Source organism: Camellia sinensis, chromosome 14, assembly GCF_055761805.1.
Source record: "Camellia sinensis isolate YWXY chromosome 14, ASM5576180v1, whole genome shotgun sequence".
Taxonomy (NCBI): domain Eukaryota; kingdom Viridiplantae; phylum Streptophyta; class Magnoliopsida; order Ericales; family Theaceae; genus Camellia; species Camellia sinensis.
In genome coordinates, this window is record NC_138974.1 from 94,779,703 (window position 1) to 94,851,791 (window position 72,089).

At 39.4% G+C, this 72,089-nt stretch overlaps 1 protein-coding gene across 1 annotated transcript; it reads left to right on the forward strand.

Moving 5' to 3' along the window:
- Positions 1 to 28,874: 28,874 nt before the first annotated feature.
- Positions 28,875 to 33,475, forward strand: LOC114268102 (secoisolariciresinol dehydrogenase). The gene is made up of 3 exons (XM_028209216.2): positions 28,875 to 29,069; positions 31,128 to 31,468; positions 32,915 to 33,475. Exons 1-3 carry the CDS (start codon positions 29,032 to 29,034, stop codon positions 33,340 to 33,342), a joined length of 807 nt encoding a protein of 268 aa, XP_028065017.1. The 5' UTR covers positions 28,875 to 29,031; the 3' UTR covers positions 33,343 to 33,475.
- The last annotated feature ends 38,614 nt before the right edge of the window (positions 33,476 to 72,089 follow it).

The following is a 72,089-nucleotide window of genomic DNA, read 5'->3' on the forward strand; positions in this document are numbered from 1 at the left end:
CCGCAATTCGTTCTCCCAAATGTCGAAAATTTCAAAGGACTTGACTACTTGTTATAATACTCATCAGCTTTCATCGGATTAGGCTCGTCATTATACTCGGCAGGATTAGAACAAAAGAACTCCTTCTTAAAAAACGAAGCTCTTGTTTCTCTCTCAATGGTTCTAGCCGCTTGCTTGGCTCTCAATATCTCCATAGACACCCTTAGAGCCCCCGCCATTTTCCTAGCCAAGGCCCCCCATAGCTTCTTGGACCGGTGGAAAGGGTATATTGTTTTGACCTACTCCTTTTTCTTGCGAAGGGATCTCGGGTTGGACTGGAATGTTCTGACCTCCTTGACGAGGTCTACTGCGAGCTCTAGCACGTCCAGACATCTATAAGAAGTGGAGACAATATTAAATGCTAGACCAATTTTCCGCACCTTTGTTCTCCATTCTTACTTCTCAAACTTATTTACCTTGTAAGCACACAAACTTCCACATAGAATAATCCAAACAATCACATAAAAGCACACATGAGTTCTCCTCCCAAGATATTAGCTAATTCCATGGCAATTAAGGACCTCCAAGTGGAAAGAACAATGATCAAGTGGCTTTCCAAAAGGATTTCGATGAATGCAACGGGAAAAATCCATATCATAGGATTCTAACACCATACCCACATATTCACACAAGGACACATATCACACAAGGCATCCTAAGCATTCCGTCCTAGCTTAAGGACCCTATTGTGACATACGTCACTTCCTACGAGCCCAAGGTATTCTAGCCTAGGCTCTGAGACCATTTGTAACACCCTGAAATTTTCCCACAAGAATATGCCAAGACGAATACAAGAATACACCCAAAAGTCATCTCTTTCATTGAACTAAGAGGTAAGGGATTACAATTCACCAAGTACAATCTTCCAAAATTTAGAATTCATCTACTAGTTTAATGAACTAGATGGCCTTACAAAATATAAGCCCCCACGGCATACAATAACAACAAAACAAATTGATAATCTTGTTATAAAAATCCCAATTCAAAATAACAAAATACAAATGAAACAACTTTTTTCCTGAAAGGAGGTACTGCTTGATCCCATCCATCAAGGAGGTCGCACTTCATCAATTTTTGAAAAATAAGAATAAGGTTGAGATATATGCCCAATAGGAACACATTTACCCAAGTGTTAATTCTTTGAATAAGATTATGGTATCCTTATAGCAAGACTTTACAAAGAAATTTATCCCCATGTGCAATCTTTAAGAATCATATAGATTCATAACAACCAAACAATGTCAATTACTACTCACGTCGTCAATTACAGTAATTAAACATTCACAACTATAGAAAGCAAGCCATGAGTCCATCTGTAAGAGTCTAATTTAAATTACTTCTTTTTCTTTTGTTTTAAAGACCGTCTCTACATTTGCCGTCTATTATTTGACGGGGAGTAGACACCTAAAGAAAACCATTCGTTTTTCCACTTTTGCCGGCTATTATACAGCTGGACTGTATGGACACCCAAAAGCATTTTTCCCACATTCGTCCAGCGATAAGCCTAGACAGGGCATTTGGGCACCTTTTTAGACTCCCCGCGTGGGTACCAACACAACACCACATTTTCTAATACCAACTCTTACCCGGACTCATGCACAATTAATAATTCAATCACATTTTGTTCCATTCACAAGCATCCAATATCACCAAAGAAGAAAATACCACACAACATTCTAAAAAAATAACATCTACGTCTTTCATTCCTTCATTATTTATAACATTTCAGGAAGTAAAGTAAATTCCATTCAATTTGACGTTTTTTACTTAACTTTAGAATTTAGGGTTTCACCAAATTTAGGGGTTTGTCTATTTTATCATAGATATGGGTTTCAACAACATTTATGTACATGTTTTGAGAAGAGAGTGTAAAGAAATTTCAAGCAAGAGTCAAGTAAAATGGTTAGTTTATGTAAAACAAAGAATTAATCCAACAATATTCTCAAATGGCTCACAAGTCACAACCACACCATGAAACCTCTTCGAAACAAAGAAATACTAGGGTAAAAGTATCCCTACCTCAACAAGTAGAAGGAAAATGAAGCCCCTTGAAGAATCCTTCGCGAAACCAAGTTTCAATCGATGGAAAAGTAAGATCTCCAAGTCTTCTTCACTTTTTTCTAGGTGATCTAAGCCAAATCTTAGTGGAATGGAAGGTATTTTAGAATGAGAAACTAGGGTTTTTCAAAAATGAGGAGAGAAGAGGGAATATAGAGATGAAAAGTGTAAGGAATGATCTAGAATCATGTTTTTAAAGTTGCTGAATTTGCATAGTCCGCTCGAGCACCACCTTCGTCCACACCATGATGGCTCCATAACACTATAACTAAGGAAATTGTTTTATCCCTCAAAACATGCTCTCTGGAATCTAAGATTTGGAGTGGCTTTTCTTCATATGACACATCTTCGTCTATCTTAATCTCCATCCAAACTAATACATGGGAGGGATTGGGTTCGTATTTACGAAGCATAGACACATGGAACACATCATGGACTCCGGAGAGCTGGGGTGACAATGCAAGACAATAAGCAACTTCTCCAATCCGCTCAATGACATCAAAAGGGTCGATAAATTGAGGTGGTAGTTTTCCACTTCAGCCAAAAAATTATAAATCCTTTCCTAGGAGAGATTTTCAAGAATACATGATCACCGACTTCAAAAGGTAAGGGTCGTCCTCTTCTGTTCGCATAGCTCTTTTGTCAGTTTTGAGCAGTAACTAACCTTTCCAAATGAGGATTATTTTCTTCGTAGTTTCACGGACTAGATCTGGGCATAGTAAGGGTGAATCTCCCACTTCTGTCCAACACACCGGTGATCTACATGGACACCCATACAATGCCTCGAAAGGTGCCATCTCAATACTTGTTTGGTAGCCGTTGTTATAAGAAAATTTGACTAAGGGTAGATGCTTCTCCCAAGACCCCTTAAAATCTAGCACACATGGCCTCAACATATCCTCCAAAATTTGGATAGTTTGTTCAGATTGCCCGTCGATTTGGGAATGATAAGCTATATGAAAATTCAATTGAGTACCCAAGGCATTTTGAAGACTCTGCCACAACCTAGCTGTAAAACGAGGGTCTCTATCAGACACTATGCTCACCGGTACCCCAAGGAGGCAAACTATCTCATGGATATAAAGTTCAGCTAGAAACTCTATGGAATCCCTCATACTCATGGCAAGAAAGTGAGCCAACTTTGTAAGTCTATCTACTATCACCCAGATTGCATAATTACTTCTTTGAGTTCTAGGAAGACTACAAACAAAGTCCATGTTGACGTGTTCCCATTTTCATTTAGCAATTGGAAGATGTTGTAGCAATCCAGCCGGTCTTTGGTGTTCAGCCTTAACTTATTGACAGATTAAAAACTTGGCCACGAACATTGCTACATCCTCTTTCATATCTCTTCACCAAAATTGACGGCTTAGGTCACGATTCATTTTGGTACCCATTGGATGTACCGTTAAACGTGAGTGATGAAATTTTTTCAAAACTTCACTTCTCATGGATTTAGGTACAAACAATCGATCAAGGTAACGAACACTAGAATCCACATGAACATTTAAGCCCCACTCTTCCTTCCCTTGGAAGATCTTTCCCTTAATTAAGGCTACTTCCGGGTCACCTAGTTGTGCCTCAATTACTCTAGCAACAAGGGTAGGTTGTGCAATAGTGGTGAAGAGAGTGGCTTGTTCCCTCCATCATCTTCCATTCTCTCATCGCTAGGCTAGCCAAGGAGCTCGCAGATTTTCTACTTAAGGCATCTGCTACTACATTAGCCTTGCGGGGATGATAGTGTATCTCAAAATCATAGTCCTCTAGAAATTCCATCCATCGTCATTGGTGTAGATTCAAGTATTTTTGGGAGAATAAGTATTTGAGGCTCTTGTGGTTAGAGAAAACTTCAAACTTTTCACCATATAGATAATGTCTCCACAACTTCAAGGCAAAAACAATATCAACTAGTTCTAAGTCATGTGTTGGGTAGTTCCTTTCGTGCGTCTTTAGTTGGCAGGAGCCATATGCTACCGCTTTACCCTCCTGCATTAAAACACATCCCAACCCCTGTCTAGAAGCATCACAATATACCGTATAACTTAAGTCCCATTTCGAAATGATAAGAATTGGAGAGGTGGTCAACCTACGCTTTAGTTCTCAGAAGGAATTCTCACATGCATCGCTTCAAACAAATCTTACTCCTTTATGGGTCAATTTAGTTAATGGGGAATCCACCATAATTTCGTCTCCCGAGACTACGTGACCTAAAAACTTCACTTCAGAAAGCCAGAATTCACATTTCTCATATTTTGCGTACAGGCGGTGCTCTCTAAGAAGTTGCAAAATAGTACGAAGATGCCCTTTATGCTCCTTTTCGGAAGGTGAATAGATAAGAATATCATCTACAAAGATGACCACAAATTTATCAAGAAACTCTCGAAGGACTCTATTCATTAAATCGATAAATGTGGCTGGAGCATTGGTCAATCCAAATGGCATAACTAAGAACTCATAATGTCCATATCGGGTATAAAAAGAAGTTTTGGGAATATATTCCTCTTTGACACGAATTTGATGATAACTTGACCTTAAATTTATTTTGGAAAAACAATGAGAGCCTTTAAGTTGATCGAAGAGATCATCTATCCTGGGCATGGGATATTTATTCTTAATTGTGGCTTGGTTCAATTTACAGTAGTTTATGCACAATCTTAAGGACTTGTCCTTCTTCTTTGCAAACAAGGATGAGGCTCTCCATGGTGAGGTGTTAGGGTGTGTAAAACCCTTACTAAGTAACTCTTGCAACTGTTCCTTCAGAACCACCAACTCAGTTGGGGCAAATCAATATGGTGATAAAGAGATAGGCGCTACAGTCGGAAGTAAGTCTATGGTAAACTCTACTTTCCTATGAGGGGGTAATTCTGTAAGATCATCAAGAAAAACATCGAGATATTCACATACCACCTTTGGAAATTCACTCCCGACTACTTCACTCCTGCCATCCAAAATATTTGTTAAAATAGAATTAAATTGGCTCTGGCCACGCGGATAGTATGAGGAGGGTAAGGATCTACCATATCTATCCCTTAGAAATCTGAAACAATCATCGCTCGCAGTGCACACGGTAACCCTTTCTCGGTAACAATCTATGGTCGCTCGGTAAGTAAATAACCAATCCATATTGACGATGATGTCAAAATCTGACATATCCAAAGGACAAAATTAAACAGAAGTTGTCGATCTGCCACCTCAATTACACATCCCTGACACCCCTGGGTTAGAGTGACCTTACCCCCAACCGGTGACTCTACTGTGAGTGAAGATTGTAGTTGCCTACTCTCTTAACCAAACAATGATGCAAATGATGTGACAAGCGGTGACAGCATACACTCTTCCCTATGGCCTCTGCTACCCTACCTCACGCCTCTAAACATACGTTTGTTGTGCAGATTGAGCAGACGTGGCTCCCTAAACTGTCCTAGATGCTTGCCCTAACTAGGTCGGCTGATAAGATTGCCTCTGTCCCTGACCCATCTGTAAGCCTCCAGACTGTCTAGACCTTGCCAAACTTGGAGTCCCTAATTTTATCGAGCATAACTTCTTTAAATGTCCCGGTTGACCACATTGATAACAAGATTGGGGCTGGCTCCTATTCTAAAGTTGACCATGTGGATGCATCGGTTGGGACCGTGCTCCACTTTTTTGTCTGCACTCTACAGCCTTGTGACCCATTTGGCCACATCTATAACATGTACCTTTAACTTGGGTCATACTCCCTGAACTTCCGTCCGTCACATAACTAGAGGATTTAGCTTGTTGTGGAGGCGATTGGAAGGATGATGATGAACCCCTAGACTATTTTAAAGAACTCGTGATCTTTTCTCCCATTATACTCGGTGGGATTAGAATGAAAGAACTCCTTCTTCAAAAAGGAAGCTCTTGTTTCTCCCTCAATGGTTCTAGTCGCTTGCTCGGCTCTTAATATCTCCATGGACTCCTATAGAGCCCCCGCCATATCCCTAGCCAAGGCCCCCATAGCTTATTGGGGGTGATGGAACGGGTATATTGTTTTGACCTACTGCTTTTTCTTGCGGAGGGATCTCGGGTTGGATTGGAATGTTCTAACCTCCCCAACGAGGTCTACCGCGAGCTCTAGCACGTCCAGACATCTATAAGAAGTAGAGGCAATATTAAATGCTAGACCAATTTTTTGCACCTATGTCCTCCATTCTTAGTTCTCAAACTTATTCACCTTGTAAGCACACAAACTTCCATATAGAATAATCCAAACAATCACGCATACAATCACATAAAAGCACACATGAGTTGTCCTCCTAAAATATTAGCTAATTCCATAGCAATCAAGGACCTCCAAGTGGAAACAATAGTAATCAAGTGCCTTTCCAAAAGGATTTCGAGGAATGCAACCCGCAAAACCCATATCTTAGGATTCTAACCCCATACCCATATATTCACACAAGGACACATATCACACAAAGCATCCTAAGCATTCCATCCTAGCCTAAGGACCCTATTGTGACACACGTCACTTCCCATGAGCCCAAAGTATTCTAGCCTAGGCTCTGAGACCATTTGTAACACCCTAAAATTTTCCCACAAGAATATGCCATGACAAATACAAGAATACACCCAAAAGTCATCTCTCTCATTGAACTAAGAGGTAAGGGATTACAATTCACCAAGTACAATCTTCCAAAATTTAGAATTCATCTACTAGTTCAATGAACTAGATGGCCTTACAAAATATAAGCCCATAGGGCATACAATGACAACCAAACAAATTGATAGTCTTGTTACAAAAATCCGACTTCAAAATATCGAAATACAAATGAAACAACTTTTTCCCAAAAGGAGCTACTACTTGATCCCATCCATCAAAGAGGTGGTACTTCGGCAATTCCTAAAAAATAAGAATAGGGTTGAGCTATATGCCTAGAAGGAACACATTTACCCAACTATTTAATTCTTTGAATAAGATTATGGTATCCTTATAGCAAGACTTTACAAAGAAACTTATCCCCATGTGCAATCTTCAACAATCATATAGATTCATAACAACCAAGCAATGTCAATTACTACCCACGTCATCAATTACAACAATTAAACATTCAAAACCATAGAAAGCAAGCCATGAGTCCATCTGTAAGAGTCTAATTTAAATTACTTTTTTTTCTTTTGTTTTAAAGACCGCCTCTACATTTGCCATCTATTATTTGGCGGGGAGTGGACACCCAAAGAAAACCATTCGTTTTTTCACTTTTGCCGGCTATTATATAGCGGGACTATGTGGACACCCAAAAGCATTTTTCCCATATTCGTCCAGCGATAAGCCTAGACAGGGCATTCGGGCACCTTTTTAAACTCCCCGCGTGGGTACCAACACAACACCACATTTTCTAAAATCGACTCTTACCCAGACTCATGCACAATTAACAATTCAATCACATTTTGTTCCATCCCCAAGCGTCTAACATCACCGAAGAAGGAAATACCACACACCATTCACGAAAAATAACGTCCACATCTTTCATTCCTTCATTATTTATAACATTTCAGGAAGTAAAGTAAATTCCATTCAATTTGATGTTCTCTACTTAACTTGAGAATTTAGGATTTCACCAAATTTGGGGGTTTGTCTCTTTTATCATAAATATGGGTTTCAACAACATTTATGTACATCTTTTGAGAAGAGAGTGTAAAGAAATTCCAAGCAAGAGTCAAGTAAAATGCTTGATTTATGTAAAACACAAAATTAATCCAACAATATTCTCAAATGGCTCATAAGTCACAACCACACCATGAAACCTCTTGAAAACAAAGAAATACTAGGGTAAAAGTATCCCTACCTCAACAAGTAGAAGGAAAATGAAGCCCCTTGAAGAATCTTTCGCGAAACCAAGATTTAATCGGTGGGAAAGTAAGATCTCCAAGTCTTCTTCACTTTTTGCAAGGTGATCTAAGCCAAATCTTAGTGGAATGGAAGGTATTTTAGAGTGAAAAACTAGGGTTTTTCAAAAATAAGGAGAGAAGAGGGAAGATAGAAATGAAAAGTGTAAGGAATGATCTAGAATCATGTTTTTAAAGTTGCTGAATTCACGTAGTCTGCTTGAGCGCCACCTTCCACGCTGGAGCGTAAGACACAAACTTAAAGGCCCGCTCGAGCGGCGAATCTTTCGCTTGAGCACAAAATGACAACTCCCAGAAGTTTTGCAGAGCTACAGGGAAACAACTGGGAACCAACATTCTTCGCTTGAGCACCACTTCCTGCGCTCGAGTGTCCTCCCTGCAAGTCAAAAGATACTGGGAGTTAAATTTTTTTCGCTCGAGCGCTACTTTCTACGCTCGAGCGGACCCAGAAACAAAAGTGTCACAAACTTTTCCCCTCAGGGAAGTTCGCCCCAAAATTAGTGCTAAATCTCAACCTGATAAGAATATGATGACATCAATATATATTCACCAATCTTCAACAACTCTGTAATGACTCGGATTCTAATACATATCGGATTAGTGTAAAGTGGTGCCTGTCACCTTAAAACTTGTATGGTTGTCGGACTCTTGGTATTGATGTGTTGGCAAAGTGAACCTTAAATATTATAATTGAGGACCCTTGGGTGATGTTTGGAACCTTGATTGAAGCCTTAACAAGGTATTTAGGAAAGATTAGATCAAAAGCCCAAAATTTGAGTTTTTATTTTTGACCAACCTTTACTCTTTTGCCCTTTTCTCTTTCCACACTATGAATTTGGCTATAAGACTAGAGCCATTGGAAATCTTGTTTTTGGGGCTTCGATTTGGACACAAGAATGACCTAAAACGGAGCCCGAACGAGAGAGTTATGCCTGTTTGAATTTTGAGTTTCTGTGTTGGAAGCATGCTTGCTCGAGCGAACTGTTCGATTTTTAGAGATTTTGGGAGCTTCTTTTCTACACTCGAGCCAAGCTTCCTTTGTTCGAGCGACCCGGTCGCTAACAGACATTATAAAGTGACTTTTTGGCCCAAAAACTTTATTTTTTTCCCTCTCTTCTCCTCTCATCCTCCAAACCCGAAACCTTAACCTTCCAAACTCTTGATTTCTCTTCTTGTTACCCAAGATTCACCCCAAATCTTTCAAGAAGGTTGAAGAACAAGCATAGATCAAGACTTCCACTGATTGTTTTGCGATTTCATCAGAGTTTCGAGTTGGGTCTTCATCTTTGGCTTCCAATCTTGAGGTAGGGAGTTCTCTTAGCCATAAGCACTTATGATTCAAAGTGATTTTGGTGACATTTTGGGATTTTGAGTTGATTATGGGTTAGAAAACACTAATGGCTAGTTGTTTATGTACAAATGGGGTTTTTACTCAAATTTTTAAAGGGTGTGAAATGTTTTTGCATATTGATAAATAATAATTGATGATTTGGGGATTTAACTAAGAAAAGAGGAAAACCCCCAATTTTCTTTAAAACCCTAGGTTTGAAATGTTGAGTAACAAGGGGATTTTGAAACTAATTGATAGTTTTATGTTAAAATTGACATTAATATGGTATTAGAATACATGGAGATTATGAAATGGGTAAATCCTAATAATTTGATGAAACTAGTGTGCGGATAGAAGTTATGTATTAAATCATTTTGGAACCTTAGCTTGGGAGTTTAATGGAAATGAGATAACTTACCTAAGTAACGTTTATAAGTGGAATTGGAGTCGTTTTGAGTTGATATTCACATGATGTTGGAAAGATAGAGAATTTGGGATTGATGTTGCTATATTAGATGATTATGGAAATTGTTTAGATTGCCTTGCTTATGTTTCATGTTAATTATTTTTGTAGTAATGATTTGAACCTTAGGCAAACTATGATATTGGCAAACCAATTGCATTGCACTGTATCGTATCTTCATGGCTTTGAGATCAAGTGTGTAGAGTTAATTAAAATGGGTTATTTTGAAATGTGTTGTGTGTGTTGAGGTGCCCAATTGCCCTTCCGTGCTTGTACTTTGAAAAATATGGGGATGTTATCAGTATGTTGGTAAAGGTGCCCAATTGCCCTTCCATGCTTGTAGGCCAGTAAATGTGGGGAAAAAGTTACAATGATTGATGGGTATCCAATTGCCCCTCTATGCTCGGTGGCCGGAAAATGTGGAGATGTTTTAAGAATGAAATGGATGTCCAATTGCCCCTCCGTGCTTGGTGGCCGGTAAATGTGGAGGTTTTCTAAAAGTAAGAGGTTCCCACTTGCCCTACTATGCTTGGTGGCTAGTAAATGTGGGGAGTGTTTGTGATATGTAACGTGGAGTTTGTTACAAAGTGAAGGTCATGATTAAATCAATGATTATCAAATTAGGTCAAACTTGGAATACGAATCTAGCATCTTACAAATTGGTTTTCTAATAAAGTCAAGTTGCATGCATGGTATGGCATTGCATGAACATAATCACTTTGAGCACACTTATCTGTTGTTAAGTTTATTTCCTACTGAGTGTCAAAGCTCACTCCATTTTTATGGGCTGTATATCCTAAAAATCTAGGTGTTGAAGGTGTACCATGATAGTGTCGAAAAGCGAATGGAATTCAATGTGGAGCGCCGAAGCTTCTTTGACGTTGTTCGCCTACAGCCTTTGAGTTGTTTGTCGAGTTAGGAATTTTATTTGTTGAATCAAGGCTCTTAGTCTTGAAAGATGTAAGCCCTTGTGGCAATTTAGATGAATATTTATATATTATCGTGTATTGAAATTTTATTACTTTGAGCTTGACAAGAAAATTTTGAGAATGTGATAGATTCCAGTTATTGAATTGTATACCTTTGCTTATGGTTAATATATTGGGATGATAGCATATCGTGGTATAAATATCGGGGTGTTACAAACTCCCAATATGACAGTAAAATATGGTAACTACAATATATTTACTAATCCGCCAAAATCCCGTAATTAAACAATAGACATCAAATTAATTCCAAAAACCAAGGATAATAGAATAATAAAAGTTTTAGTTCATCTTCCAGTTCATCAAGTACTAAGAAGGAGCAACAAGACATGTATATTACAAATGAGAGAACAAATCTAGGTGTTCTTCGCGAATCTCAGCTTCACGTTCCCATGTAGCTTCCTCCACACTGTGATGGCTCCATAACACTTTAACTAAGGAAATTGTTTTATCCCTCAAAAGTTGCTCTCTGGAATCTAAGATTTGGAGTGGCTTTTCTTTATATGAACATCTTCTTCTATCTTAATCTCCATCCAAACTAATACATGAGAGGGATCGAGTTTGTATTTACGAAGCATAGACACATGGAACACATCATGGACTTCGGAGAGCTGGGGTGGCAATGCAAGATGATAAATAACTTCTCCAATCTACTCAATGACATCAAAAGGGCCGATAAATCGAGGTGATAGTTTTCCACTTTGGCCAAATCACATCAATCCTTTCCTAGGAGAGATTTTCAAGAATACATGATCATCAACTTCAAAAGATAAGGGTCGTCTTCTTCTGTTCGCATAGCTCTTTTGTCGGCGTTGAGCAGTAATTAACCTTTTCCGAATGAGGATTATTTTCCCCATAGTTTCACGGACTAGATCTGGGCCTAGTAAGGGTGAATCTCCCACTTCTGTCCAACACACCGGTGATCTATATGGATGCCTATACAATGCCTCGAAAGGTGCCATCTCAATACTTACCTGGTAGCTGTTGTTATAAGCAAATTCAACTAAGGGTACATGTTTCTCCCAAGACCCCTTAAAATCTAGCACACAAGTCCTCAACATATCCTCCACAATTTGGATAGTATGTTCGGATTGCCGTCGATTTGGAGATGATAAGTTGTACTAAATTTCAATTGAGTACCCAAGGCACTTTGAAGACTTTGCCATAGCCTAGCTGTAAAGTGAGGGTCTCTATTAGACACTATACTCACCGGTACCCCATGGAGGCGAACTATCTCATGGATATAAAGTTTAGTTAGAAACACTATGGAATCCCCTAAACTCATGGCAAGAAAGTGAGCTGACTTACTAAGTCTATCTACTATCACCCAGATTGCATCATTACTTCTTTGAGTTCTAGGGAGACCAGAAACAAAGTCCATGTTGACGTGTTCCCATTTCCATCGAGCAATCGGAAGAGGTTGTAGCAATCTCCCAAGTCTTTGGTGTTCAGCCTTAACCTGTTGACAGATTCAACACTTGGCCACGAACAGAGCTACATCCTTTTTCATATCTCTCCACCAAAATTAACGGCTTAGGTCACGATACATTTTGGTACCCCCTGGATGTACCGTTAAATGCGAGTGATGAAATTCTTTCAAAACTTCACTTCTCATGGATTTAGGTACAAACAATCGGTCAAGGTAACGAACACTAGAATCCGCATGAACATTTAAGCCCTGCTCTTCCTTCCCTTGGGAGATCTTTCCCTTAATTAAGGCTACTTCCGAGTCACCTAGTTGTGCTTCAATTACTTTAGCAACAAGGGTAGGCTGTGCAATAGTGGTGAAGAGAGTGGCTTGTTCTGACGATTTACCAAGCCACAAGTTAAATTCATTAGCATCCCCCATCATCTTCTATTCCCTCATCGCTTGGCTAGCTAGGGAGCTCACAGATTTTCTACTTAAGGTATTTGCTACTATATTAGCCTTGTCGAGATGGTAGTGTATCTCAAAATCATAGTCCTTTAGAAATTCCATCCATCGTTGTTGGCATAGATTCAAGTGTTTCTAGAAGAATAAGTATTTGAGGCTCTTGTGGTTGGAGAAAACTTTAAACTTTTCACCATATAGATAATGTCTCCACAACTTCAAGGCAAAAACAACAGCGGCTAGTTCTAAGTCGTGTGTCGGGTAGTTCCTTTCGTGCGTCTTTAGTTGGCGCGAGACATATGCTACACTTTACCCTCTTGCATTAAAACACATCCCAACCCCTTTCTAGAAGCATCACAATATACCATATAACTTATGCCCCATTTCGGAATGATAAAAATTGGAGAGGTGGTCAACCTATGCTTTAGTTCTCGGAAGGAATTCTCATATGCTTCGCTCCAAACAAATCTTACTCCCTTATGGGTCAATTTAGTTAATGGGGATGCTATGGAAGAGAAATTCTTTACAAATCGACGGTAGTAACCGGCTAAGCCTAGAAAGCTATGAACTTCTAAGTCGTTCCTAGGCTGCCCCCAATTTTGCACAGTTTTTATTTTTGAAGAATCCACCATAATTCTGTCTCTCGAGACTACGTGACCCAAGAACTTCACTTCAGAAAGCTAGAATTCACATTTCTCATATTTTGCATACAAGTGGTTCTCTCTAAGAAGTTGCAAAATAGTATGAAGGGCATAACTAAGAACTCATAATGTCCATATCGGGTACAAATGTCCATAATGTCCATAGCTAAGAAGTTGCAAAATAGTACGAAGGGCCCTTCATGCTCCTCTTCGGAAGGTGAATAGATGAGAATATCATCTACAAAGATGACTACAAATTTATCAAGAAACTCTCAAAAGACCCTATTCATTAAATTCATAAATATGATTGGAGCGTTGGTCAATCCAAAGGGCATAACTAAGAACTCATAATGTCCATATCGGGTACAAAAAGCAGTTTTGGGAATATCCTCATCTCTGACACAAATTTGATGATAACCCGACCTTAAATCTGTCTTGGAAAAACAATGAGAGCCTTTAAGTTGATCGAAGAGATCATCTATCTTGGGCAAGGGATACTTATTCTTAATTGTGGCATGGTTCAATTTACGGTAGTCTATGCACAATCTTAAGGACCCGTCTTACTTCTTTGCAAACAAAGTCGAGGCTCCTCAAGGTGAGGTGTTAGGGCGTATAAAACCCTTACTAAGTAACTCTTGCAACTGTTCTTTTAGAACCACCAACTCAGCTGGGGCAAATCGATATGGTGATAAAGAGATAGGTGCTGTACCCAGAAGTGAGTCTATGGTAAACTTTACTTCCCTATGAGGGGGTAATTCTGTAAGATCATCAGGGAAAACATTGAGATATTCACATACCACCTTTGGAAATTCACTCCTGACTACTTCACCCCTGACTACTTCACCCCCGTCATCCAAAATAGTTGCCAAAAGAGAATTAAATTGGTCCCAGCCACGCAGATAGTATGAGAAGGGTACGGATCTACCATATCTATCCCCAAAAAATGTGAAACAATCACCGCTTGTAGTGCACACTATAACCCTCTCTTGATAACAATCTATGGTCACTCGGTAAGTAAATAACCAATCCATACCGAGGATGACGTCAAAATCTGACATTTCCAACAGGACAAAATTAACCGGAAGTTGTCAACCTACCACCTCAATTATAGACCCCTGACACCCCTGGGTCAGAGTGACCTTTCCCCCAATTGGTGACTCTACTTTGAGTGAAGATTGCAGTTGCCTACTCTCTAACCCTAACAATGATGCAAATGATGTGGCGATAAATGAATGTGATGCCCCAGTGTCAATCAACATGCTAGCGCAACTATTGAAAATAAGGAATGTACCTCTCACTACTGATGGCCTCGACTTGGAAGCGGTGACAATGTGCACACTTCCCTATGGCCTTTGCTCCCCTACCTCACCCCTCTGAACATACGATTGTTGGGCAGATTGAGTAGACGTGGCTTCTTGAACTGTCGTAGATGCTTTCCCTAACTGGGCTGTATAGCGATCCCGGTTTTCCCTCCATTGGTTATTGTATTTTGGATTCGGTTCCGTAGATGTTTGTTGTTGTATAGGTTTCATTTCCGTCCTTCAATTCTTTGTATATGAGTTTTAGGATATGTTGGGCAGGTTTGTAACAGGTTGGTTGTGATTAGAAACAAAAGGATGCTGCCCAGTTTTTTGTGTCTTTGCTCGAGCGAGGCTTTTGTTGCTCGAGCTAGCTCTGTGTTTTAGCTCCTTCGCCCGAGCCAGGGTTCCTTCGCTCGAGCGTGCGTCTGCGTCTAGTTTTGGACCTAAAGGTTGTGTTTCTTGGCTCGAGCGAACTTTCCTTCGCTCGAGCGAGCTTTTCTTTGCTCGAGCGTGCTTTTGGGTTGCAAACCTAAAGCTTCATGTTGTTGGCTCGAGCGAGGTTTTCTGCGCTCGAGCGAGGTTTCTTTGTGTCTGGTCACTCGAGCGAGCCTCGAATATATCAGTTCGCAGCAGCAGCTTCTTCTTCACTTTTTCATCATCTCCTTTACACAAACCCTAGATCCGGCTGCTCTTCTCTCTCTATACACTTTCTCTCTAAGAATACACCTAGTTCTAGTGTGTTTCTATCCTAAGCTCTTTGTAAAAAAGGTGGAGCTTGGTGTAGGCTACGTTTTGATCCGAAAATCATTGAGTTTGGAGCATCTTGAGTTTTCTTCATCTTCTCCTTTTGGTCTCTTCTTTTGAGGTAGGGATACCCTACTCCATCTTATGAGTTTTGACATAAATTTTAGTCATTTTGATTAGGTGGTGTTGTTTGGTAATTTTGGGAAAGCTAGGGTTTGATATGAAATTATAAAAAGGGGGTTTTTAAATGTTAAACCCCATGTGTATGTAAGACCTTGGAAAATGAAAGTATTTTTGTTAAATTGATGAAATTGAACCTTAGGGTTGATATTTGAAAAAGGGGAAAAATGCCCTAGTTACATTGAATAATTAATTTGCATAATTAATTTGAGAAAGGGTGAAATTGAGTTGAAAATCATGAAATTGGGAAATTATGGGATTGAATGGTGTAGTTGGACTAGTTAATTACTCACCTATGAAAATGTTGATATTTTATCTGTTTGATAAATTTATTATCTGCTTAGAGATAATTGCCTTGGGCTATCGGTGGAGGATAGTCTTGATTGTTGTAGACATTGTATGTTGATTAGGGAAAACTGAAACTAATCACCTGGAATATGTCATTCAATATGATGGTTGGAATAATTTATTGAATAGGTGTATTGATTGATCATTGTATATGATAAGTGTTTAAATATATTGTATATGTATGTTGTTTGGGAGGAGATATGGTTTGAGAGGAGATAGGGGATGTACTCTCAAACTTGTTTGGGAGGAGATAGGGGATGAACTCCATTGATAACTAAGTTGGCCGGAGTGTCCAGGGTGAAAGTCCCGAAATCTTAATTACGTTTGCATGGCGTAGATAATTGAAGTATGGAAGTGTTTAATGTGAGATGTAGTCTCATTTGAATTGTGGTTAACGAAAGTGTTTTAATATGAGTTGTAGTCTCATGTAATTGTTTGGCTAGATAATGAGCTAGGTTTATGAATGTGAATTGGATAAGTAAAGGAAAGTGGAATGAAACACGAATGTATTTGTCATGAAATTGGGAAGTGTTGTAAGTTGGTTTACAAGTGTTAACCTTTTGTCGAATGCTAATGTTTCAGTTACTTCTTATAATTGGTTTAGTATATTTCTACTGGGCTTTGGCTCACCCTTTATGGGACATCATTTTCAGGTACAGATGGTATGCCACCTCTAAGGGCGTAGCTTGGGAGGCTTAGAGGCTGAATGACTTTTTTGTTGTTTTCTTTTTGTATTACATGTAAATCAAGCCAATGGCTTATTTTGTATAAAGAGTTAGAACTCTTCTTTTGTTGTACCCAAGTGTTGACTTGGAAAGTTGTAAGCCCGTAGGGCATTTACTTTTAATGTCAACATGTAATACTTTTGTACTTAATACTCTGATAAATGGAAATATGCTTTATTCTCTTATGTTTATGAATGTCAAGAATGTGGGTTTATATGTATTGTTTTGAGGGCGTTACAGGCCGGCTGATAATATTGCCTCTATCCCTGACCCATCTGTAAAGCCTCTAGACTGTCTAGACTGTCTAGACCTTGCTGCACTAGGAGTCTTTACATTCTGTGAGCAGAACTTCTTCAAATGTCCCGCTGACCACATTGATAATAAGATTGGGGCTAGCTCCTATTATGAAGTTGACCCTATGAATACATCGGTTGGGACCATGCTCCACTTTTCTGTCCGCACTCTATAGCATTGTGACCCATTTGATCACAGCTATAACATGCACCTGTAACTCGGGTCATATTCCCCGAACTTCCACCTGTTATATAACTAGAGAATTTAGCTTGATGTGGAGGCGATTGGAAGGATAATGATGAACCCCTACACCGTTTTGAAGAACCGGGTCACTTTTAGCATCGGAATATCCTACTCTCTTCAATGTTTGCCTTGCCACTTCGGCCTCTACTGTAATCTCCACATGAGTTGCTGCTTCGACTAAGCGGTCGTAATCACATATCATATTGCCAACCACCTTCATTAAAATTTTCGGCCTTAACCTCTTTTCAAATTCGAGGCACCTTCGCTCTTCTGCTGCCACTAATTGGGGTGCAAAATGCGAGAGACTAGTGAATTTGGCTTCAAACTCTGCCACTGGTGTATCTAGTTGCAATAACTATTCAAATTGCTTCCTCAACCGCTCCCTAGCCGTGGAAGGAAGGAATTTATCTTGGAAAACTTGCACAAATGCTTCCCAAGTATGTTGAACTCTATGTTTTACAGCTTTCCACCACTGCCTGGCTTCCATCTTCAATTTATAGGCCAGAAATGCCACCCGCAATTCGTTCTCCCAAATGTCTAAAATTTCAAAGGACTTGACTACTTGTTCCAACCATTATTCAGCTTTCATCGGATTAGGCTCGCCATTATACTCAGCCTGATTACAAGGAAAGAACTCCATCTTCAAAAAGGAAGCTCTTGTTTCTCCCTCAATGGTTCTAGCCGCTTGCTCGGCTCTCAATAACTCCATGGACTCCCTTAGAGCCCCCACCATTTCCCTAGCCAAGGTCCCCATAGCTTCTTGGGCCGATGGAACGGGTATATTGTTTTGACCCACTCCTTCTTCTTGCGGAGGGATCTCGGGTTGGACTGGAATGTTCCGACCTCCTCGACGAGGTCTACCATGAGCTCTAGCACGTCCAGACATCTATAATAAGTAGAGACAATATTAAATGCTAGACCAATTTTCGGCACCTATGTGCTCCATTCTTGCTTCTCAAACTTATTCACCTTGTAAGCACACAAACTTCCACATAGAATAATCCAAAAAATCACGCATACAATCATATAAAAGCACACATGAGTTGTCCTAAAATATTAGCTAATTCTATGGCAATCAAGGACCTCCAAGTGGAAAGAACAGTGATCAAGTGGCTTTCCAAAACAATTTCGATGAATGAAACAGGAAAAAGCCATATCATAGGATGCTAACCCCATACCCATATATTCACACAAGGGCACATATCACACAAGGCATCTTAAGCATTCCATCCTAGCCTAAGGACCCTATTGTGGCACACGCCACTTCCCATGAGCCCAAGGTATTGTAGCCTAGGTTCTAATGCCATTTGTAATGCCCTAAATTTTCCCACAAGAATATGCAAAGACAAATAAAAGAATACACCCAAAAGTCATCTCTCTCATTGAACTAAGAGGTAAGGGATTACCATTCACCAAGTACAATCTTCCAAAATTTAGAATTCATTTACTAGTTCAATGAACTAGATGGCCTTACAAAATATAAGCCCCTAGGGGATACAATGACAACAAAACAAATTGATAGTCTTGTTACAAAAATCCCACTTCAAAATAACAAAAAACAAATGAAACAACTTTTCCCAAAAGGAGGTACTGCTTGATCCCATCTATCAAGGAGGTGGTACTTCGTCAATTCCTGAAAAATAAGAATAGGGTTTAGCTATGTGCTTAGTAGGAACACATTTACCCAAGTATTTAATTCTTTGAATAAGATTATGGTATCCTTACAGCAAGACTTTACAAAGAAACTTATCTCTATGTGCAATCTTTAACAATCATATAGATTCATAACAACCAAACAATGTCAATTACTAATCACGTCATCAATTACAACAATTAAACATTCACAACCATAGAAAGCAAGCCATGAGTCCATTTGTAAGAGTCTAATTTAAAACATGTTTTTTTTCTTTTGTTTTAAAGACCACCTCTACATTTGCCGGCTATTATGCGGCGGGGAGTGGACACCCAAAGAAAATCATCCGTTTATCCACTTTTGCCAGCTATTATACGGCAGGACTATGTGGACACCGAAACACCATTTTTTCCATATTCGTCCAGCGATAAGCCTAGACAGGGCATTTGGGCACCTTTTTAAACCCGCTGCGCGGGTTCTAACACAACACCATATTTTCCAAAACCGACTCACCGCATATGGAAAAGAATTGTTAATTGTGCATGAGTCCGGACTCATGCACAATTAACAATTCAATCACATTTTCTTCCATCCAAAAGCATCCAACATCACCAAAGAAGGAAATACCGCACAACATTCACGGAAATTAACATCCCATCTTTCATTCTGTCATTATGGATAACATTTCATGAAGTAAAGTAAATTCCATTCAATTTGATGTTCGCTACTTAACTTGAGAATTTAGGGTTTCACCAAATTTGGGGGTTTGTCTATTTTATCATAGATATGGGTTTCAAAAACATTTATGTACATGTTTTGAGAAGAGAATGTAAAAAAATTTCAAGCAAGAGTCAAGTAAAATGGTTGATTTATGTAAAACACAGAATTAATCCAACAATATTCTCAAATGGCTCATAAGTCACAACCACACCGTGAAACCTCTTGAAAACAAAGAAACACTAGGGTAAAAGTATCCCAACCTCAACAAGTAGAAGGGAAATGAAGCCCCTTGAAGAATCCTTCGCGAAACCAAGATTCAATCGGTGGAAAAATAAGATCTCCAAGTCTTCTTCACTTTTTGCTAGTTGATCTAAGCCAAATCTTAGTGGAATGGAAGGTATTTTAGAGAGAGAAAGTAGGTTTTTTTGAAATTGAGGAGAGAAAAGGGAAGATAGAAATGAAAAGTGTAAGGAATGATCTAGAATCACGTTTTTAAAGTTGCTGAATTCACGCAGTCCGCTCGAGTGCCACCTTCCACACTCGAGCGTAAGACACAAACTTAAAGGCCCGCTCAAGCGACGAATCTTTCGATCGAGCGTACAGAAGTTTTGCAGAGCTACAGGGAAACAACTGGGAACCAACATTCTTCACTTGAGCGCTACTTCCTGCGCTTGAGCGTCCCGCCTGTAACTCAAAAGATATTGGAAGTTAAAATTTTCAACTCGAGCGCGACTTTCTACGCTCTAGTGGACCCATAAACAAAAGTGTCACAATTCACATGTCCCAAAAGTCTCTGATCTACCTGTTTACCCCTCGGAGCATAGGCCTGATGCACGGATTGAGTTGACGTGGCTCCTTGATTGGCCTTTGAGCCTGAACTGAATGAGTTGAACTAGATGCACCAGATGTGCCACTCGACTGAGGGAAAATCTCTTCAAATGTCCAGTTTTCCCACACTGAAAATAGGTAGGCATTTGCTCTCTCCCTTGATTTTGACTTTGAAAACGAGTCAAAGACGGTGCTAGTTGTTACCCCTCATTCTCTCTATGAACAAGCTGGAGACTTGTGGCCCAATCGACCACACTTGAAACATGTGAATCCATTTTGATTACCGCTCCTCGAACTAGAACTCAGTATGAGGAAAGATGGATGTAGACTGCTGAACATGGGACTGTTGCTTGGCAGAACCCCTCTGTCTTTTGTTGTCTCTCACATCACCCTGAAACTCATGCCTCCTCTATCTGGAGCCCCTCATACATTGTTCATCCATCTGAATAACCACCTCCAAATGAGCCGTTGACTCAACAAGATGCCCATAATCTCGAATCATAGAACTGACAACTTTGAAAAGGTGCCCGGTTCTTAATCCTTTCTTGAACTTGATGCAACGTCGTTCTTTCGTCGCTACGAGTTTAGTCGCAAACCTCAAAACACTAGTAAAGACTGCCTCAAACTCAGCCACATGTGTGCTCAATTGCTTGAGTTTCAAAAACTACTCTCTCAACTTCTTCCTAGCAGTGGGTGATATAAACTTGTCTTTGAAGGTGATAACAAAAGCCTTCTAAGTCACTTCGATATGACCCTTAGCAAACTTTTACCACTGACCCTCATCGCCTTTAAGCTGGAAGGCTACCAAGGTCACCCTCAACCCTTCGTTGTTTATGCCAAACATCTCAAAGGTCTTGACCATCTGCTTAAGCCACTCATCAACCTTCTGTGGCTCCTTCGGATTACCCACAAACTCGTCCAGATTTGACCACAAGAACTCCATTTTAAGTGACTTACTGAGAGTGCTTCGTGAGTATCCAGATGTCTTTTTGGAGGATCTTACCAACTTACCACCACATAGGGAGATTGAGTTCTGTATCGACTTGGCGTTATGCACAACTCCAATTTCCATGGCACCATATGGATTTGCGCTAATTAAGTTGCATGAGTTGAACGTGAAACTTTAGGATTTATTAGACAAGGGCTTTGTACACCCTAGTATGTTACCTTAGGGAGCACCTACTCTTTTTTGCGAAAAAGCAAGAAGGCCCTTTATGGTTGTGCATTGACTATCGTAAGTTGAACCAGGTAACTGTTAAGAACAAATACCCATTGCGGAGGATGGATGATTTGTTCAACTAACTAAAGGGATCTCGTTGCTTTTCGAAGATTGATTTGAGATCAGGGTATCACTAGTTGAGGGTGAAGGAAGAGGACATTCAAAAAACAACCTTCTGTATGCGTTATGACCACTATGAATTTTTAGTGATGCCTTTTGGGCTAACCGATGCCACTGGTTTCGTTTATGAACTTGATGAATTGAGTCTTCTATGAGTTCCTAGACCGGTTTGTGGTTGTCTTAGTTGACGACATTTTAGTGTACTCACCCTTTGAGGAGGAACACATAGACCACTTACGGGTCATACTTGAGTTGCTTAGAGCACATAGTTTGTATGCTAAGTTCGAGAAGTGTGAGTTTTGGCTTACGGAGGTTAAGTTTCTAGGCCATGTGATGTCTGGAGAAGGAGTGACTGTAGATTCCTCTAAGATAGATGCAGTACAAGACTGAGAGCAAGCTAAGAATGCCTTTAAGATCCGAAGTTTCTTGGGCTTAGTAGGGTATTACTGATGTTTTGTGAAAGATTTCTCTAGGATGGCTTCGCCGTTGACTAGACTAACGAGGAATGAAGTTAAATTTGTGTGGAGTGAGTTGTGTGAAAAATTATTCCAAGAGCTTAAGACTAAACTCACCACTGCTTCAGTTTTGATTATTCCAGAGAGGGGTTTGGGTTATTTGGTGTATTGTGAAGTGTCTCGGGAGGGATTGTGTGTTGATGCAAGAAGGAAAGGTCGTGGCTTAAAGCTCATGACAATTGAAAAATCATTAGAAAAACTATCCTACACACCTAGAACTAGCGGCAGTGATCTTTGCCTTAAAGATCTGGAGGCATTATCTATATGAGGAGAGGTTTGAGGTGTTTTCTGATCACAAGAGTCTGAAATATCTGTTCTCACAGAAAGACTTCAATTTGAGGCAGAGGAGGTCGAGGGAGATCATTGAGGATTACGATTTCAAGTTACATTATCATCCGGAGAAGGCTAATGTAGTGGCCGATGCCTTAAGTAGGAAGCCTGTGAGTGGTGTAGTGAGTATTGCTATTTGGTAATGGGAGATGTTGGGTGTTCTCGGCGGGTTTGACTTGTATCTTGGCGAGTCTGTTGATTTAGCTACTTATTTACCGCCGTTGCACAATCTACCTTGGTTAGTCGAGTTATTGAGGCACAATAACATGATCGTGAGGTGGAGACTATCCGGGGAAAGATCTTCAGTGGAAAGGAAGAGAAGGGTTTAAATGTTCATTCTGATTTGGGTGTGACATATTTAGACCGCCTATTTGTAACAGAGTTTTGTAAGCAAGATGTACTTCGGGAGTTTTACTATTCAAGCCTTATGGTACATCTGGGAGGCATGAAGATGTATCACGATCTTTGCTTCTAGTTTTGGTGAAGGGGGATGAAGGGAGACATGGTTTTTTTTGTTTCAATATGCCTTACTTGTTAGTGAAGACCGAGCACCAATGACCAACGGGTTTGTTACAACCCTCACTTATAATCGAGTGGAAATGGGAGCATGTCACTATGGATTTTGTAGTAGGCCTTCAGAGAACTCAACGGGGTAACGATGCTGTTTGGGTAGTTGTGGACCGATTGACTAAGTCTGCTCATTTTATTCATATGCGCACTAGTGACTCGGTGGATTATCTTGTTGAATTATATGTTAGGGACATAGTTCAACTTCATGGGGTTCTAGTGACTTTTGTCTTGAATAGGGATCTACGTTTCACGACTTGGTTGTGGCAGAGCCTATAGAGTGCCTTGGCACTAAGTTGACTTTTAGCACTACCTATCATCCTCAGAATGACGGATAGTGTAAGCGCTCTATTCAAATTCTAGAGGACATGCTTCGGGCTTGCGTTCTCGACTTTAAAAGGTCTTAGAAGAGGCATTTACTTTTGACAGAGTTTGCCTATAGCAATAGCTTTTAGGCGAGTATCGGAATGTATTAAGGCCTTGTATGGCCGACCTTGTAGATCACCTGTTTATTGGGCCAAGGTGGGTGATGCTCCTATGTTGGGTCCAGAGTTAGTCCGAGAGACGACGAAAAAGTTACACTTATCCGTAAGAGGTTGATTTCAGTTAAAAATTGCCAAAAGAGCTGTGCCGATCGGAGGATGAGACCTTTATGTTTTGAGGTGGGGGATCATGTGTTCTTGAAAATTTCATTGAGACGAGGTTTGATGAGATTCGGGAAGAGTGAAAAATTGTCTCAGAGATTCATTGGGCCTTTTGAGATTTTAGAGCGATTTGGAGAGGTAGGTTATCGTTTGGCCTTGTCACTCCAACTTTCTAGGGTTCACAACGTATTTCATATCTATATGCTTCAGAAGTATGAAAACGATTCTTCATATGTGCTAGATTGGACTGATTTAGAGGTAAACGAGGATGCTTTGTATGAGGAGAGATAGGTTCAAGTTTTGGATACTTAAGAGCAAATCTTGCGAGGCAAGATTATTTCTTTGGTTAAGGTATTGTGGTGACACCACGGCATCGACGAAGCGACTTGGAAGCGGGAGGCATAAGTTGGTGATAAGTATCCGGACTTGTATCTTAGAGTTTGAACCTTTTTGTAATTGTTTTTGTGTTTGTTGTAATATATAAAGGTTGTGAACACATTGTAAGATTGATGTTACTCTTGTGGTGAGTAGAGATGTTAAGTTTTCTATACTATTGGGTGTATGTTGTTGTTGTTGACGATGTTTGAGTTGTGTTAATATTGTGTTATTGTGGTATTGATGTAATTCAATTTTGAAGACAAAATTTCCTCAGAGGGAAGGTTATAGTGGCCCGAGTTAAGACCCAATCCTCTAACACTCTTTGGTTTTGAATGTTGTATCTGTTAGTATTATTGGCATCGATTTTAGTCAATGTATGATTTGAGTTGAGTTTGGGATTTGTTTGAGTTAGTTTTAAACATATGTGATTTTGAGTTTTTTTTTTTTTCGGAGGTTTTGGCTGTTTGAACTTAGGTTCACTTGAGAGGTGCTTTGGTTGCTCGAGCTCGTTCGACCAATCTTTCGTTTCTTCCAGATTCTGAGTTTGCAGTTTGAACTTCTGGGAGCAGGGCCTTCTGCGCTTGAGCGGTAGTTTGGTCATTCGAGCGGTCTATTTGTAGTCTGAATTACTGAGACTTTGCATTCTACGCTCGAGCGGTGTTTTGTTCGCAGGGATGGTCTTTTGGGAGTTTGGTTTCTTCGCTTTAGTCTAGTTTTGGTCACTCGAGTGATGTGCTGTGTCTGACGCTCAAGCGGTGTTTTGTTCGCTTGAGCGGTCTTTTTGTATAAAGTTGCGGGGAAAAGATTTTTTTCTCACTTTTCTAATCCCTCTCTCTACAAATATGTAAAAGTTGTTTTCTTTCATCCCTCGCTAAATTTCTTGGGTAAATCCTCCGATTTCTCTCAATCCATGGTTTTCTTGATAGTTACGCTTTGGGGTAATAGGTACAGCTCAAGGAGGGAGTTGTTTTGATCTGAAAAAGTTTGTGTTTCGTTTTCGTCAATTTTTGGAATTTGTTTCTCTTCTCTTTTATTTTGATGGAGGGACTCTTTTAATTTTTTGCATGGTATTTACCTTCGTTATGTGCTCTTTGGATAGAGTAGCATTTTGAGGGATTTGGGTTTGATCTTAAATATGTTTTGGTTCATAAAAGAGGGGTTTTCAGAAGGTTTTCTTAAAAATGTTGTTGGAATTGTTTATAGTAATGAGTGGTATTGAAATTTGGGGAAAACGATTTTTTAAATGAGAAAGGTTGAATGAACATATGTTATTTTAAAAATTGGGAAATCCTTGGTGATTCTTGATCCTTAACAAAGAGGGGGTTGATGAGTTCTTGAACAATGATGTGAACCTTGTTTGAAATGGGAAAGTGGAGATTGAAGTTGTGATTGTTACTCCTATGTTGAGATTGCGGAGATATGGGATTATGAATTATATTTATCTCTTAAAATTTATTTATTGAATAGAGATATCTATTTTGGCTATCGGTGGAGGATATCATTGATTATTGTAGCAACTGTATGAGAACTAGGTTAACTGAAACCATTCACTCATGTATTTCATTTGAGCACTAGTTTTATAACTATGCATTGAAAGGTTTGGTTTTGAGAAAAAATGGTGAATACAGTGGTGAATTTGTTTAGGGGTGTGGTTGTGGTTATTTACCTTGGCCTTTGTGTTCTTGATGAAAGTCCAGAAACTCGTGCGGTTAGGTGTCGATCTTTTCGGTTATTACCACTAAAATGGCTTTTGGTAGTGCTTGTATAGCCTATTTGCAAACACGTACCTAGCAATTCTCAGTGTGTATATTTATTGCCCTATTTTCTATTTTGGAAGCAATGGTTTATTAATCGTGAATTGAACTATGGCATTGCATTATTTAAAAAAGAAGAAGGGGAATACACAAAAGAAGGGGAATACACATGTCTTAGCATTGGCATTCATGTGTATTCATCGTATGGCTTTGTTAAGCATCATACAGATCATTAAACTTATCTCTACTGGGTTTTAACTCAACCTATGTAAAAAACAATTTTCAGGTGTGTCTCCAGCAATGGGATAGCTTTGGAGGATAGTGGAGTTGGATGCTAATTTTTTGTTTTGTAATTCGTTTTGTACAAACCTAGGGATTTATTTGTATTGGACTTCGACTTGCTCTTGTTGTAACCAAGCAATGTCTTCGAACTCTGTAACCATAAAGGCATGAATTTATATTTATTTCTTTTTGTTTATATATATATATATATATATATATATCGATTACATGCTATAAATTCATGATTTAGGATTGATGAATGTATTAATATATGTGACATCTTTTGTAATATTTTAAGGAAATTAATGAATCTATGATAATTTCTATAATGCTTTCGGTATTAAATGATTGAGACTATCCGTGTATCTATTAAGAGTTATAAATGTATCTATTGTTATTATTTTCGGGACAGTACGATACCCATCTGAGGCCAAGAACAGAGACAGACTAATGATGGAGAATAAAAACAAACAAAAAAACAGAGCTTTATCTTTAGATAAATAAGGAGATTCGGTGATAAACCCCTCAATGTCTAACTTGTCCTTCAAAAGGACAAGAATTTTATAGATCTTTTCAAAACCCCCTAGCATTTTAAAACTTATTTATTTTACTATAATACCCTCATATATATGTATATGTGTGTGTCTATCAACTTAGAATCACTCTCTTTCATCTCAATCTCTCTTCTCTCTGTCTCGCACTTATCACTATTCTCTTCATCGGTGCCATCACTACTCTCCATCTGCACTACCGTCACTCATCATGAAACTCTTTCTCTACCGTTTTCACCATCACCATCATTTGTTGCATCCACAACTTCAGATCTGAGATCATTCACAATTGTCGTCACTGGAAAATGATGATTTGTGACAGTTCGCAAATCTCAAATCTAATATCTTTCACTCTCTCTCTCTTTGGTTTTGATGGTTCGTGCTCTCTCTCTCTCTCTCTCTCTCTCTCCCCCTCTATTTATGTGTGTGTGACTCACTATTTATGCTCTCTCTCTCTCTTTCTCTCTCCCTCTCTATTTATGTGTGTGTGACTCACTATTTATGCTCTCTCTCTCTCTCTCTCTCTCTCTCTCTCTCTCTTTTCTTCTTCTTCTTTTTCTCTTGATTATCTGTTTTTGAACTCTGTCTCTTTATCTCTTTTGCTTCTTCTCATGATGCTCTGTTCTTTCAACAGTAAAATTTTACTTTGGTTCATGACACAACAATCTCTTGTAAAGCCATTCTCGCATCTTGTTTCAAAGTAAAATTTTACTTTGAATCATAATAAACTTTACTCTGATTCAAAATAAAATTTTACTTTGTAATTTAAAAAAAAAAAGAGAGCGTAAAATTTTACTCTAAATTTGAGTAAAATTTATTATGATTCAAAATAAAATTTTACTGTCATTAAGAAGATCAGTATGTTGTTAACCAGAGTAAAATTTTACTGTTATGAAAACAGAATACATATTAAATGAACGAATCAAAGTCAAATTTTGCTTTTAGATCTATGAACAAACAAATAAAAAACTCTTAATTTTTCATTGCAATATCTTGATTTCTCATTTTTCTGTCAAATCTAAGTTTTATTTATTTATTTTTATTTTTTATAATAACTGATTTGAAGTTATTGATCTCAAATATGAGTTCATAGGTATCAAATCTGATATGGTGGTGGTTTAACGGTAAAAATGGTGGTTGCCGACTGACGGTGAGGATGAGCGACGCTGGTAGATGATGAAGATAGTGGAGATGATGAACAATCACCGAGTTGGTGAAGAGAGAAAGAGAGATAGAGTGTGTGTGTGTTTGCGCGCGCTGTAAAAGAAATGGAAGAAGGAGGGGATATAATGGTCAAATAAAATATTCAAATAACAAATTGTCCCTTATATAGAATTTTATAATTATAAGGAGGTTTTGAAAGTACTAAATTTTTTTTCTGTCCTTTTAACAAGAAAAATGAAATTAAAAAGAGTTTTTAGCCAAATTTCCCAGATAAATACGTATTATGTTTGGTTTAAGAATCACATGGTGTTGTCTGACTATCAACACTAGACACTAAAATACCTTTTTTCATTATTGCCACTCACTTATATGCGCAACATGAATTGTCAATTTGTCACACTCATGCATAGGATACACGTAGTAGTGGAAGGACAAACAGCTCCTCATAATTCCATATAGTGGGAATTGGGTGGGGTGTCAATTTCGCAAGCAATGGCCAAGGACGTTTTGTCTCTAAATTTACTTATCCTATGTCTCAAAATAATTACAATTATTAGATTACTTAATAAATTTGTAATGTAAAAATTTCGAGACATGATTCAACGATTGTAAATATCTTGATATAAAGAAATCAAAAAATTTGGGAGGAAGGTCCCGTGTGTCAAGAAACTTCTCTCAATAGAAATAAATGATCTTTGATCCTTTCCATTCTATTTCCATTATATATCTAATGGTTCTAAAATAAGAATACAAATTTATAATTAATATAAATTAAAAAAAAATCATTACATTTATCATTGAATGATATAATGGAACTTCTCTATTATAAATATGCTTCATTATGGAGTGGATCACAATCTTAAATGGAACCACAGCAAATCAGTAGAATGGACAAATGATCAATGAGTGAATTATAGATTCAGCTCCAGTGGCCATGGATGAGAGAGAGATATTTTCATTTGTAAGCCACAATCATGCAAAAAAAATATCTTCTTAAAAAAGTCTTTTATTGAACCAAATGGTTCCAAGGAATAGTATATTTGTTCTGTAGGGTCATATATACACACACATATATATGGGAAGCATGAAACTGAAACTAGTTCTCTCATTTCAACCCAATTCCCTTATATATAAATTTCTGTTTCTCTCTCTGCAAATATTGAAATTGGTTACCTCTGTTTGATTTCCTTCATGTTTCAGTAGATATAGATCATAAGTCACTCAAAAACAACCATGAGAGGTTTCTCAGTACTCTCAACTGCTACCAGAAGGTATGAGTGAAACTCCTTGCTATTGCAGTTCTTTATTGGGTAAATAATATAAATGAATTATACGATTTGTTAATTTGGCTCTTATTGTTTTAATTTGCTCAATTTTGTCCCTTATTTTAACAAACTATGTCATATTGGTCCAATAAATAACGACCGTTAGGTTTGGTGGACAAAAAGTCGTCACGTGCTCAAATGATTTGTCAATGTGGTCCTTATAGTTTACACAATATGTCAATTTGCTCCATATTATTTTAATTTGTTCGATTTTGACAGGGACCAAATTGACACATCATGTAAATTACGGGGACTAAATTGACACATCGTTTAAATTTCCGTCCAACAAACCTAATGACCGTTATTTGTTGGACTAATTGACACAACCCATTAAATTAAGGGGAAGAATCAAGAAAATTAAAATAATAGAGACCAAATTGACACATCGTGTAAACTATAGGGACCATTTGCATAATTTATCTTTCTTTCTATTATTTCTACATAAATCAATCGTGAAACTAATTACAATTCTTCTTATATTGGTGTGTGATCCACAAAAAGGTGACTCACCTTAGTATTGTGTTTGATTTCGTAATTAATTTTTGTATTTCTAAACTTTTTTTTAGTATTAACTGGCCAAATTTAAGCCACATGCTTTGTAGATTAAAGGGAGAAGTGTTCTTGTTGTGAGAAATTATTTAGTGATCTTGGGGTGCAGTCACGTGATACTCCAAATTTGTTGTGATTAGTGAACAAGATAGGACTTATAATTTTACGTTAAGTAATTGAAAAATAACAAAGAGTGTTGTAGTTTGTGATTGGTTAGAGACGTGGTGCTCTAGACCACAGAATAATTTTTCCCTTCTTGTGCCTTAGGCCCGTTAGAATTGTCATGACTTTTAATGAGTCTGCTCTGAATTTATTTTATGATCGGAATGATTTAGGTTTGTCAAAAATAAAAAAAAAATAATTTTATCAAATATTAATAATTAAATGATTAGATCATATTTGTTATTAAAAAACTAGATAATTTATTTCCAAAATAACATATGTTGTCTATTTTTTTTAAAAATAAATATAATTTGATCACATAATTAACAATATCTAATTAATATGATTTTTTTTTAAATTTTTATATAGATAATCTAGACGTTAAGCACTCCAAAGCAAATGGTTTGGTGAAAGTAGGCCACCAAATGGCACAACACTGCCCTCCCCTTCTCTTGCAACTCATGACTTTAAAAAATTCAAACTATGATACATAATTCCCAATACATATTGCTTGGTATTTACATTACTTCTATGCCATGATTGATAGTAATATATTCTTTTGATTTGTCATTTAGTAGGGTTTGTTTGATACAATTTATTGAGTTGCTTATAATTTTTTATTTTTTATTTTTTTTAAATGTGTCAAGAGTGTTTGATGTAATTTATACTTATATGAAGTACATAATTTAAGTAAGTTGAAAAAAAAATTAATTATATGGAAGTTGGAAGAAATGTACTTCAATTTTCTAATTTTCTCATTATCAATTTTTAATTTAAAAAAAATTATATCAAACAAATCCATTTATGTTGGATTTGGATCCTCTCCAACACTTTTTCGTCTAGTCATCGTCTAATACTTGATCTAGAGGGCCACAATTCAATAGTTAATCATTATCATATTTTGTGGTCTTTGGATCAAGAGCTAGAGAACGATGGGACGAAAGGAGTGTTAGAGATGATGCCGTTCCGACTATTTTGTTGCCCCATCCAAGTTTCTAAGCCTCCGTTTGGAAAGTGGGTTGGCTTTTTGGCTTTTTGGCTTTTTTGGCTATTTTAGTCTTGGCTTAAAAGCTTGGTTTGGGAAGAGCTTTTTGGCTTTTTGGCTTTTTTGAGTTTTTTTGTGAGAAAAAAATGTAATGATTATGGGTTGGATGTGATGTTTTGTTTGTTATGGCTAAAATAGCCTATTTTATTTTTTGTGGCTAAAATAGCCAAAAAAACCTGCAAACCCACTTGCCAAACACAGGCTAAATTTTTATTTTTTATTTTTCCTTCCAATTTTTGCAACATTAGATTGGAAGGAAAGGTGGCACTGATCACAGGAGGGGCTGGGGGAATTGGATCCTGCACATCCAAGTTGTTCTGCGAACAGGGTGCCAAAGTGGTGATCGCCGACGTACAAGACGAAAAGGGCCACTCGATCTGCAATGACATCGGCACAACTCATGCTTCCTTCGTCCACTGCGATGTCACGAATGAGATCCATGTCCAAACTGCCATCGACAATGCTGTTGCCAAACACGGCAAGCTTGACATAATGTTCAACAATGCAGGAATCATGGATTCTAGAAGATCCAGCATTCTTCAAAATGACATAGCCGAGTTTGAGAATGTCGTTCGCGTTAATCTCATAGGTAAAAGGTGTTCACACAGCCTAACTAAGTTCGGTTTTGAGATAAATCAAGAACTAAATCAGTTGTTACAGCTCTAAAAATTTAGAATTTAAACTGAATCAAATCAAATTGTGAAAACTAGTTTGGTCTAATGGTTCTAGGCTTCAAATTGGTCACTATATTAGGACTATTGAATTTCAATCAAAATTGGTTATACCTATAGAAGCATTCTAAAAATAAAATAAAATAAAATAAACCGTCAAGAATACTTCGAATCTTACGAATATTCTTTATACTCAGTTAAGTTTGATAAAGAAATTATTCCTATTATTTACTAATTATTATAGAAACACATGTTTGGTTTGTGTTTGAGAGATATGTTTTAGAGATAAAAAGTACGAAAACATGTTTGGTTTAGTTTTTTTTAAAAGATGTTTTGGAAAATTATTTTGAGATAGAGTTTTGGAAAAAGTGATTGATTTGATATGTGAGAGAGAGAGATTTGTTTGGAAAACTTGTTTGGTTTACAAGTTTTGAGAAATTTTTTTGGGAAAATTTGTTTGGTTTGATTATTTTTGAAAACTTATTTGTAGAGAAAATTTCCCAAATTTTTTTCAGAAAATCAAACCAAACGAGCCCACAATTTCTACTACTATAAGAAGTGCAAAAATCATCTTAAATAGTGAAAAAGTACTGAACAAGAAAATACATAGATCTTTATACATGGAGAAAGTGATTAATTAAAAATACATACACATATATAATTTTCAAATTAGGATTAATTACAAATAAGGAACAAACTTCTTAAAGTTTAATATTTTTTTTGTTTATTAGTTTCTGTATTTAGTGAACTTTTAAAAAAAACAAAAAAGGACTTTCAGTATTAGATCTTGTTGAACTAGAAGACCCTAAAAATTGAAAAAAAAAAAGAAAAAAAAAGAGCACAAAAACGAGTTGTTTTTTAATTTTTAATTTTATAAATTCACTAATGATAAGACACAAAATTAAAATATAAAATGGATCACAGAAAATATGATGGTTGACTGAGATACATTTTGAATGTAAACCCTCCACAATTGGATTTAATCTCACCCTTTCATTGCATTTTCTATGAACCATTTTGTGTCTCATTATGTGTTTTTGGCACTATTTATTTTTTAGGGGTACTTACGTGTAAGTCCTAATAAGTAAATTTATTGTCTAATAGGTCCTATGAGAAAAATTTGTCATAAAAAAACATCATTAATTGTAAGTTTTAGCGACAATTTATAAAAATCATGGCAAAAAAAAGTCACTTATTGTCAATTTTTAGTGACATATATAAAAAATTGTCACAAAAAAATATTTTTAGCGATAATTTTACCAAGACTTATTTTCAATTATTTGAAACTGAAACCCAATGGTTCTTATGTTTGAATCGGTCTAGATTAGTCTATCAATTTTACCAATTTTCTTGAGCACCAACAGGTGCATTTCTGGGCACAAAACACGCAGCTCGCGTGATGCAACCAGCCCAGCGTGGAAGCATAGTTAACACGGCCAGTGTTAGCTCGGTGCTTGGTGGTTTGACCACCCATGCTTATGCTAGTTCCAAACACGGCTTATTAGGGCTCACTCGAAACACTGCTGTCGAGCTTGGCAAATTTGGCATTCGAGTGAACTGTGTATCGCCTTATGTGGTCCCAACAGCGATGCCGAGGAAGCTCTTCAACTTGGAAGATGATGATCCGTTGGACAATTTGTATTCTAACCTCTCTGGGGTGGCTCTTAAGCCAGAGGATGTGGCTCAAGCTGTTCTTTATTTGGCTAGTGATGAGTCCAAGTATGTGAGCGGGCATAATTTAATGGTTGATGGAGGTTATACGATTGTTAATGAGGGTTTAACAATCTTTTAATGGATTAATAATGTTTCGCAATGGAAGATAAAATTAGGTATGTAAATTGTAGTATGGCTAGTGAATTTTCTCTGCTTTTTGGAATTATGTTTGCGTACATATGGTTAGAGAAATAAATGAAATTTTGATTGAAGGCTGTGAAATAGATAATGCTTGTATCAAATCCCATGTGTAGCACTTAATTTCAAGTAGTGTGATTTTGATTGGTTCTACTATTTTAATTGATTTCAAATTTGTTTTCAAAATATTAAATGGGTATTAAAGTTATTTTCATGAATGAGTACTTTTTATTTTTTTATTTTATTTTTATTTTTTAATTTTTTTTATTGTGGCTTCTTTTGGGACAGGAGATGCCACAAATTGATGCAAACAAACACACACAAGAGAGAAACACATAGTTTACGTGGTTCGGCAATAGCCAACATCCACGGGCAGCAAAAATTCAGTATATTTTGAAGAGATACAAAATTCATTCTTGGTTCCTCACCACTCTCTTCTACTTCAACTCAATGTTTGCACACCAAATATAATTCACTACCTATCTATTTATAGAATTTCACTGAGGATGAGATGCACAAGCGGTGATGCCAAATTCACCACGTTTCGGACGCGTTCAGGAGGCTTCCATGGTTGACCATCAGGAGCTTCAACTCAAGATGAAATTTGCCTCTAGCTTTTGGATCATCTTGAGCCTTTTAGTACCTTCATAAGAGAAGCTAAGCTTCTCTTTTCTTCTTCTTTCTTGATGGTTGTTGATGAAGAAGTTGAAGCCAACTTCCTCACAATTCTCCACCTTAGCGAAAGTTCTCCATCCAAACTATATAGTGAGCAATCAATGCTGCCATGCATCCGAAGGTGCTTACATTTGCTCCAAATGGATTAAGCCCAAACTCTGTTTGAGATTAACTTCAATTCTGTTCTACTTCTGCTGGGTTTTCTTCTGTTTGGAGAGATGCACTGTACTTCTAACCCTAACCCACTCTTGGAGATTCTTTGTCCCAAGAGTCTTATTTTGTGCAACCATAAAATGATCAGACCGATCATACCACTATCGTGGTTATTGCTTCATTTTGTAGAGAGATTTCTTCTTTCCAATGAATTTTTCCTTTCCAACTACTTGAAACCTTCCAGGTTGAGATAAACAAAATTTCTTCATTAAAATCACCATTCTTCTTGGTGAATTTCCATTTGCAACCGATTTCCTTCTTTCTGTTTGGTAGTCATTCCAAATCCCAAGTCTTGTTCTTGTGCATAATTTGTACTTCTTCTTTTTCAGCTAGTTGTTCTTACTGGGGGCTCTTCTTGGCTGCATCAGTTATTGAGATATCATTCCCAACTACTGGAAATGATTAAGATACGATATTCGTGTATCTTACCGGTCTTCTAGTCTCTCTATTCAACTTCCTCGTAGTAATAGACTTTGATTGTTGCGATATTGTTGTAACTAATTCTTCTTCAATTGCACCTTCTTCAAATCATTCTTCTGAATCTACTGGTGCATCAAACTCCACTTGCTGCATTCCAATGGTTTTGTTTTTGTTAACTAGAATCTTCAGGCTTGAGTTGCTTAAGCATTTCAGACTTATTAATTGTGACATCTCGGCTAACTATGACCTTCTTCAATTCAGGACACCAAAGCCTGTACCCTTTTACTTTGCGACTAGAGCCCAAGAATACTTCTTTCTTGGCTCTAGGATGAAGCTTACTTCACTGCACATGATAGTAAGCCAGACTACCAAATACATGTAATTGATTATAGTCATTGGCATGAGTACCGAACCATACCTCCAAAGATGTTCTTTCTTCATTTGCAACAGTTGGCAAACAGTTGATAAGGTGGTAGGCATATGTCACAACTTCAGCCCAAAATTGCTTGCCTAAACCGGATTGAGCAAGCATACAGCGCACCTTTTCCAATGGAGAACTGTTCATCCGTTCTGCCATTCCATACTGTTGTGGAGTTCGTTGTTCAATGATGTGATGTATTCTACTTCCTTTCTGACAGTGTTCCTCCAACGGATTGGTAATGTTCGCTCCATAATTATCTGATCTTAAGGTCTTTAATTTTCTGCCAGTCTGGTTTTCCATAATTTTCTTCCGTGTTGTGAAGATGTTCACAACTTCATTCTTATTCTTCATAGTGTACACCCAAACGTGATGAGAATATTCTTCAATAGATGTGACAAAACAACGCTTACCTTTTTTCAATGCAACTTTGGGAGGCCCCCATTTATTGGTATGCACATTGTCCATAATTTCTTCCGTTCAATGTTCTTCTGTCTCGAACTTGACTTTAGTCTTCGTGTAATCTCTGTCAACTTCTTCATTCTTTCTACTGTTAGTGGCTGCTCCACCTCAACTATACTTCCTTACAAGAAGTACAAATCCTTCTTCTTGTTTCCTTCAATGATAACCCCGAGTTCCCGATACTACTATGAGAGCTCCACCTTCCAAGGTAATCTTGAAACCTTTGGATGCTAAAGCGCCCAACGAAATGAGATTCTTCTTCAATTTTGGTACATACCATGCTTCTTTTAGAGCTCGAACTGTTCTATCATGCAACTTCAGTTGGATACTTCTTATTCCCATTGTCTCACAGGCAGTGTTGTTACCCATAAGAACTGTTCCACTATCTAACTTCTCAAAGTCAGAAAACTAGTTTTAGAGCTCGAATTGTTCCATTATGCAACTTCAGTTGGATACTCATATTCCCATTGTCTCACAAGCAGTGTCGTTACCCATAAGAACTATTCCACTATCTAATTTCCCAAAGTCAGAAAACCAGTCCTGATTAGGACACATGTGGAAAATACATCCAGAATCCGTAATCTATTCATCAGAATGGAAAGGAAATAATGGAGCAATACACACACAATCTAAATCTTCATTCTCATGAGCAAGGCTGACTATAGATGTCTAATTGTTATTATTCGAAAAATCAGCTTTCCAGTGTCCTTTCTTTCGACAAAGGGCACATTCATCTATCGCAGGTATTCTTCTGGTTGGCATCCTTAGACATGGAGGGGGATATGTTTTTGTTGCTTCTGTATGACCCCCTTCCAGATTGCTTCTTCTTCTCCAATCTTCCTCCTTGTACAACTACGGATCCACCTAATGTGTTTTGATAATGGGCCTTCTTATTCTTTTTCTGGTATTCATTGTTAACCAATGTGTTAGACACATCTTCAAATTTGATTTCTTCCTTTCTATAGAACAGTGTGGTAATCAAGTGCTCATATTCATCTGATAAGGAATTCAGCAGCAATAAAGCCTTGTCTTCATCTTCAACTTCAACATTCAGATTGAGTAGATTGCCAAGAATTTTGTTAAAGTCATTCAATTGTTCGGACATTGAACTTCCTTATTTATACTAAAACCATAAAAGCTTCTTCTTCAAGTATGACCAATTCTCTATGCTTTTCGTCATGTGCTTGTCTTCCAACTTCTTCCAAAGATCTTTGGCATTCGTCTCCTTCATGACATAATACTTTTGATCTTTTGCAAGACATAACTGGATGGTACCACAGGCTAGCCGGTTGATCTTGATCCAATCTTTGTTAGACAATTCTGTAAGTTTGTCCTCTAAAGTGATATCCAAATCGTGTTGGACGAGCACGTCCAAGACTTTGCATTTCCAAATGTCGAAGTTGTTTTTTCCAGTGAACTTTTTAACCTCGAACTTGGCATTGGAGATTGAACTCCTTCTTCCTTGGTTACTTTATGAAGCCTTTCCTTCTGCCATTCTTCTTCAAAATTCTGCAACCACCAAAAGAGCCCTTCTTCGGGGACGGCTAAGACAGTTTGGAATACAACATCCTTAACAACCTTACAAAATTCGGATCTGAATATGAAGAAATGGATAGCGTGGTTACGTTCGGAACAATCGATTTAGCTAGGGGCTACTCTCTCTACATAAAAAATTGGCCCAAAAGTGCTCTTAAAACTGACTAAAACCTTTTAGGGAACATTCTGTTATTCAAGAGAATGTTCCTTTAGAATATTCCATCACAGAGGGAATATTTCATTTCTGGCTGGGCTACTAACGTGGCGGTCAATGCTGCTAACGTATCAGCTGACCTGACAGTTAATCAAACTGCTAGTGTTGACGTGGCATGCTGATGTGGCGCTGATAGGAGGCGCAAACCTGGCAACACGTGGCATTGATGCGTGGTAGATCGGCGGCTTTGGTGCTGCTTCTGACTCGGCTTGGTTTCGATTCAGGTGAGTGATGTCAGTGACGGGCAACGTGACACGTCAGCTCGTCTCTTTCTTTTTGTTCGCGCATGCAGTGCATGGTGAGTAAGACTCACGCGCATATCTTCTAAGGGCACGTGAGGGCGTGTATGGGGTCCTACGAACCTGTTCTTTACATCGTTGGACTCCTCTCGACGAGCCGAACCTCCTGGTGTATTCAGAAGTTGATTTCGACAACTTCGCAATCTGGGCAACTCTAAAAGAACACTCTGTTTTTCCAAAAAATTGACCAATGAGGCTCTTATAGCACTTGTTGGGTCAGGGGATGCCACAGATTGATGCAAACAAACACACACAAGAGAGAAACAAGAGTTTACGTGGTTCGACAATAGCCTACGTCTATGGGCAGTGAAAATTCAATATATTTTCGAGAGATACATAATTCACTCTTGGTTCCTCACCACTCTTTTCTTCTTCAATTCAATGTTTGCATACCAAATACAATTTGCTACCTATCTATTTATAGCCTTCCATTGAGGATGATATGCGCAAGTGGTGACGCCAAATTCACCACGTTTCGGATGCGTTCGGAAGGTTTCCATGGTTGACCATCAGGAGCTTCAATTCAAGATGAAATTTGTATCTAGCTTCTTGATCATCTTGAGCCTTCTAGTACCTTCACAAGAGAAGCCAAGCTTCTCTTTTCTTCTTCTTCTTTCTTGATGGTTCTTGATGGAGGAGTTGAAGTCAATTTCCTCACAACTTCAAGCCAAAAACAACAACCGAACTCAGCAACAAAAAAAGCACACCCATTAGTGAGGCTTCTTCCACCCGAACTTCCTGTCCATCCACCTCTAGAGCCAAATGAGGAAGTTGATAAGTGACTGAATTTCCATCTCTACCCACATGAGAACATTGAGCAGAGGCAAAACAAGATAATCTTTGCCGAATACTAGCAACAAAAGGGCACCAATATCAGAGAGATCATTTTTAGAGGACAGTATAGCCTTGATTACCTGTCTTCAATATGGATGTTTGTGAGACACAAATCTTCAGTAAAGTTTAAAGCCTTCTAGGCACCCAACACCTCTACATGCTTGGCATGCAAAAAGTCCCACACTCTTTCTGAACATAAAGCAACAACCTCCCCTTTGTAGTCCTTCACGATGATCCCAATTCCGCTTGTAATGTACCATAAGTAAAAGTAGCCCCATCAAAATTAATCTTAAAGGTGCCAACTTTCGAGGGTCGCCATTTACGTGTCTCCTTGTACTTCAAGGCATTAACCAACCTCTGATTAATTGTCATGTATTTTGCAATATAGCCAGTTGCAAAATCAGCAAATTCCTAAACTAACAACTCTAAATTCCTAGTGGCGGTCCCTTTAAGTGGTTATACTTATGTTCACTAATTTTACTAGTAAACTGACAACTCTAATTTCTTATAATGTTGACAACATATGTATATATATTTATGTATGTAATGGAAATCTTCCATTACATATATGGAATGGAGATGATCAAATTCCGACGTTGTTTGGTTTTGATTGATTTTCTGAGAATTGAATTTTTTATTTTTGGTTTATTTGTTTATTTTTTTTATGCTTTTGGTCTATTTTTTAATATTTTAAGTAATTTTTTTACTTTCAAGATGCACATAACTTAAATGCACTTAAAAAGTAAAATATTTGTGAAAAATATTTAAAAATTTTAATAAATACACAAAAATATAAAAATGTACTGAGTTTTTGTACTATATATATAATTTTGTATTTGATAAATTTTTTAAAGATTTGTTTCATAAATATTATATTTTTTTAAGTGTATCTAAGTTAAGTGCATCTAAAAAATTAATTTTTTTAAAAATATTAAAACTTTTGACAAAAAACAAAAAAAATACGGAAAATAAAAAGTTTAATTTTTTAAAAATGGACTCAATTTTTTTGAAACAAGACAATGTGATTGCTTCTTGACTACCAAATACTCCATCCATATAACAAAAATGCAAAGCTGAATTCCAAGACAAAGTTGCAGTCACAGCCAAGGTTGCAGCCACAGCCACAGCCACAGCCACAGACAAGGCTACAACCCAAGCCACAACTGAACAAGGCAGTTGAGTCATCTGTAGCTAGTGCACAAGAATTAAGCATGTGTATTAGATTGAGGAGGTTGCAGTCCACTTGGGGTGGTTAAATTAGTTAGTTAGGGAGTTGTGATAATACAACCATAGTAAGTTGAATGATTGGTTAGGTTAGACAGTTGCAATAAATTGTATATAAAGACTCAAATTGTATTGATTGAATATTAATGAAAAATGAGATAAACTTCAATTTCTTTTCTGGTATCAGAGCCAAGAGAGCTCTCACGAGCATTGAATCTTCAACAAGATCTAACAATGGTAGCAAACCTTCAAGGAGCTATAACAATGACAGCTTCAGCATCTTCTACCATTTCTTCAAGCATTTTGTCAAACACATTTGCGTTGCCTTCAAATCCTACTCTTCTCATTTCAAATCTAAATTCATTTGTTCCAACCATGCTTGATTCAAGAAATTCCATCATATGGAAAAGCCAATTCTAGCATATCTTGAGAGCTACAAAGCTTATAGGCTATGTTGATGGATAAGAGGTTTGTCTTTCTTCAACAATCAATGATGCAAATGGAAATCCTATTCTGAATTTTGCATGTACTAATTGGATCACCATTGATGCACACTTGCTGAGTTGTCTTATTGCTACACTATCATATTCTATTTTCACTTATGTTCTTTATTGTGGAGCAAGTTCTGAGGTCTGAACTACACTAGCTACTTGATTTACATCTCTATCTAGATCCTACATTCACTAGTTAAAGAACAAACGCAATCATATTACAAAGAAGAATTTAACTATGGAAGACTATTTGAGTCAAATTAAGTCTGTTTCTGATCAGTTGCATTTGGTTGGGTCACCTATTGAGGATGAGGATTTAGTCTTGCTCACTTTAAATGGCTTACCTGATGAATATAATGCTTTCAGGACTACAATTCATGCCAAATGTGAACCAATCTCTATTACTTGTTTGTCTTCATTACTGTGTTCTAAGTCAATTCATATTGGAAACTCCACTAAACAAGCACATGCCTCATATCTTCCCTTTGCTTATGCTATTACAAGAGGCAATTATCGAGGTATTCATGGAAGTTATCAGAGAGGAGGATATAGTGATCATGGAGGAAATTCTTCATTTAGAGGTCGAAGCAATGGAAAAATTTCACAAGGTAGAGGACGTCACAATAACAAGACTCAACCTCCTAAATCTTAATCTCAGCCCTACTCCAATATTGGATCTCTGTCATGTCAAATCTGTGGAAAGCCTAACCACTCAGCTTTAGAGTGTTGGCATGGAATGGACTCATCTTTTAAGGCATCTTCCATCCCATCTAGGTCTAATCTTAGAGCCTACGTTGCGTTTTCATCAACATCCAATCCTGCTAATGCTACTACTGTTACTAATGCTTCTCAAGTTGGCTCCAACTAGTTCTTGGACTCTGTAGCCACAAGTCACTTCACCAATGATCTAAATAATTTGAGTCCATATCAACCTTATCAAGGTCATGATCAAGTCACTGTGGAAGATGGTTCTACCTTGCCTATTCATCATACTGGTAATGACATTCTTCCTACACCAACCATTTCTTTCAAACTCAATAATTTGCAACATGTTCCTTCTATTTCTTCAAACCTTCTTTTTGTTCATCAATTAGCTATTGATAATAAATGCACCATTACTTTTGATGTTGACTCATTTATTATACAAGACAATATTACCAAGAAGATTCTCTATAAAGGATGTCATTCCAATGGCCTTTATCATCTTCTAACTGTAGCTACTTCTTTATCATTTACTTCTAGATCTTCAACCTGCTTTCATTATTCTACTACTACTACTACTACTACTATTACTACTACTACTACTACTACTACAGTGCATACTGATTCTATTTGGCATCATAGATTAGGCCATCCTTCATCTAAGAAGTTGCACTATCTTGTTTCTCAGCAGTATTTACCTATTACTACTACTAGTAGTACTACAAACAAACTGTGCACACATTGCTGTGTCTCTAAGAGCCATAGGTTTCCATTTAGTCTTTCTAATTCCACTATAAATCAACCTTTAGCTCTTATTCATTCAGATATTTGGGGACCATTTGCTGCATTTGTTTCAAACTACATATATTGTGTGCTTTTCATTGACAACTATCAAGTTTACATGGTTGCTTTCACTTTCTTATAAAAGTGAAGTTTTCTTCAAGTTTGTTGAATTCAAGGCCTTTGTAGAAACAAAATTACAAACTAAACTTCAAATTCTAAGAAGTGATAATGGAAGAGAATATCTTGCTAACAAATTTCAGCATTATCTTAAATCAAATGGCATTGAACATCAACTCATATGTCCATATAGGGGGTCCAAAATGAACAGTAATAATAATATCACTTAGAGAGGCAAAGCTACGTTAATAGGTCAATAATCTAGGAAGGTTGGAGAGTGAATGGCCAGGCAATGGTGGAGCAAGTGATATAGAAGAAGGAAATGATAGTGCAATCAAATGGGCTGCATATTCCCCAAATCCCTAAAACATTCTCTCTTGAACGTTGGGAATTAGGCCCTATTTTATAGGCTTTTCCTTGATACTACAACGACACTTGCCATAGGATATTCCGTCCTAAATCACTAGGTCTTGGTAGACATGTGTCCCTTGACAAGTACTATTTGTTTGGCACAAAGCCTTAGCAAGTGCCACTGTACTATCTGTTTGGCATGAACCTCAGCATGTACCATTTTGGTATAAACCTCATCAGGTGTCATAGTTGTTGTGGGACCTGCCTTCTCAGTTTGGTTTCCCAAAACATGTACTCTTAGGAGTTATGGCCTCCTATCAGCCATATTGGTGTCTACCTCAACGGCTCCTTCACCTTTAGCCATTTAACCACAAACTCTCTAGCATCCTAGGGTGTGGGCCACAACAAGGGTTGTGCCTTGTACCAAGCCCAAGGGGGCTTCCTTGGTCTTGCTTGTGCAACCAAGGCAGGTCCATAATTTGGGTAAATGGAAAGTGAGTCATTTTCTTTTAGGCTGCCCTGCTCCCATCTTTACGGGATCACTGCGGTATACTGGCCTTCTTGGTGCCTACTATTAGCTCTAAACAGTAAGCTAAGGGGCCTGTTATCAGTGCCAAGCTAGAGGTGCCTTGGGCCTGCCATCAGCCTTTGGTTACTAGTGCCTTGGTGCTTGCTATCGGTGCCAAGTGTCCATACACTATCTCATACGGAGGCTGCTTGCCTCAAAAGGTTATTTGGCGTTTATAAGGTAGTTGCCAAGGTGAGACAACTGGACCTCGGTAAGTAGTACCTTAGCAACTTCTCTTGGTCTTTGCCCATGGTCTATTTGGGTCTAAGCAGGTCGAACCTAGTTTAGCCTCCTAGTTGACCCATTTACCTTGGGCTTCAGCCTATATTCATTCAATGATATTAATTTTCATAGTTGAGGTGATTAACCACCACCTTAATTCCTTTCCTTCTACAACTACTCCCTGCGTGAGTGGAAAACACGTGTCTCTTTTTCCGCGCATGTATTACCTCACCCTGCTGAGCTAAAGGTCGCGTCTTTTCAGCAAAAGGTTATGCTGTTTTTTGTGGTTTTGGAGAGCGGTGATAGCGTTTCCCTCTATAAATAAATCCCTTGGGTCCTATCAAATCTATCACTTTTCTCCTCTTCTTCCTCTCCTTTTGGCTTTTGGTCTCTTGCCCCTTTCTTTTAGCGACTAGTTTACGTTTCTCAAAGAATTTCTTTTCTAGCAATCGTCAATGGTTGGAAGGCTTCTTATAGACAAGCCCGTTCCCTCTTGCAATGACTGGAGGAGGGCTCCTTATATCAATGGCCTCTCTGACCCTTTTTGGAAAAATGTTGATGACTTTGTCCTTGAAACGCCTGTTTTAGCAGAGCCTTTGCTCATTCTTCCTGAAGCTTTTTTGGAGAAAGCTGATATGGTGAATCTTGAGTCCTTGATGCGGTTCCGTGTAGAGCGTGGGGATTTTTCTCACTCTTTCATCTATTATCACACCCATTCAGGCCCTTCAGACAGTTGGATCTATTGGGTCAATGATGTTATCAAGAACCTTGCTTTAGAATAGCGCTTGCTGGATGTGTAACTTTTCAGCACCATTATTACTTCAATAGACCTTTTGTTTATAAGCTCCAGACTAACAATGATGCAATCATTTCTAGATGGAGTAAAGACACCCACACCTTCAGCCTTGTTTGGGGTGAGATTGGCCCAACTTTGGAGGATGTAGCAGTTTTGCTCCGCTTAAGTGTCCATAGGGACCACATCTTTAATCCTATCTCTCTAATGGCTGAAAAGAGAAGAACAGTTGATGCTTTGCGGGCGACTTTCAGTGAGGTAAAGAAGTGGGGGTCTTGGTTTGACCTAAGTACTGGTGAGCAATTGGCTACAAGGCCCAAGAAAGACAAAACTTCTTAGCTTCCTTGGACGCGCCACTTTTTCAAAGACATCCAACTTGTTATAGGTAAGGTTACTGAGCAGAATCGTGCCTCTGTTGAGGGACCTGCGTATATACAGACTTGATGTTTGTTGCTTTTGTTAGCTACTTCTTGTCTTTTTTTTTTTGTTCTGCCCAGTAATCCTTTTGATAGTTTAAACCCACTGGTATCCTTTGGCAGTCTGCCTTTGCAATGGTTCTTATATCCCTTTGGCTCATCTCTTTTTGGGGAATTCGTATGCCCTCTTGGACATGATTCACTCAAATTCGACCCGATCTATAGATCACTACGATGTATGAAGTTTCATTTATACTCAATTCTTGATCGCCTTCTTTTATGACCGATTCCCCTCATGTGGCTCAAAGTTCTGTCAGTACAATATCTTTTTCATCAAGGAAGTCATAGATGCAGAGAGTAATGTAGTCTTGGATACAGAGGGAGACACAGTAGTGAGGGAAGTTAACAACTCCCTCTCGTATATTGCTTGATGGTTCGAGGTTGGTTATAACAAACTCTTCCTACACTTAGAACTTCACCGGCATCTCGGTGGTTCCTTTTTATTTTGTCGAGGCTCGCTATGTTGACTTCTATGTTCCTAACATCTAAGCCAATTCCCTTAATGTGATAGCAATGAAATGCCCTGACTATCTCCCCGTTTGTTATGAAGAGGGAATGCTTAGCGCGGTATATCACCCTGATAGACTCCTTAGACAATTTGGCATGGATGAAGGTATCCTTAGCACCCTTCCCTTTTTTAAGGATTATCATTAAGGATTTACTGTAGTTCATCCGCAACCACACTAATATATATACAGAGGGTCTTACCTTTTTGGAGCTTTCCTCGCTTGGAAATGAGGGTTTTCTTGACACTCTTCCCATAATTTTTGCAATAGCACTTCCATTATTCTAATCGCTGAACGTATCCCTCAAAAGGATTTGTCCCTATGTATGCCTTATTGCTACAGTTGTCAAACTAGTTTGTATTCTCGCTTCAAACACTTAGCTCTAGCATACCCAGTAGAACCAAACCTACCAAGGGTCATGCTTGAGTAGCTTTACTAGCCTCATTCTCTTGTTCTTGGTGCCCCCACATGCATAACTCACTTAAGGGTCAGAGTTGCCTAGGAGGCCATAGCAGTTGTTCCTCTAGACTGGGTCTCACCACTTAGGAGAAGGCTACGCAAGGTACTTAGCAATAGTTTGACTTGATTTTTTTTTTTTTTAATTTCCTTTTTCCTTATCTTGTTATTTCTTTTTTGCCTCAGCTTGGCCCTTACAGTTTGACATGGTCATTTATTTTTCCCTAATACTTTCTTGTTTCTGCTCATGGTGTCGTTTTAGACATTCCTTCCTCAAGACCTAGTGGTTCCTTGACTGCTGTTGGCTCCTCTTCTACTTTCCCTAATAATGTTGGTCTTCCCAGACTGAGGGCCCTTCAAAATCCTTTTAGATTCTAAAGATGACCCAATTGAGGAAGGATTCACTTTAGAGAATGAAGGGGACGATGAATTCCTTGCCTACATAGGTGATGGCGAGAATAACAATGACAAGCACTTGGACGTTGATGTTCATGTAAAAGATGAGGAGGTAATTGCCGATGTTATCCCAGAAACAATCATTCTGGACCTTTTTAGCCGTTTGCCTATTCCAGACCCAATTGTCCATTCAGATCATTCTTCTATCGGTGGAGACAACATGGTACCAGAAACTGCAAGAAACCCCATGGTGAACATATCTCTTGGCCATACATAGAAGTCAGCTCAGAAGACTCTTCTCCTGTAGATTCACCGTTGGTTTATAGGCTCCCAACTTCCAAAGTACGGGTAGAATATCAAGTCATTGAGGCCCAACTTATAGAGGCTCAGAGTTTAGAGACCCGCGTTACTTGTGGAGAGAACATAGCTGTTGACCTTAGTATGGCTCCTCGTAGTCTGTCTCATTTGGTTGCCTCCGTTGTTTATGACGCCACTACTACTGCGAGGACTTCTGACCTCACTACCTCACCTATTTCAGACTATCTTCCCAATCTAGATGTAAGTCATTTTCTTGAGGTACCCACTAATCTAGGGACAGATAGTATAGTTGTCCTTGATTTGAACATTGGAGATTATTTTGTTGATGGTTTAGTCTTGGCTTGACCAAAAATAGGTGAGGCTTTTGGCTTCACTTTGTCTCGTGAGAACAGTTCTTCTGGCTGCCTACATATTTTTGCTAATTCTAACATCGCTACCAATGCTAGTGATTAGTCTTCTTCTGGAGAAGTTCACCAACTTCAGGTTTTTGGGTGCTGTAGACACCCCATTTTGGCCGCCCTTCAGATTTGGGCACTTCATTCCGAACACTCGATGATAAAATGTTATACGATGTAAATCTTTCGAATCTTTAGCAAAAGAATTCAGTTTTAAGCTTTTAATCTTTACCTTACACCCCATTTTGAGCAAAATGTTTTAGACCCTTAAAAATCATATTTTCAAAATTTAGGGCCCAACCGTGGCTATTTGGGCCCGACCGGCTCTCATTGGCAACAAGACCAAAAAATGACTGGAATGCAACTTTTTTAGGCCAGCTGTACAATTCATTGGTCGGCTGGCCATGTTTAGCGATGTAGATATTTTGCAGCAACTAGCTGCTCCCATGTACGGGATTTGGCCAGCTGCTCTCCTTTGAAGATATTTACGTTGAAAGGTGGTGAAAACTCTATACAAACAGACCTCATCTTAAGGTTTAGGGTTAGAATAGTTTCCTAAAGGCTTAGATGTTTTTTCAAAGTGACTCTCAATCCTCTTAAATATACATACACAATAGATACACCATATAAGCTTAAACTTGAAGCTTTTTGCTGAGGTTTTGAACATAATTTTAGATAGTTGAGAGTGCTTACATTGAGGTTTGTAAACTAAGAAGATCATCCTTTCTTCCAAGACATGAACTTTGAACCTTTTCACCACCCTCTCTCTCTCTCTTTCTTGTCTTTACATACTATTTTCAAAGTATTTTGGGCTTGAAATATGTGATTTAAGGTTACAAAAAAGAGGAGGGGTTAGCCACCATTCCTTAGGCTTGTCGGCTAGATGAAACCTCTTAGTTTTCTTCCATTTTTGCCCACTTTTTCCACCTTCTAAAAAGTGATTTTCAGCACTGTTTTTGTACTGTTTGTGTGCTTTTTGTATATGTTAATTTATGCTTTGAATACTGTAGTTGTATTGTTATAAGTCTTCATGGATTTGGCGTGTTTAGGACAGAACAGCAAATCCGTTTGAGTTGATCGTTTTTACTTTGTTATAGCTTTCCTTATCTCTCTTGGAACCTCGTGGTCATGGGAGGATTAGAGCTTAGGCTTAGCCACCCCACCACAAGTTTGATTAACTAACTATAAACTTCTTGCTTTCATACTATTGTTGTATATGTTAAAGTATGCCTTTTCCTATTGCTTCTAAGATCATCATGCAACAAATTTGTGAAAGTTGATGATTTGTGAAGCAAACCTACTCTCTCCTTGAAAATCTTCATGACATGAGGGAGTAAGAAGGATGGGCATCCTTTGGAAACCCTCTGTTTTGCTCCATTTAGTTATGTTACAACAGGTCTTTCTCCAGCAGTAGTGGCCAACTGGCTACAATCTTGTATGGCCGACCAGTTCAGTAGGCCGGCCGACCACTTTGTTTGTAATAATTAAATAATTAGTTAATTAGGAAATTCGGACCCTCTTGTGTGAGGGAAATTTTGTAATATTTGTATGTCTTCCATCCCCCATTTCTTTCTCCCTTTTATTTACATGCTTATCATGGTTGCATATAGCATCATGTTTTCGTTTCATATCATTACCATACCTTGTATCCATTTTTGCATACATTAAATTCGGCTTATTATGCATAATACTCTTACCAATTCCTAAATGATTATGTGTGCTACCTCATGCTTTGAGTTGACTCACATATCATGTTAGTAGTTAAGTTTATTAATTGCATTCTTGTATGTGATGCATTAACAACTTTGCATTTTAGAATTATGCATTTTTCTAACTATCTTCTTTTCTTTGGCTTGCCTCGATTGAGAACTAGGTGAGCCTTTTTGCTTTAGGATATTACATGTGTGTTTGTGTTGCTATGTCAAGCACACTACCATGAGACTACGTGCTTATTTGAAATACTTCTTTGAATGCCTGTGGATGAAGACTATTTCGCTTAGGTTGAAATGGCTTTGATTATTGTAAATATGTGCTAGCTTTTCTTTTAAGTTGCACATATTCAAAACTCTTTTAACAAATGCATGAAATCAAAGCATTCCAAAGTAAGTGACGTGGTCTATACTTGTTTGCTTCACATAATAATGTTAGTATATTAATTAGAACATGAGCATATAATGTCCATAAAATTCACATCATGATTAGTAAAGACCGATCTTTGATCGGGTGAGTGGGGTGCTCAATTCATCACCTTCCCCTCTCATACCTAAGTTCCAGAGTCGAGACACTTTGGTTATGACGATAAGTGGCCTTTGGCACGAGTCACGAGTTTCCTAAATTTTCTAAAAATATTTAGGTAGCGACTCTGAAATCTGGCAATGCAGTCTATTTTTAGCATCTCTAAATGATTATTGGATTTTCTAAGATTTGTCAGATTCGGACTTTCAGTCGTTTTTCTGTTTCACATTGCACTTGTGAAACCAAATTCAGAACCACGGGAGTCTGAACTGTAGGGCTATCGTACCCGAGGAGACTAAACCCTTCAAGGAGTGTGAAAAACTAGCTATAGGAGCTCTGCAAGTCATCCTCCTAGGACTCATAATCTGATCTCCACGAACCATCTCCCAGACCTCCTTTAAGGGCCTCTTTTCTGAGTTACTGGGTATCTGCCGAGGCCGCCCTCATACTTATCCGCATTCATGCCCTGCATCTTGTGACATTTGCAGCCTTTAACGTCTTAGGCTCCATGGTCCAGTCAGCATTGTTGGAGTCTCTTACTACTTTTATCCTTGGTTGGTAAGATGTTCTTGACTACTTTAAGGAAGTTTGTGGAAGGTGCTGAGGCGAATCTCCGCGGGATTGAATTGACTAGTTTGAATTTTTCATGGATGAAGGCTAGGCTTCTGGAGGTTGACAGTTTCCTCGAGCATGCAGACAACATTGCTATGATTACTTCTTTTGGAGGAAACTATCAAAGATTGCGTGAGTGCTTTGGAACAACATAGGCAAAATCTGGCCCAGTTTAGGCAAAAAGATTATGTCCTTGAAACTTGACTTCCTTAGAATGTGGTTTTGACAGATTCCTTGATGATGGGTCTGATTTGACATGATGTTTTCCTCATTTTTTTCCTTATTCTTTCTCTCTCCTTTTTTTTTTTAGTTGTAACTTCCTTTCAAACATTGTGCTCATGTTCTAGAAGTTCAACATTTTATGTTAATGAAAGAGGTATGAATGTTTAACATTACATTTGTGAATTTTATTTTTCTATATCTTTTCTCTTGATGTTTCACATATTGCATAACAAAGAAGAACATACATACCTCTTGACATTGCTAAATGATAAAGTTGCAAATGACATGAACACAACTTTTTCTCAATTGTTTTTTGTATTGAGTACAAATGCCATTTTTTATAACAACTTTTAATCAAGGAAAAAGACTAACTGCTTAAGTTGCCTGAAGAATTAAGGAAAATATTCCTTTAAAAACTTAGCATTCATAGGACCAGTTTTGAACCCATCGCTAGCCTTGGCCAACATGTAATAGCCACTGCTACTTGACTCGGTCACTTTGTAAGGACCTTCTCATTTTGGTAAAAACTTGGGTATTGGTTGTCCTTTTATGACCACATCAACTGTCTTCCAGACAAGGTCTCATTCTTTGAATTCCCTGTTCTGTACAGTTTTGTTATAAGCACGGGCTATAAATTGGTGGTACTTTTCCATGGCTCGCGAAGCTCGATCCCTTATTTCTTCTGCTGCTTCTATGTCAATTTCTCTTTAATTTGGCACCAAGTGTGCTGACAGAGCTATTCTTGCCAAGGGAACTGCTAACTCAACTAGTAGTATTAATGGGTTTGCTTGAGTGGGCTTTCTCTTTGACGTTCTGTATGCCTAAAGAGCTGTGGGAATTTGTACAGACTAGGTACCTCTAGCCTCATCCATCATCTTACTCAAAATTCTTATGAAGGTTTTGTTAGTTGTTTTGGCTTGTCCATTCCCCTGAGAGTGATAGGGTGTGGACTTATGATGTTTGATTGATATGCTCTAAGAAACCTTTTAACATGTCGATTTACAAAAAGAGTCCCATTATTGGATATTATCACCTTAGGTATGCTGAACCTATAAATAATGTTTTCCCGTATTAAGTTGGCTACTATCGCGCCATCTGCATTTCTCATGAGTATGGCTTCTACCCACATAGTGTCAATTTCAGTGCTGCAAGTATCCATCGGTAACCATTAGACTTTTGTGCGATTGGTCTTATCAGGTCGAATGCCTAAGTGTGGAACGGATATGGTGTGTTAATATTGTGTAACTTAACAGCTAGTTCATGTATTAAATTTTCAAACTTTTGGCACGACTCGCATCTTTTCACATAAGTTTTTGAATCCTCTTCCATTGTTGGCCAATAATACCCGAAGTGAATTAGATGTTCATACAGCCGTTGCCCCATTGGTGTTCTATTTTGTGACCTTCCTGCAGCACTTCCATTGCTTCATCTTTAGACAAGCAAACTAGAGGTTCCCCTTCTAAGCTCTTCTGGAATAGTTTCCCTCAACTCATGAAGAAACAGCTGGCTTGTCTCTTGACTTTGATGGCATCAGCAAGATTTTCAAGGAGTATGTTGTTCTCTAGAAATTTTACGTATAGCTTCCTCCATTCTTCATTATTCAAGAAATGAGCTTCTTCCTCCTTGGGGTAAGACTGGCATCTTTGACATTGCCTCTATAGGTCACTGCTTTCTTTTTGCATTTCTAGCTAGCAATTACCTTGTCTTTGTATATATCGGTATATGCTGATATCCCATCTCCACAAGACTTGGCATGGATCTGTTTAAGTTTGTAGCTTGCCTCTTGTCTGCCGATGCATCTTGCTAGTAGACTATTCAGACCATGGAAGTACAATTCTCCAGCGAGAAGCATATATGGTGCAAGTTCTGTCGTTTTAAGGGTTTTTTTGCCAATTTTTAATTGCTAAATTATGCTATGTTTCTATCCCTCAGTGTCTTGCTCCATGTACCCCTCAGTTACTATTGTAGGTGTTATTTTCTTTTCGATGACGATGACTATTCTATCTTGAATGATATCCACTTTTTTCCCTAGTGTATGTAAGGTATCTGGAAAGATCTGTGTATGTAGAGTAGTATTTGGATATCATCAAACTGAACAAGTAGCTTCTAGACTATGTTGTTGTATGTGGCTAAGAGTGGCTCTTTGAAGGCAAAGTCACCCAATGTTTGCTTGATCACTAGCTTGGAGTCCCCCTAGATTTATAGTCATTTGATGCATTTCGTTTGTGCTGCAATCAATCCCAATATTAGCACCTCGTACTTGGCCTCATTGTTCGAGCACTTGAAGTCTAGCTTGTATGAGAGGTGTTGTCTTTCTCTCGTGTGATTGGTTAATGTAATGATAGCACCCCTTTTGCCAGCTCTTGAGGACCCATCAAATTTCAGGTCCCAGTAAGTGTCAATTTTTGCCACTAAGGCATAAACCTCACCAAGTAAAACCATATCGGTAGGTTCATGTTCTCCAGATAGGAACTGTGTTAACAGATCTGAAGCACTTGGCTCTTGATAGTCCTTGGCATGATGTATGTGATATCATACTTTGACAACTCTAGTAGCCACCTTGCCATTCAGCCTGTTAGCACTGGTTTGCTCAGCAAATAGTGAACTGGATCAGTTCTGGTCACAACTTGGATCGGATGCGATAAAAAGTAGTGTCTTAACTTTTGCGTAGTGAATATTAAGGCAAGACAATGCCTCTCAATTGGGGTGTATTGTGACTCTGCGTCATTAACTTTCCTGTTGATATAGTATACTGACTTTTCAATGCCATCTATGTCTTGTACTAGCAGGGCACCGATGGACTGAGGGGTAGAAGTGAGATATAACAATAGAGGCCTATTAGGTTGTGGGAAAATAATGGTGAGCGACGAGGTGAGTTCCTTTTTTACTGTTTCAAAAGCTTGCTGATGGTCTAATGACCACACAAACTTATGATTTCCTTTTAGCAGTGGCTCGAAGGGAGAGGTCATTTGAGCGAGGGTGGTGACGAATCTCTTGAGATTGGTACTCTGCCTAGGGCAAGGGGGGGATGAATCTCCTGAGATATGATACTTTGTCTAGGAATCTTTTTAACACCATTTGGGAGTTTGGTGAAGGCATTTGCATGATTGCCTTCATCTTGTTGCTATCTGCTTCGATGCCTCACTAGTGGACTAAAAAGCCCAAAAACTTCCCTGCAACGATGCCGAAAGCACACTTCAAGGGGTTCCTTTTCAAATGAAACTTTTAACACCATTAAAAGACCTTTTCTAAGTCTTGTAAGTGCCTATCTGCCTTGGTAGATTTTACTACCAGATCGTCCATATATGCCTCCAATTCGTGATGTAGCATGTCATGAAATACAGTAGTTTTGACTCAATGGTAAGTCACCTCTCCTCTGTTTTTTAGGCCAAAAGGCATCACTGTGTAGAAGAAGTTACCCAAGGGTATTTTGAAGGCCGGATTCTGAGCATCTTCTCTAACCATCTTTATTTGATTGTAATGGCTAAATTCGTTCATAAAAGAGAACATCTGATGCCCCACAGTAGAATCCACAAGGCTGTCGATATAAAGCAATGGCAACTTATCTGTCAGACAGGCCTTGTTCAGGTCATGAAAATCTACGCAAATGCTAATTTGGCCATTCTTCATATTCACTGGCATTATCTTTGCTAACCATGTCGGGTATCGGATTGGGTCAATGAACTTAGCTTTCTGTAGCTTCTCCACCACTTTTTTGATCTTCGCCTCTAGATCAGGATGATACTTTTTGGCCTGTTACTTTACTGGCCTGGAGTTTGGGAGCGTGTCGAGATGGTGGGTGGCAAGAGATGGATCAAGGCCAGACATCTCACTATAAGTCCAAGCAAAGACATCACTATACTGCTTTAAGAGTGCGACTAGTTCTGCTTTAGCCCTAGGTGCGATGGAATTACTAATAGACACAGGTTTAGTTTGATCTAGAAGACCACTAAGGTTAACCTCAGCGGGCTCTTCCTGCTGCGGTTTGGCCGTCCTGCATGTACTTTGGAGCTAGTTCAGGCTCTTTAACTAATTCTTTATCTGCAATACTGTCACACCATTTGCCTCGGGGCCATCCATCTAAGGTATGAAATCTGGCCCCCAACACCGTTATAGATAGTATACCATTTTCCTACCTTTGCGGACTTTGACAATCTTTAGTGAGGGTTTAGACAACTAGCTATTTCTTTTAGTTCCATCATTTGCTGATGTGGTCTCATCATCTTGGATATCCTCCCATCGTGGTAACTTTACCCTCGTTGTTTTCACAATTGTGGGAGCCTTTTTAGTCAACAGTTTGGTGAAAAAGATAGCATCAGAATGGTGTGCCTCATTGGTGCCAAACAACTTCTCTAAGGAGCTAATAGTTATCACACACCTCCCTAGCTTAGCTTTGACACATTGATGATAGCTAGAGGGTATAACTCCATACGGCATCTAGGCTCTCCCCAATATCATGTTGCAGCGCGTATCTTGCCAATTGCGAAGTCCACTACAACGTGGCCTTTAGTAATTTTGTTTTCAACACCAAACCCCGTAACAGTAATGTGTTGACACACCAAGCAGGATTATGGAATATTGGGTTTCACTAGGATGTCAGTGGTGATGATGTTTATGGATTGCCCCTATTGAGGAAGGATCACTTAAACGCCATACCATTCACATAAGTAGTAACAAACAATGGACATTATGAGCTTATGGATACGCACAGTTAGCCTCCAAAAATATGATGAGCTATAATCTTCTTGGATTTGCTGAGGCACATGCTCCTTGAATTCGGTCGTTTCGGCATAATGCACCTTAGAAATATTAATAAGGGCCTTAGTTACCTCTAACTTGGCAATTTGACTCAATCCCGACTGATTGAAGAAGGTGCAAAACTTTACTAAGTTCTGCAACATGGGCATATTCTAGATGTGACTTCTCTGTAGGTATGATCTTAGGACATTGGTTCACTGCTATCTCCTCAAAGTCATCATAATAAGATACCATGTGCGATAGATCTTGTGCAGGTACCCTATGATGTTTACATTCTTCCCATTCTCCTTATGATCTGGATAAGAGTCTTTTCTCATGTCTCGATTACCTGTATCTTTGAATTTTAACTCGTTCATAGCAACTTTCCTTTTAAAAATGTCCTTTAATGTCCAATAGTCTCGTGTCAGGTGTTTATTGGTGCGATGATAAACGTGGTAATCAACACTCTCCCTCTTACTTGGGAGAGTATCCACCGGCAGCATGACTAATTCTTCATCAGCTACTCATTCTTTGACAACGGCTTTGACATTTTTAACACTGCATGGGTATGAATTTATATCTTCATAACCTTTATTTTTTCGTGATGTTGACACCTCCCCCTATGACCAGCTCCCTCCAAAGGAGGTTATCGCATTAACTCTGCTACTACGAGAGTAACAATGGCTTTCTCAATGCCTAGGGAGAGAACTAGTTGTACTAAGGTTTCTAGCTGCTTTAATCAAGGCTGAAAAGGTGAGCAAGCTGTGGTTCACCAACAACAACTTAACGCACCTTCCACACATATGCTAACTAGGCAGGCCTCATCCACTGACTCGTGACAATCAATGGCGTTATCCTGGAAGCATTTAACATAGTCCAATATGTCATCACTTTCCGTTTGAGTGGCTCTGCCAAGTGTAAGAGTTATGACTTTTTCGTGGACTTGGAAGAACATTGTGTGGAATTTGTTCACCATTTCCTTCTAACTCTTGATCAAGTTAGGTATCAAATTCACATACCAGCCATAGGCCTTTTCAGTGAGAGATTTAGAGAACTCCCAAAGGCATAAAGTGTGGTCGGTACCATGGATGCCTAACGTTTCAATAAATCGTACCACATGCTCCCTTCTATTGCCTTGTTTCCCATCAAATTTTATGAACTTAGGGACAGTGTACCTAGTTGGGTATGGCATAGCCAGTATCTTACGGGGCTATAGGGGCTTAACGTCTGAATCTGGCAATGATGGTAACTGTTTCTTGCCATGCTCTTGTTTGAGCATAACTTGGACATTTGCTATGGTGACAAAATGATTGGGCTGATAAGGGTGAATCTGTCCTTGTGTAGCTGAGCCAACAGTGGTATCATTCGCCTGAGGAATCACCGGTGGGTTTGGCGCCTAGATCGGGGCTTGGTTCTCAGGGTATTAGTTCACTGCTTGGTTAGGAGCCGCTATAGGTAGAGGAACTTGCGCAGGCGGAGCTTGCGCCGGTTTGGCCGCTATGCCTAGAATGGCTTCTGCGAGACTCTATAAGGCAACCAATATCTCCTTCTGTGTGTCTCGAAGGGACTAAATTGCTTCAATGACATCGCTATTGTCATGGTCTTGAATATGTGCTGTCTTGCCATTAGAAGACCCTTGCTGTTGAGGCTACTGACGAACCTCATTCTCTGCCATTCTTTCTAGTATAGTATGCAATCCACTATGAGTATTGACCATTAATAGAGCTGTCTCCCTATCGAATTCGCCGGAATGTAGGGGAGGCAAAATGAACAATAACAATAATATCATTAAGAAAGGCAAAGCTATGTTAATGTGTCAATAATCTGTGAAGGTTTGAGAGTAAATGGCCAAGTGAAGGTGGAGCAAGTGATCCAGAAGAAGGAAATGGCAGTGCAATCAAATGAGTAGCCTTTCCCCTAATCTCCAAAACATTCTCTCTTGAACATTAGGAATTAGGCCCTATTTTATAGGTTTTTCCTTGATACCAGAATATACCAAGTGGCTAAACAGTGCAGTGATATGTGCCGCAGGATATTCAGTCCTGAACCATCAGGCCTTGGTGGACATGTGTCCCTTGACATGTACTATCTGTTTGGCATAAAGCCTCAGTAAGTACCATTGTACTATCTGTTTGGCATAAGCCTCAGTATTTACTGTTTTGGTACAAACCTTAGCAGGTGTCATAGTTGCCACTGTAACGCCCTCAAAATAACTACATTAAACCCATCAAATAAATATGCATTGATATATAAAAGTCCCACAATCTTACATTCATCAGAGTTTCATTACAAAAGTATTACATGTTAACAACAAAAGCAAAATGCCCTACGGGCTTACAGCTTTCCAAGTTAACACTTGGTTACAACAAAAGAGTACTAACTCATTTACATAATTAGCCCTTGGCTTGAATTTACATGTAATACATCAAAAATAAAACGACAAAAGTATGTCCGCCTCTAGCCTCCCAAGCTATGTCCTTGGAGGTGGCATGCTACCTGTACCTGAAAATGATATTCCCATATAGGGTGAGCCACAGCCCAGTAGAAATACACTAAACCAACCATGAACAATGACTAAAAGATTAGCAATTGATAGATGGCCAACACTGATACATTCACATAAATCACATATTTATGTCATACGACTTATGAGTCCAAGTTACTTTTCATTTTCCCTTTTTCAACAGATAAGCATATTAGCTCTATCATCCTCTCAACAGATATGTATAAAAACTATATCCCACATTCACAGATAAGCATATAAGCTATATCCACATTCTCAACAGATATGTATAACAACAATATCCCACATTCACAGATAAGCATATAAGCTATATCCACATTCTCAACAGATATGTATAACAACAATATCCCACATTCACAGATAAGCATATAAGCTATATCCACACTTCACAAAGATAAGCATATAAGCTCTATCTTCACTTCTCTAGACAAGCATATGAGCTGTATCTACGGATTTCATCCCCTATCTCCTCCCAACACTATCCGGTTTAGAGGTACATCCTCTATCTTCCCCTAAACCGCGGAGTACATCCCCCATCTCCTCCTCTACACATAACGTATACAAACACATTGGTTCTATATACAATCACTCAATACATACAATTAATGTATTCTATCAACCGTCAAATTTCATGACACATTCCATTGATTAGTTTCCGTTTGCCTAATCATCATGCATTGTCTACAACAATCACGACTATCCTTCACCGATAGCCCAAAGCAATTATTTCTAAACAGAAAATAAATGCACAAATGGATATTCAATCAACATTTCAATTCGGTGAGTGATAAATAATTCAACTACACCCTTTTTCCCCATACATTCCCAATCTCAACAATTCCATTTCATTTCCTCATTTCTCACAATTAATTATCTCAATTAATCAAACAATGTAATTAGGTCATTTTCCATAATTACCATCCCAACCCTTAGGTCCCATTTTCATCAATGATTCAACATTTATTCCGTTTCTCTATACCAAACATGCTTCTAGGTTTATTATAAATAAAACCCCAACTTTTATAAAATAACACAAAAGCCCCAAACTTTCACAAAATTACCAAACCAACCCCAACATCTCAAAATACCAAAATTTAAAGACAAGATCCATAGAGAGGAGTAGGATATCCCTACCTCAAAGTTTGAGCTCCAAAGGAGATGAAGACCAAAATCAAAATGCTCCAAAGACCAAGATTCTCGAATGAAAACGACGCCCTCGACGATCAACACGACTTTTACAAAGGCCGAAGGTGAGGAACTCACCCTAGCTAGATCAAAATCTAGAGAGAAGGCAAGATTTTAGAGAGAGGAGCTCTCAAAATGGCTTTTAGAAAAAGTAGGAGAGAGAAAGAAAAGCAAAAAGTGATTTGAAATCACCCAGCGGATAACTCATATACGCATGACCCGCTCGAGCGGAGAACACGACGCTCGATCGCCAAGAACAAAAATCTGGACACGCTCAAGCGTAATAAGGCCCACTTGAGCGCCAAGACACAAGAATAAAGCACTTCCGCTCGAGCGCGAAAACCAGTCCGCTCGAGCGTGGATTTCCCCCTCCCAGAACTTATACTCTGGAAGTACTACCCGCACGAGCGCCTACCGACTCGCTCGAGCGCCACCGCTCGAGCGTAAACAAACCCGCTCGAGCGCAAAAATCACATCTGCAGAAGTTTTGCAGAGACACGAAATACTGGAAGTGTGTAATCCCCGCTCGAGCGCAAGAAGACCCGCTCGAGCGGACAGGCCAAAATCTGGGCAACTAGTTTTGGTTTCTAAACTCAACCAACCCATAACAAACCTGCCCAACACATCCTATAACTCAAATACGAAGTAAAAAGGATGTAAACAAGATAATAATCAACTACCAACATCCACGGACACATGTCCGGATCACTGTTCAACAAGGGTAAACCCGGGATCGCTATAACCTCCCCCCCTTAAAGAATTTCGTCCCCGAAATTAAGCACAAGTTTTCAAAAACAAGTTTTCCTCCATTTTAAACAATGTTACATTTTAACATTCAACAATCCGACCCATTACCGGTCACCCCCTCCCTTTAACAAGAGGCATTTCACAATATGTAAACAACATATGTACTTTCAACATGCATCAATATTACGCATTTCCTTTCCAATTTCAACAATATATTCAACATATATAATGTTACATTCAACTTCCATATGAGGCAAGTTCCAATAAACCAAACATTTTCAATGTTCCACAACTTAAGACATATATAAAAGCTCTTAAGTTCAACAATAATTCAAAATCTAAATACAAGATTACATATCAACGAACAAGTCCGGATATTTTTCGCGGACTTCCAACTCACGTTTCCAAGTGGCTTCCTCCACCCCGTGATGTTTCCACAAGACTTCACCAAAGGAATGGTCTTGCCACGTAGGACCTGATCCCGCCTATCCAAGACCCGAACCGGTCTCTTCTCATACGAGGCATCCTCATCTACCTCTAAATCGGTCCAATCCAATACATGTGATGGATCTGGCTCATACTTCCGAAGCATACTCACATGAAACACGTCATGCACTCCGGACAACTGCGACGGTAAGGCTAACCGATAAGCAACCTCGCCAATCCTCTCAAGGATCTCAAAAGGACCAATAAACCGAGGGGATAACTTCCCACTCTTCCCAAACCTCATCAAGCCTCGCCTAGGTGATATCTTCAGAAAGACATGATCACCTACCTCAAACGCCAAAGGCCTCCTCCTACGGTCAGCATACGATTTCTGACGACTCTGGGCTATAACAAGCCTCCTACGGATAAGCTCAACTTTCTCTGTCGTCTCCCTAACCAACTCCGGACCCAACAAAGGTGCATCACCCACCTCGGCCCAACATACTGGAGACCTACACGGTCGGCCATACAAGGCCTCAAACGGTGCCATACCGATGCTAGACTGAAAACTGTTGTTGTAGGCAAACTCTACCAAGGGTAAGTGCGTCTCCCACATCCCACTGAAGTCCAGGACACAACCCCGAAGCATATCCTCGAGGATCTGAATAGTACGCTCGGATTGCCCGTCAGTCTGAGGATGATAAGCTGTACTAAAGGTCAACTTAGTGCCCAAGGCACTCTGCAAACTCTGCCACAACTTGGCGGTAAAACGAGGATCTCTATCTGAGACGATCGTCACTGGGACCCCGTGCAATCTCACTATGTCCCGAATATACAAGTCGGCTAGATGATCTGCCGAATCTCTCACGCGCATAGGAATGAAGTGCGCCGGCTTAGTCAACCGGTCTACAACCACCTAAATAGCATCACTACCCCGCTGAGTCCTCGGAAGACCTACAACGAAGTCCATAGTGACATGCTCCCACTTCCACTCGGCAATAGGCAAGGGTTGCAACAAACCCGCTGGCCTCTGATGCTCGGCCTTCACTTGCTGGCAAGTAAGGCACTTCGATACGAAAACAGCCACATCCCTCTTCATACCCCGCCACCAAAACTGGCGACCTAAATCCTGATACATCTTAGTACCCCCCGGATGCACCGCAAGGCGCGAATGATGAAACTCTCGGAGTACTTCCTCTCGGCAAGACTCCGGCACAAACAAACGGTCTCGGTATCTCACACTCTGGTCGGGATACACCGTCAAACCCTTCTCAACCTTCCCACTGGAGATCTTCTCTCAGAGGGATTCTACCTCAAGGTCACCTCTCTGTGCCTCTAACACTCGTGTCACAAGTGTAGGCTGCGCAACAACAGAAAACAAGGCCGCAGCCTCAATGGATTCACTCAGAAGTAAATCAAACTCCCCAAGTGCTCCCAACATCTCCCATTCTCGGATGGCTATACTAGCTACATCACTAATGGATTTCCTACTAAGGGCATCGGCCAGAACATTGGCCTTTCCCGGATGATAGTGCAACTCAAAATCATAATCCTCGATGAACTCCATCCATCTCCTCTGCCTCAGATTCAAGTCTCTCTGTGTAAACAGATACTTCAAACTCTTGTGGTCCGAGAACACCTCGAACTTCTCACCATAAAGGTAGTGCCTCTAGATTTTCAAGGCAAAGATCACAGCCGCTAACTCTAGATCGTGTGTAGGGTAATTCTTCTCGCGTATTTTCAACTAACGTGAGCCATAAGCTACCACTTTCCCTTCTTGCATCAACACACAACCCAAACCCTCTCGTGAGGCATCACAATAAACCGCATAACCTAACCCTCTCTCCGGAATAATCAACATCGGAGCGGTGGTCAATCTAACTTTCAGCTCTTGGAACGACTTTTCACAAGTCTCACTCCACACAAACTTGACTCCCTTCCGAGTCAGTCTAGTCAACGGTGACGCTAACCTGGAGAAATCTTTCACAAACCGACGGTAATACCCAGCCAATCCCAGAAAACTGCGGATCTCGAACACACTCTTAGGCTGTGCCTAATCCTGCACTGCCTCTACCTTGGATGCATCAACAGACACCCCTTCCCCGGATACTACGTGGCCTAAGAATTTGACTTCCCTCAGCCAGAACTCACACTTCCCAAACTTGGCATACAGCCTATGGGCTCTAAGCAACTCAAGCACCACTCTCAAGTGTTCCTCGTGCTCCTCCTCAGAAGGCGAATAGATAAGAATGTCGTCCACGAAAACGACTACAAATCGATCTAAGAACTCCCGGAAAATCCGGTTCATCAAGTCCATAAAGACTGCCGGTGCATTGGTAAGCCCAAATGGCATCACCAGAAACTCATAATGGCCATACCGCGTACGGAATGCCGTCTTCGGAATATCCTCTTCCCTGACCCTCAACTGGTGGTAACCCGATCTCAAGTCTATCTTAGAGAAACAACGGGAACCCTTCAACTGGTCAAACAAATCATCTATACGGGGCATAGGGTACTTATTCCTAACCGTAGCCCGATTCAACTTCCGGTAGTCTATACACAACCTCAAGGCACCATCTTTCTTTTTAGCAAAGAGGGCCGGTGCTCCCCACGGTGAAACACTAGGGCGAACAAAACCCTTATCTAGCAATTCCTGGAGCTGAACTTTCAACTCAACCAACTTTGCTGGAGCAAAACGGTAAGGTGCCATAGAAATCGGCGCCGTGCCGGGCACTAGATCAATAGAGAACTCTATTTCTCGGTGAGGTGGCAAACTAACAAGATCTTCGGGAAAGACATCCAAATACTCACAAACCACCCTCGGCAATACAATCTGGGTCTCATCACACTCACCACTCTCAAAGCTAGCAAGTAGACCACTAAGCTCACTTCGCCCTCGCGAATCATACCCCGGTGGCAAAACACTACCAACCCGGTCTCCCAAGAAATGGAACCACTCCCCGCTCCAGGTACATAACGTGACCCTCTGGCGGTAGCAATCGATAACAGCCCGGTATGACGATAGCCAGTCCATACCTAAAATAACATCAAAACCCTTCATGGGCATGACAACAAACGGAAAAGGAAGCCTATAGTCGGCGACCTCTATATCACAACTTCTAACACCCTGTTTCAGGATCAACTCACCACCAAGAGGTGACACTACACAAATAGGAGATGCTAACTGTGCTAACTCCAATTCCAAAACAGATGCAAATGCAGCAGATACAAAAGAATGAGATGCACCCGTGTCTATCAACACATTAGCAACCGAGTTGCAAAACAGAAAAGTACCTCTCACTACCGATGAAGCTGGTACTAAATCCTGCGCGGTAACAGCATACACGCGCCCTGTAGGCCCCTGGTCTACCTGCTCACCTCTAGGAGCATACGACTGTTGCACTGACTGGGACGACGAAGCCCCCGGATTGGCCCTCGAGGCCTGCACAGACTGAGCTGGCTGAAATCCCTACGTCTGTCTAGAACCCGACGCTCCCGAAGTGGCACTCAACTGCGGGCAAAACCTTTTCAGGTGCCCAGGCTCTCCACACTGATAACAAGACAAGGGCTACCCCCTGCCCAAACTCTGACTTTGCGGTCTAGCTGAAGAAGAAGCAGCTCTGTGACCCCCACCCTTCTGCGGGCAAACTGAAACTTTGTGACCCAGCTGGCCACACTTGTAACAAGCAAACTCCCCCTGATTGCCTCTCCCCGAGCCTGCACTTGGCACTGGAAAGGTCGATCTAGAAACTGCTCCCTGAGACAGCTGAGGGTTATAACCCCTCTGCCTCCTGCCATCACCCTGGCCATCTTGGCTCCTCTTGGAGCCCCTCTGCTCTTCCTCCTCTTCCTGCATCATAATTTCCATATGAGCAGCGGCATCTACCAGGTGTCTATACTCTCGGATGTAAGACCCACCAACTCTCAACTTGAGGCCTCGCCTCAACTTCCGCTCAAACTCATAGCAACGGCGTTCCTCAGATGCCACCAGTTCAGGTGCAAACCTGGACAGACTGGTAAAAGTAGCCTCAAACTCGGCCACTGACAAGCCCTGCTATTTAAGCCGACTAAACTGATCCCTTAGCTTCTCCTTAGCTGCTGCAGACAAAAACCTCTCCTGAAAAGCATTCACAAACGCCTCCCAAGTACCACCAACACGAGCCTTCTCGTACTTCCACCATTGACCCGCATCTCCCTTCAGCTGGAAGGATGCCAAGGTCATTTTCAGTGCTCCGTCCTCGATGCCAAGCATCTCGAACGTCTTACTCATTTGCTCTAGCTACTCATCAGCCTTCAGTGGCTCCTTCGGATCCCCGATAAACTCATCCGGATTTGACCGGAAAAACTCCCTCTTCAAGAAAGAAGGCCCTGCCTCAGCTGCCTGATTCCCAGCTCTAAGAATACCCAAGGCTCCTGCTATCTCTCTGGCCAAGGCACCCATGGCCTGCTGACCCATTGGCTCGGCCACATTGGCCAGACCAACTCCCTCTTGCACTGCCGGAACCTCCTCCGGTAACGGTACCTCCTGCCTCGCAGGCCTACCACGCCTAGCACCTCTTCCTCGTCCTGACATCCTAATAAAGGTAATACAGAACGTTAGCACATTGATAAATGTGCCGAAACTAAACACTCACGTCCTAATGCATGGACAACTGTAATTCACTCCACGTAAGCACATAAACACATAAGCACTTACGAATTTCATTTTCGGATAATGATAGTCCCGAGGCGTTACTAGAGTTCCGGTTAGAAACAGCATTGATCAAGTGCTTTTCCAACAAGACTCCCAGAAACCCAAGGATCCAATCAACATCCCAGAAATTAAATCCCATACCCACATAGTCACATAAACATGTTATCAATTAAGCACATAGCATATGACACTACATCTAAGTCTCTATCAAGCGAGACAAACCAATTGTGATCCTAATCACTTCCCACGTACCCAAAGTATTCGAACCCGGTACGCTCTGATACCAAGTTGTAACGCCCTCAAAATAACTACATTAAACCCATCAAATAAATATGCATTGATATATAAAAGTCCCACAACCTTACATTCATCAGAGTTTCATTACAAAAGTATTACATGTTAACAACAAAAGCAAAATGCCCTACGGGCTTACAGCTTTCCAAGTTAACACTTGGTTACAACAAAAGAGTACTAACTCATTTACATATTTAGCCCTTGGCTTGAATTTACATGTAATACATCAAAAATAAAACGACAAAAGTATGTCCGCCTCTAGCCTCCCAAGCTATGTCCTTGGAGGTGGCATGCTACCTGTACCTGAAAATGATATTCCCATATAGGGTGAGCCACAGCCCAGTAGAAATACACTAAACCAACCATGAACAATGACTAAAATATTAGCAATTGATAGATGGCCAACACTGATACATTCACATAAATCACATATTTATGTCATACGACTTATGAGTCCAAGTTACTTTTCATTTTCCCTTTTTCAACAGATAAGAATATTAGCTCTATCATCCTCTCAACAGATATGTATAAAAACTATATCCCACATTTACAGATAAGCATATAAGCTATATCCACATTCTCAACAGATATGTATAACAACAATATCCCACATTCACAGATAAGCATATAAGCTATATCCACATTCTCAACAGATATGTATAACAACAATATCCCACATTCACAGATAAGCATATAAGCTATATCCACACTTCACAAAGATAAGCATATAAGCTCTATCTTCACTTCTCTAGACAAGCATATGAGCTGTATCTACGGAGTTCATCCCCTATCTCCTCCCAACACTATCCGGTTTAGAGGTACATCCCCTATCTTCCCTAAACCGCGGAGTACATCCCCTATCTCCTCCTCTACACATAACGTATACAAACACATTGGTTCTATATATAATCACTCAATACATACAATTAATGTATTCTATCAACCGTCAAATTTCATGACACATTCCATTGATTAGTTTCCGTTTGCCTAATCATCATGCATTGTCTACAACAATCACGACTATCCTCCACCGATAGCCCAAAGCAATTATTTCTAAACAGAAAATAAATGCACAAATGGATATTCAATCAACATTTCAATTCGGTGAGTGATAAATAATTCAACTACACCCTTTTTCCCCATACATTCCCAATCTCAACAATTCCATTTCATTTCCTCATTTCTCACAATTAATTATCTCAATTAATCAAACAATGTAATTAGGTCATTTTCCATAATTACCATCCCAACCCTTAGGTCCCATTTTCATCAATGATTCAACATTTATTCCATTTCTCTATACCAAACATGCTTCTAGGTTTATTATAACCCCAACTTTTATAAAATAACACAAAAGCCCCAAACTTTCACAAAATTACCAAACCAACCCCAACATCTCAAAATACCAAAATTTAAAGACAAGATCCATAGAGAGGAGTAGGATATCCCTACCTCAAAGTTTGAGCTCCAAAGGAGATGAAGACCAAAATCAAAATGCTCCAAAGACCAAGATTCTCGAATGAAAACGACGCCCTCGACGATCAACACGACTTTTACAAAGGCCGAAGGTGAGGAACTCACCCTAGCTAGATCAAAATCTAGAGAGAAGACAAGATTTTAGAGAGAGGAGCTCTCAAAATGGCTTTTAGAAAAAGTAGGAGAGAGAAAGAAAAGCAAAAAGTGATTTGAAATCACCCAGCGGATAACTCATATACGCATGACCCGCTCGAGCGGAGAACACGACGCTCGAGCGCCAAGAACAAAAATCTGGACACGCTCGAGCGTAATAAGTCCCGCTTGAGCGCCAAGACACAAGAATAAAGCACTTCCGCTCGAGCGCGAAAACCAGTCCGCTCGAGCGTGGATTTCCCCCTCCCAAAACTTATACTCTGGAAGTATTACCCGCTCGAGCGCCTACCGACCCGCTCGAGCGCCACCGCTCGAGCGTAAACAAACCCGCTCGAGCGCAAAAATCACATCTGCAGAAGTTTTGCAGAGACACGAAATAATGGAAGTGTGTAATCCCCGCTCGAGCGCAAGAAGACCCGCTCGAGCGGACAGGCCAAAATCTGGGCAACTAGTTTTGGTTTCTAAACTCAACCAACCCATAACAAACCTGCCCAACACATCCTATAACTCAAATACGAAGTAAAAAGGATGTAAACAAGATAATAATCAACTACCAACATCCACGGACACATGTCCGGATCACTGTTCAACAAGGTTAAACCCGGGATCGCTATAGCCACGACACTTGCCTTCTCAGTTCGGTTTCCCAAAACATGTACTCTCAGGACTTATGGCTTTGTATCGTCTATATTGGTGCTGTAATGACTCCTCTACCTTTAGCTACCTAACTACAAATTCCTTAGCTTCCTAGGACGTAGGCCACAGTAAGGGCTATGCCTTATACCAAGCCTAAGGGAGTTTCCTTGGTCCTGCCTGTGCAATAAGGCAGGTCCATGACTTGCTTAAAGAAAATGGAGTCCTTTGCATTCAAGCTACACTGCTCCATTCTTCGCAGCATCGCCACGGTATACTAACCTTATTGGTGCTTGTTGTCAGCTCTAATGTCATGACCCGAACCCGCCCCTATGGGTTAAGGACATAACCGGCCAGTAATCAAGGGATTACTTACGGCCTCAAACCAAACAAGACATATCTCATTAGAGTAAAGGGGCCAAACGGAAGAAAATTTAGAACTTTTGTCCATAGAGCTGTGCTTACATGACACATCATAACAGTCCATATATATATATGTACCTATTAATAACTCACATCAAAGGGGTAATAACACAAATTACTGTATATACACAGGATCATTTAAGTCTAAGTCAGTCAAACCCAAGATTTATATACAAAAGCAATCCGATGTTTTTGCCAATATAACAAAAGTATATCAAAAGAACAAAAGAGGCGAAGACAAGTCTCGTGCTTGAGACGTTTGGGTTGACTCTCCAAAACCTTGACTGTTTCTCACATATATCACCGAGGCTGGATTTGGACGTCCCTTAGCTCACCTACATAGACATGAATGAGCATGAGCAAAAGCCCAGTGGATAACATCAAATAAGAAAGATACATGAACAATCTTTGAAATAGTTACATCAGACGGCCTTGGGCCCAATTTATGTTTCTATTTAATGTATCAATCGACTAAAGTTCTAGACATATCAAACGGCCTCGGGCCCAATTAACTCATACCCTACGGCCTTTGGCCCATCCATTCATGTCTAATGGCCTTCTGGCCCAATCATTCGTATCCAACGGAGTTTGGCCCAGTCGTTCAGATCCGACGGACTTCGGCCCAATCGTTCATATCCGACAGCCTTTGGCCCACTCGTTCATACCAAACTATCATTCATGTCAGACGACCTTTGGCCCAATCATTCATATGTCAGACTATCATTCATGTCAGACTATCATTCGTGTTAGAAGGCCTTTGGCCCAATCATTCATATGTCAGACTATTATTCATATCAGACTACCATTCGTGTCAGACGACCTTTGGCCCAATCATTCATGTCAAACGGCCTTTGGCCTAATCATTCATGTCAAATGGCCTTCGGCCCAGTCAATTGTATCCAACGACCTTTGGCCCAATCATATGGCATAACAAATATTTGTCCCTAATTCAATGTAACAAACTTATAAGACTTATATGAAAGTAAGCAATTGGACAAATAACATACTTCAGATATCTTTGTTAAGATATTACTCACAGTGATCTGCTGGTGGATTTGCCCTGGAACTCGATCCTACACATTTCATGAACACAATGGGTCACAAACAATTCATTCTGTTCTTAATTCATATATTCCTCTTAGGCTTCGTTCTTATCCTTTTAACTCATTTACAATGCTTAACGCATGCCTAAGAGCGCTTAGAGATGGAAGAGAACGGAAAATGAAACTCAATTCAACTTTACAAAATTTGAATTCAACTATATCAAAAGAACAAAAGAGGCGAAGACAAGTCTCGTGCGTGAGACGTTTGGGTTGACTCTCCAAAACCTTGACTGTTTCTCACATATATCACCGAGGCTGGGTTTGGACGTCCCTTGGCTCACCTACATAGACATGAATGAGCATGAGCAAAAGCCCAGTGAATAACATCAAATAAGGAAGATACATGAACAATCTTTGAAATAGTTACATCAGACGGCCTTGGGCCCAATTTATGTTTCTATTTAATGTATCAATCGACTAAAGTTCTAGACATATCAAACGGCCTCGGGCCCAATTAACTCATACCCTACGGCCTTTGGCCCATCCATTCATGTCTAATGGCCTTCTGGCCCAATCATTCGTATCCAACGGAGTTTGGCCCAGTCGTTCAGATCCGACGGACTTCGGCCCAATCGTTCATATCCGACAGCCTTTGGCCCACTCGTTCATACCAAACTATCATTCATGTCAGACGGCCTTTGGCCCAATCATTCATATGTCAGACTATCATTCGTGTTAGAAGGCCTTTGGCCCAATCATTCATATGTCAGACTATTATTCATATCAGACTACCATTCGTGTCAGACGACCTTTGGCCCAATCATTCATGTCAAACGGCCTTTGGCCTAATCATTCATGTCAAATGGCCTTCGGCCCAGTCAATTGTATCCAACGACCTTTGGCCCAATCATATGGCATAACAAATATTTGTCCCTAATTCAATGTAACAAACTTATAAGACTTATATGAAAGCAAGCAATTGGACAAATAACATACTTCAGATATCTTTGTTAAGATATTACTCACAGTGATCTGCTGGTGGATTTGCCCTGGAACTCGATCCTACACATTTCATGAACACAATGGGTCACAAACAATTCATTCCGTTCTTAATTCATATATTCCTCTTAGGCTTCGTTCTTATCCTTTTAACTCATTTACAATGCTTAATGCATGCCGAAGAGCGCTTAGAGATGGAAGAGAATGGAAAATGAAACTCAATTCAACTTTACAAAATTTCAGAAATAGGGTTCCTCGCTCGAGCGCAGGTTTCTCCGCTTGAGCGGACCCCCTTTTGGTCTGCAAAAGTACTGGTTGCCTCATTTTTACGCTCGAGCGTGAATTCAGATGCTCGAGCTGAAAGTCACTCTACATAGCTCTCCGCTCGAGCATGAATGTCCCCGCTCTAGCGGACATCACTGACTGCAAAACTACTAGGAGCTTGCATTTCACGCTCGAACAACGCTTTCCCCGCTCGAGCGGACATGCCAAATTCTGGGTTATCTAGAACTGTTCTTGTGGCTCAAACTTGCATTCAAACTCAAATAACTTGCATACCACGACTTATACTTCACACGCAAACCTTCTAACATGATACAAATGCTAAATTACAACATTATGAAGCTTAATTTCCATGAATTACTTACATACACACACAATTCATATCAAACCCATCATCAATACTTCAATTTCATGCATCCAACACTCATGCTTCTATGAATTGCACTTGCATGTGAACTACAACTTCCATTTTCAACTTAGATGATACAAATGATGATCAAAAGCATGAACTTTAACCATAATTCTACATGGATCATATTTTTCATGCTCAATTATACAACTTCATGGCAAATTCTTACATGCATGTACATATAAGCTTTAAATTCTACAATTTCATTTCAATTTATGTTCTCGATCACCCAACTAGCTTGAATACACAAATTTACAAACTTATACTTATGAATCCATGCTCAAATGCTCACCTAGAGGTTTAAATCTTCCAAATTATAGCTAATTCTTGAGTTACACCCCAAGATCTTCAAGCTTCTTGAGCAATTCATCAACTTGAGCTCCCTTTCTCTCTAACCGACCCTTACTCCTTCTCTTTAGAGTGATTTTCAGCTTTGAGCTCAAAACAAATGCCTATAAGTGTATTAGAGCCCCATTTATAGTCCTTCTTAATCAAATTCCCTTAACACTAATTAATTGAGCACTATTTTCATCAATTTAATCTATTTAATTTGATCCGAATCAATTTTTAATTAAATTTCACCGTAAGCTCTAAAAATTACACCAATCACAATGGCGTAGTCAATTTCGGTTTCTGTGGCCGATAAGGCCTTCAATTTAAATTCTAAAGCACATAATCAAATAGATTTTCCTACGGTGAACAGATAGAAATTCAAAACCACATATATTCATATAAATGGCACTCAAAATCATATCAAACACATAATCACAATCACAATTAAGATTAATTAACATAATATGGACCAGGGTTATCACATCTAACTAGTAACCTTTGGGGCCTGCTATTAGCTCCAAGTTAGAAGTGCCTCGGGCCTGCCTTCAGCCCTTGGCTACTAGTGCCTTGGTGCCTGCTATTAGCGCTAAGTGGCCATATACTATCTTGTATGGAGGCAGATTGCCTCAATAGGTTGTTAGGCCTCTATAAGGTAGTTACCGAGGTAAGGCTTGCCTCGACAACTAGACGTCGGTAAGTGGTAGGTCAGTAACTTCTCTTGGGTTTTGTCCATGGTCCATTTGGGTCCAAGTGGGTCAGACCTGGTTCAGCCTCGTAGTTGACCCATTTATCTTGGGTTTTAGCCTATATTCAGTTAATGATATTAATTTTCTTAGTTGAGGTGATTTCAGTAATTAAACCACCGCCTTAATTCCTCTCCTCTTATAGTCCATATACACCTGCTCAAAATGAGGTGGCTGAGAGGAAGCATATGCATTTAATAGAAACTACAATAGCTCTCATGCATCAATCAGCCTTTCCAATACAATTTTGGTTTGATGATCTTACTACCTCAGTGTTTCTTGTGAACAGACATCCTACTTCTAAGCTTGATAATCTAACTCCATTTGAAGTTTTATATAAGCAACCTTCTGATTACAATTTTTGGAAAGCTTTTGGTTGTAGGTGTTATCCTTGGCTTAGACCCTATACCACCTACAAACTTCAACCAAGGTCTCTTCCTTGTGTTTTTCTTAGTTATCAGCCTTCTATGAAAGGATACATATGTCTAGATATGCCTAGTGGTCAAGTCTACATTTCTAGGCATGTCATTTTTGATGAAACTATCTTTCCTTTTTAAGACAGTTCCATCTGTGCCTCTTCCTCGTCTCTCATTTTCTCTTAACTTCAAACCTTTTTATGGCCCTTAGATAGCTTTTTTTATCAGTCTATCCTTCTGCACGACCTGCCTCACTTGTCTTTCTATTTGCACCACCTATAGCACCTAACTGTCCCTCTGCACTACCTGCAACACCTATTCCCTTAGTTCCTACTTCATCTGCCCTTCCTATATCATTTGTAGATCCTATATCTCCACATCTTCCGTCACATGTCCTATCTGGTTCACTTGCCTCATTTATTCCCTCCTTTTCTTTACCTCATTTTTACTTAATCCCCTATTCCTATTTCTCTATCTCTATAGATTTACATCTTTGTTTGCCTTATCAAAATACTCATCCCATGCTTACTTGTTCTAAGACTAAACCACTTCCTACTTGTCTCATGGCTGGGATTAACTCCATATGACCATCCATATACACAGAAACAACCATTCCTCCTTAGTGGTAAGCTTCATTGTCAAATGAATTCCAAGCTTTACAATGCCAAGGTACCAGGCCTCTTGTGCATTGCCTCTTGAAAAGTTAGCTATAGGGTGTAAATGGGTGTATAGGATCAAGAAAAATTCAGACAACACTGTTGCAAGGTATAAGGCTCATTTGGCTACTATGCGATTTCTTCAAATAGAGGGCATTGATTTCTATGAAACCTTTAGCCCTATTGCCAAACAACCAACATTTCAAGTTCTCTTATTCTTAACCTAAACCTTTCAATGGCCAATCAAGCAGCTTGATATGTCCAATGCATTTTTAAATGGTGTCTTAGAGCAGGAAGTGTATATGCAAGAACCTTAAGGCTTCACTAATGCCTCTTCTCCTCACCTTGTTTGCAAGCTTCACAAGTCTCTTTATGGGCTTAAGTAAGCTCTAAGAGCCTAGATTTCCACATTTTCCACATTTCTTCAAGCTAAGGGCTTTCTATCTAGTTATTGTGACTCTTTTTTGTTTGTTAAAAGGACTTCCACTTCTATTACCATTTTACTCATCTATATTAATGATATTCTTTTAACTGGTAGTGATCCTGAGCAAATGCATTCCACCTTTGTCATGAAGGAA

What these genes read in the sequence shown, in the direction of transcription:
- LOC114268102 (XM_028209216.2), top strand. Translation starts at nt 29,032, where the DNA reads ATGAGAGGTTTCTCAGTACTCTCAACTGCTACCAGAAG. An exon ending in CTCTCAACTGCTACCAGAAG is followed by an intron (nt 29,070 to 31,127) that starts GTATGAGTGAAA and finishes TTGCAACATTAG; the next exon opens with ATTGGAAGGAAAGGTGGCAC. An exon ending in CGTTCGCGTTAATCTCATAG is followed by an intron (nt 31,469 to 32,914) that starts GTAAAAGGTGTT and finishes GAGCACCAACAG; the next exon opens with GTGCATTTCTGGGCACAAAA.